The 69,939-nt window shown below is 38.6% G+C and overlaps 1 protein-coding gene across 6 annotated transcripts; it reads left to right on the top strand.

The window, feature by feature from the left end:
* The first annotated feature begins 35,699 nt into the window (after positions 1-35,699).
* Positions 35,700-69,425, top strand: CPSF6 (cleavage and polyadenylation specific factor 6). Of its 6 annotated transcripts, XM_039391311.1 has the most exons (12): positions 35,700-35,820; positions 47,648-47,857; positions 49,791-49,894; positions 50,364-50,509; positions 51,155-51,328; positions 52,406-52,910; positions 54,118-54,210; positions 55,193-55,308; positions 55,636-55,789; positions 56,371-56,562; positions 56,698-56,715; positions 64,063-69,425. In XM_039391311.1, the coding sequence occupies exons 1-10, from the start codon at positions 35,761-35,763 to the stop codon at positions 56,558-56,560; spliced, it is 1,752 nt and encodes a 583-aa protein (XP_039247245.1). In that variant the 5' UTR covers positions 35,700-35,760; the 3' UTR covers positions 56,561-56,562; positions 56,698-56,715; positions 64,063-69,425. The 6 variants fall into 6 exon arrangements, with proteins under 6 accessions (XP_039247245.1, XP_039247246.1, XP_027577725.1 ...); XM_039391312.1 differs by having other exon boundaries at positions 56,374-56,562; positions 56,698-69,425; XM_027721924.2 differs by lacking the exon at positions 56,698-56,715.
* Positions 69,426-69,939: the final 514 nt, after the last annotated feature.

Here is a 69,939-nt window from a genome sequence, read left to right as displayed (position 1 = left end):
TTTAAAAAAGTTGACTTCTCCATGACAGTCTAGGTCCCTAAAAAGAAACACAGCACCCCTGGTAAGTAGTTCAACAATGTGGCATCACGCAGTAGAGGCAGAGACATAACCTGCAACATTAAACCCAGAACTATGTTTTCTTCTTGCACCCTGTAACCTCAGACAATCCTTTCTAGCTTCAATAGCAAATGATACTAGACTCAGCTACGATGCTTATTTACAGCCAAATTCAAGAGGCCTTTAGTAAGTCTGTTGCAGGGCCTATATATGAAGGAGCCAGGAAAAGGCTGCATGGACCCTCTAGTTTGCAATGATACTGTTTTAGTGAAGGTACTTTTATCTAATGCTCCATGTGAAAAATCCAAAACAAGTAGAAGGAACAAGTGTTCCTGTGAAATGTGACCCTCCAAATTGTTCATGAACAAGGTTATTTTAACTTTCTGCCAGTTGAGTTAGTAAGATCAGCAACGGTGAATTATCTTTTGTGTCAACAGCTACATCTGGGACTGCATCAGTATCTTTTAAAGCTACTTGGTGCCAGATCAGGGATATGTTCTTGGCACCAGGGAGGGCACAGAAGCTTCTCTTACCCAGTTTGACTTCTCATATCCTTGGCACACCAACTTCCTTCTTTTTTTTCCAGTCTGATTCATCCTGGTTCTTGGGTTCCTTTTCCAGTTCCATTTTCTTAACTTAACAAACCTCATGAGATGTACCAAAGACATTCCTAGGCTCAGTTTGTCTCCGTTTACCTGAAATAGGCTAGTATACTACTTCTGTGGTGCTTCACCACTGTATTTACTGACTGACTTTTAGCACTTTTCTGGATATGGAGAAGAAGCCCCATACCTCCAACTGAAGCTGACATTGAGAAACTTGAACACCAGAAGTGCTCATTTGTGTCAAAGTTATCCCTGTGACTTCTTTTTTGTACTGACAACAGCATCAAAAAACATCCTCTGACTTCAAGTTCATTAGGCCTAACAAAGTTATGTGCTTACATTCCTATTCACGGCATTGTATTCAATTGAATATTTGAGGAATAAAAATAATATATTCATAGCATGAATGTAACTCTTGTCTGTCATATTTAGGTAAGTCTGGAGAACACTTAAATATTTACATACATCTTTTACCAAAGTCAGGGTCCATAACATTAGTTAGTATTCTTGTTTCGTACCACTTCTCTCTACCTTATTTATCAAGTGAATTATTGTACAAGTATTTGGTAACTGCTGTTCTCTTTGTAACATGGACTATTATCATATTTGCTAAAAGCCTAATAATACGCAAAGACAGCACCATGAAAACTAAGAATTGAAGTGAACTGTTTGCTGTAGAACCCTCAAAAGGCTTTTTTTCCACTTCAGTCTGATGAGCAAGCATCCCAAGGTACCCAGCAGGTGATAAGAACACTCTTCAGATTGTTCTTTGAGGCCACAGACATTTTTTCCTTTCTTTTTATTAACACTGGGGAAAAAATTATAGTTTTTCTCAGAACTATTTAGGAAACAGTCTAGGTCATAGCAAGCCAAGCCATTTTAACCATTCATCAATCAGCTGCCTCTCTTCTCTTGGATATCAGTGTGCTTTCATGTCATCGGTGGCTAAAATCTCTCAAGCCTTTGGTGACTTTCAGTTCTGTCATTTCTATTTTACCTGCTATTGTCCCACTAATGGGACTCTGACAGTGCAATATGGCATAATAAATGCTTTGTTGTTTTTATTACTTGAGCAAATACTTAGTAAATTAGGAAAGCATAAGAACTAAATTTCTACTCTATGTCAGGTTTTCAGAATAAAAAAAAAAAGTAGTGGGACGTTTCAGAACACTGGCTTGATGTCCTAGTAGACAACACTATTTTCCGTATCATCCCACAGATTATGTTTTGAAAAGCGTTGCATATTTTTATATACTGCGATGTATGATTTCTCATAAATCTGATGTCTTCTTCTCTTTGCTCACACAATTCTCTTTTTGTTAAACCTTTTTATTTCTAACATACATAAAATATTTGTTCATAAAATATAAAACAATTACAAAACTATACAGATAATTAAATAAGTGTATAAGTGAGCATTACATATAGGAATACTCTTAAGAGTTACAAAAACACTTATAAAACCTGTTTAAACTGTTTATTCAATAATAATCTCAGCATCATATCTTAATATCCACTCATAGACTCAAGTAGGGTGTATAAACAGAAAAATGTCCTTCATTATATGAGACTGAACGTTACACAGAATACACACTTTTCCAAAGTTTGTTAGCTGTGGAGTTTTCAGGATTTAAAATTAGTGAGCTTTTTTTCTAGTAAAAAAATACTCAAGGATCTTTTTTTTTCAGTGTTTACTAAGTAACCTGCTCCCCACATCTTAAAAATTGGGTAGAAATCTTTCTTTCAGTAATTTTTATAAGTTCTTTTGTGTTACTTTGACTAATATAAGAAGTATCAGTCAAATGTTTAAGTTAGATAGTTTGGGTATTAAAGAAGGGTAACATTAAAAGACATTGATATTTTAATTAATCAGTTTCCTTGAGTTAGTGGGAACGGCCACTGTGTGGCTGGGAGCTTCAGCCAACTGTGATTACTCCTGAGAAAGAGATAAAAGTGCAGGGAAACAGTCAGGGGATGATATTTAAAAGGAGTGTGCTAAGAAGCTTTGAAAGTACCAAAATTATCTAAATGAACTGGGGAGAGCAGATACATTCATTTAAAAGCATAAATTAATAACAAAAATGAAGGAATCAAAAAATTTGACTTGGAAGGGCCCACTGAGAATACACAGAGCATTTTTTGAGCATACTGTGAACATATCTCTCCTACCCTTCAAAGTTCAACTATTTTCACCTTTTTTATGCTCTCATCCATACCTGGAGTTTGAATACACAGTTCTGATTAATGGGAGACCCATAAAACTGGAGACAACAATCAGACTGGCAATCTATGGATCTGAGGTTCAATACCATCCATCCAGTAAAAACTCTAAGCACTTGAGAGTCTTCTTAAAAAAAAAAAAACAAAACAACAAAAAACACAACACAAAAAGGATGCATTGCTAAGCAATTAATGGGTGTTGTGAAGGCTTTGATGTATTTATGTAATGTCAGCAAAGAAATGGGTCCAATGAATTTTGTATAACTAATGACATGGTTCATTACTAATAACCTAAGCTCCTTGTTATTATTTATTCCTTATTCACAAAGCAAGCAGTGGGTCAAATTCAGGTTTCCATAAACAGAAATAAGAGCTTTCAAGTTTCTGAGAGAGACATTCACTTATGTAAGGCCTGAAGTAAGTCTAAATATATTAAGCTTAAGTTTCATAAAGTAGAAGATATTGGAAGTAGAAAGTCTTCATATTAAATATTAGAATATAAAGAATGACAGAATGTACACAGAGAAATTACATTATCAGGGCACTAAAAAAAAATACTCAGATATTAATGAAGTAAAAACATTAGACTATTAAAACCCAGGGCAAAAACACTAAGTTTTTTGATAAGTCATAGAATTTAGACCTTAAGACTAAATCCACTTTTGGAACTGGCTATCTTGACTCATCATTTTCTCTGTAAAAAGGACAAACCCAACATATCATACTTCAAAAAGACTCAAAAACCAGAACCTTAGATTCATCTCTAGTAAAAAAATTCAGGCTGTGCATGAAGTAAATTGACAGATTTTAAAAATAGTAAAGGCAGAACAAAAGAGCCTTTCACTAGAATTTCCTACAACAAACTCTCCTACCACAGAAGGATACTGTCACTTCATTACGCTCAGAAAAGGCTTTAAATTGAATCATCAAATAAACTGCTTATCCTTCTAGTGTAAGATTACTCCAGGCACAGAAGGAAGTCAGAAGCAGCCCTGTTTCACCATTGGCTCTTTTGACTTGTACATTTAAGCAAAAATTGAAATCCAACTTGGTGTTCTGTTTGCTTAAAATGCACGTTTGATGAATATTTCAAAATTATCTGCTCAATGCTTTGGGAAAACTAGACATCCAATTATAAAGCACAAGAAGTATATTGTGACTCTATGGTTACGTCCTGCAAACAAACACAGAAAAAGAGAGTAAGTTTACTATAGCCTTGTATGGAGTGTTGAAAATGGTGCTGTTTCGCCTGAACTGCCATATATTCAATTTGGTCTTTTCTTATGAACACTCTGCACTTCATCCTATAATAAATGCTGTAGCTCTGCTGACATTACTGTAGCTCCACAAATGGAAAGTTAAGGCAAGGAAAGAAAAATGCATACAGGAGATTTAAAATGTATGAACATATTATTCAGAAGGATTTATTAATTTAAAAATGTTGTTACAATTCCCAAAAAATGTTGTTACAATTGAGAAGACTATTTGCCCTGTAGTACAGGTCAGGCCCTGACACAGAAATGTGATTGCTGAAGGTAATTTGGGAATACTGGGCTCTTGGAAACTATAGTGTGAATAATTCTGGGTAATAGATGCACTGAGTGAAGAGTCATACAACAGTTGACCTGCATCAAAAAATGAACATTTCTGTCTGTGGTGGCTTGTGTGGCTGCCACAAACTGGCCTTAGGTATTGCATACCTTTAGAACGATGAGTACTGTCTAGATAGTTTTTGAACAAGCTTCCTGAGAAGACTGTCATGTCAGGCTCCCTTATGCTTCACTAGCAGACTTTTCAAAATCACCCTGCTTTTCAGGGGTATTTATTTATGTTCTGAAAGATTTAATACTGTCTGTAAGCCACTAACACATGACTATTGCCTTCTGGTACGGGCTGTTACTGTGTTAGTCCTCTGTATTCACAGAAATAAGCTACAGTAGGGGTTTTGTCCTATCTTTCTGGGATGCACATCACTCTGAGCCAATCTTGTCCTTTCACTGGTGATATCTGGACTGTTCTGAGGTCTGGGACACTGGAGTTTTGTTTCCATTTCTCTGACTATATGCCTTGTAGTGTTGTTTCCATTTCTCTGACTATATGCCTTGTAGTGTTGTTTCCTACCGGCACTGCCTTTCCATATTGGTACACAGGAATTTGGCCCCATAATCTTTCTTCATTTGAAGGCAAATTTTTACAAAATCTGTCCTGTTGCATCACAAACTTACTGCTCTGAAAAGCAAGGCAGATCAGATTAGTACTCTGTGACTCCAGGAGAAACCACCGCAGGGAGAGCCCATGAAACCTGGTTCACTGTCCCCATCCTATAGCAGGTGTTATTTCTAACATTACATACACGGTGTTTTTAAGGACAACCAAAACTTCTCCTTCTGGTAGTCTACAAACTGTAAGACATGTCACTCCCAAGAATAGAAAGTATATTGCAAACATCCTTCTAGCTAAAACTCCTGAACAGGACGGAGCAAAGGAACTCCTAGGAGTCATCTGCTATTTCCTATCTGGTCCTGACTGATAATGATGGTTACAGACCTGTGAATGGCCTGTAATTCGGAGCTTGTGACATGAAAAGAGGGGTGATTCACCCAATCCTTAGAGAGGGGAGATTTTCTTGACCTACAGAGATGTATTTTTCTGTTAGTGCTCCAGGGAAAATGAAACCATGTAAGTCTGATATAGTCTGTCAAGTATCCCATAGGGAACTCTTCACCAGACAGATTCACAAGATCGGGGTAATTCAGTTGCCCTTTATGGGGACTGCCATGTAAGAGTTTAAGGGAGATCCCTCAGCAGGTCTTCCCATGTGTTATCCCACTGCCAGCAAACTGTCAGCATGGAATAACCTTTTTATCAATACAAATTGTAACACGTTAATAAGGTTTGTGGTCGTCAGTGAGAGGGTCTGTCTGCAAAAACACACTTAAAGCAATCTAATAATACTATAAAGCAAACACAAGCATAAACTCTAATACAAAACAATCTACTAAATATATTGTGGAGAAAACACAAGCTCTAGTCCTTAAAGCAGTAATCAGCATGCATAGCATAAGTTTCTCACCCAATAGGTATCCCTAAAGGGAGGGAAAACAGGTTCAGCCCATTGGCTGATCCAGCAGTTTCAGTGGAAATCTTGAGGCTGAGGGAGCTGGGTTTGTTTAGCCTGGAGAAGAGGAGGCTCAGGGGAGACCTCATCACTCTCTACAACTACCTGAAAAGAGGTTGTATCCAGGTGGGGGTTGGTCTCTTCTCCCAGGCAACCAGCAGTAGGACAAGAGGGCATGGTCTTAAGCTGTGCCAGGGGAGGTTTAGGTTGGATATTAGGAAGAAATTTTTTACAGAGAGAGTAATCAGACATTGGAATGGGCTGCCCAGGGAGGTGATGGATTCACCATCCCTGGAGGCTTTTAAGATGAGACTGGATGTGGCACTTAGTGCCATGGTCTAGTAACCACAGTGGTGTGGGATCAAGGGTTGGACTTGATGATCTCAGAGATCATTTCCAACCCGGTTGATTTTATGATTCCTCTGATTTTTTCTCCATTTCCAACTTCCTTTTATGCTATTTCTTTAGATTTCTTTAGGTGGAGTTTGTCTGACTCTAGTCATGAGTGTGTAACTGGGTAGTTGTCCTTGGCATCTAACTTTCTATGTGGACAGGTATGGTCAAAGCGTCACCATGTTCCCCTTCCTGCAGGATGTTTGCAGAGGGAGGACACATTGCTTTCACATAATTCCTCTTTCCAGTGCATCCTCCAATAACAGGTGTAATCAGTGTTTAGGGAACCTTTATGAGGCATCGTGACCATGTTTCATCCACGAAGCAGCAGCTGCGTCTCCTTCTTATTTTCTTTTAACTTTTAACCCTATCCATTACTCCACAATCACCGTTACTCATTTTGGTGAGCATTTCATTTTTATCAACAAAACAATCTGTGCAGTTAACAAAGTCATTATAACAATTAAAATTAAAATGATTAGGAGCCATTCCAGGGATTCCAACATGGCCACAATTTGACTAATCTGTAATTTCTGGAAATCTACCTAGCTAATGAATCCAGTAAAGGTAGGATGTTTTAGCATGTAGCTCAGTAGTTTAGCAGACACCTAAAAGCATTAGTTTAAAGTTAACAAACAACTGCCTTTATGTGATGAAGTTTGATGCTGATTTCTTGTATATCATGTAATTCTAATCATGACTCTTCATGAAGATTACAGAACAAATACACATATTTTTGTCACTTCCTGCACTGCAAAGATTTACATACTCTACTCATCCATTTCTAAACAATCTGTAAGGCCACATATTAAGTTAAAATACAGGCAATCATCTGACAGCTGTAGGTACAGGACTTGACATATGTTCTGCATATCTGATTTGCAATATAAGATAGCAATGTCTGGACAGCAAAACCATCCAGAAAGTTTTCTCTTGCTCTAATTTATCTTGTCAGATAAACAATAAGATTAAGACATTACATATAATAATTACCACACCCTAGGTGAGGAAGTGGATTTGCAGTTGTTTGACCCCAGTGGCAACATGTTTTTCTTTTAACATTATTGTACATTTCTAACACCTGTTAAGCTCTTTTAGAGAAAAACAAACAAACAAAACACTAAAACCAAACCAAACCAAAAAAACCCAAACCACCCCTTTTCATTAAATTGGAAAGTTTTGATTATCAGTCTCCACAAGTGACAAGCATTTGGTTTTGATGATATATTTCCATTCCATCAGTTTCCTCCTATAAGCATTTAAAAATATTCCCAGTATAGCCCTGCACAAAGTGACTTTCTTTTCTAATCTCAATGCTGCAAAACTACACATGATGCTACACCAAGTATTTTTTACTATAATAAGCATTTCTATAATTAACTGGTTCACCTTTTCTTTCTTATAGTGCTAACCCCACAGTTCTCTCAGCTCTTAACCATTACAGTATCAACAGCACTTATTCAGGTTCTCACTTAAAACGTCTCTTTTTCTTTTCTTTCTACTATTTCCTGTGCAGTCAATGTACACACTCCTCTCTGATCTCATTCAGGCATGTGCTCGCATATTTAATTGAAAACACATTCCTGATTTTCATAATGCCACTGTCATTAAGACTGAACTACTTTTTTATTGTGATACCTCTTAGATTTTCTTAGTTTGAATCCCTCATTTTAATTGTCTTAAATTTGCTAACAACTGGGAATATTTTTGCTCTTTCTTTCTTCCAAAACTTTTTGGAAGCCTTGTTAGAGATCCCGTGAGTGTAAAAATAAATAGGCAAATTAAAAGATAAAAAAAGAAGACCCCAATAAGAGTCAATGGTTCTTTTTTATACATCTTTCTTTTTTTTTTTTTTAATTTGGGATAGGTATCTTGTATCTAGACTTCTTCATCACGCTGCTGGATAAGCTAATATCTGGCAGCTAATATCAAGCAATATCCTAACATCCAGCAGCTACTAGGGACTTGCTTCACTTTTCACCTGGTAATTCCACTAGAATGGTGAGACTTTCACCATGGTCAAATTGTAATTTTACTGTGAAACCCCCAGGACGACTCTCTGTACAAATTCTAAATAATTCATTTCTCTGGAGGTTTTCTTTTACTTGGTCATCTTTCTCAAGGCTGGTATACCTTTTTGTATTCCTGTTGATAGTTTCTCCCATGGTTTCTCTCTTGTGCCTTTTACTCTAAGAATAGGGAGTAGAAAATTTAGTTTCTTCTCTTGAGAGGTCTCTGTTTAGTGGAAGACAGCAGCCTGGGCAGCACAGGAACAAGCCTCATCTTTCATCTGAACTTCTTGTAGCTGATTGCTACTTAGTTGTTATCTGCAAAGTCAGAGTTTCTAGTTTATTGCAGCAGCAGCAGCATGGAGGACAAATGGGAAATAGCTTTCCAAAGCTCAGTTTCCATAAATTATAAAAGACACCTTTTTAATACATAATTGGAATGGTCAAGATTATTTTTATATATATATATAAAAAGAGATGTGCTTTAATTTGCAAAAAAACCCCCCAAGTATTGGGTTTCAAAGCTAATTCTATCCCCATTCAACTAGAATACTTTGTTATTCATTGTCTCCCTCTCAAACCTTCAAATACACATGCGGCATTTGTTAGAGTGCCAGAACTTTATTGGTTTGGCAAGGAACAGGGACTCACCCTGCTCAGAGCTAAAGGCCTCCTCTACTCTCTGGACAGCATCTGGCAATCTTCTTCCAATAAGTCTTTCTCTTCTATCTTGTCATAAAGCAAACTCTTTATAACAAATGAGGAACATATGATATCATTTTTGTTGATACATGTCCAGTTTCAAAAGTTCTGACAGGAGGTATAGCTGTGAAACTGCTCCCTGAAAATAAATTTACAGCATGAAACTGTTCCCTGGAAATAATTTATGATTGATAAATTAAGTAAGATTTCCAGTCTTACCGGAATCCTGAGCAGCACTTTAGGAAAAACAAAAAAAAGAGATTTACCGTAAGGTTTAAAAACAAACAAACAAAAAAAGTCAGGGCCTGTTTTTGTTTAGTGAACAGTTCTAGGTCTGGATTATAGCAGTTCTACATGTTGATGTTGAAGTTACAAGAAGACTCACCCATGCAATGTTATCCAGTCATGACCGTAGTTTCTTTATCCTTTTAATGAGATTCAGATAAAATGCATCTCAGGCAAACCAACTTGAAGAAGAAGACATAAATAATTTAAATGCTTTAATGTGATGATTATTCTGGTTTTATTTGGAAATATGCCATGAACTGTGCTGCTACGGTCACATATCCCTTTGGTTTCCAGAAGGCTTCATTCCAAAGTCATGGAGGCAAATCTGGCACACAGTGACTGTGAGGGCTGTTTCTGCCATGTGATAGCAGCAGTACATGAGTGGGCTTGACTTGTTGTCCACCCTGAGGAGCACAGCTGGAGGGACTCCAGGTGGGCTATGTGGCCTGGAGAGACAGTCCGCCAGGATTAGATGTCTCTGGATACCCATTTACCTCCAGAGCTTCCATCTAAACCATAGAACAGCTGGTGCTTCAAGACTTAAAAATACCATCAAGGAAGTATCTGGTAACAGAAGACTCTGCTGAAAGATGAGAAGAATGGAGAGTCATCATCTCAAGCAAGATGGCTGCCAACAAGAGCACCAAGGCCCAGCTGAAAAAAATTACTGTAGTCACTTTGGAAATTAAAATCACAGTGTCCAACAATGCTGTTCGATGCTATTTCAATTAGTTCTTATTGGCAACACTGCTGGGACAGATGAATGAACCTCAAGAGGGACATTTGTGGTGGAAGAAGAAGTACAAGAGAGCCCTGCCCAGATCCAGAGAAGTCTTCAGACGGATATATCCTCTATACAACTGGACTAGCCAAATCCTGCAGCCCGCAGGGAAAGACAAACCCTAAAAATTCATCTTCCTGTTCCTTACAGAAGTGCTCAGATGTCTGGTAGATGGTGAATCTACATTAGGAAAAGCTCTGCAACTGACTGCAGTTGAAAATATTGTGTACTGATATCTACACATCTCAAATCAACTATGAGAGGGGGAAAATACAACTCAGTGAAAATAATTCTTTTGGGGATGCCACATTAAAAATTAATCGTTTCCCACAATTTAGCAAAATGTATTTTTGGACTGTAATCATCCCTTTAAAAAGTAGGAAATCTGGCAAGTGGCAAGGACTCAAACTTCTTAATGAAGTTTCCAGTTCAGATCTATTTTCAGATCAGTGAGGAGCTGCATGTCTACCAAAAGCTACTGGTTTCTAGTCTTTAACTTTCAACAGCTCACCTTCTAGAAAAATAAGAGTTATTTCTATTTTCAGTAAGACATCATAAAAAATAGTTAAATGATAGTTCCAACAGTCAACAGAGTGGAAGAAGAGATCAGCACACAATGATTCACACCGTATGTACGATCACCCACTAACTCGTTTCCATTCTTCAACTGCCTGTACCCTTCCTATCTCCCTTTCCTTCCCCCCTTCTTTCTTCTCTCTTCCCTCCCATGGTTTCCATCACCCCACCCTCTCTTTGATTTAATCCCTTATTCTCTATGCCTCTTTGCTCAGTTTCATGCACCACTTGAATCCAGACCTCCCATGCATGAACCTGGAGTGAAAAGCCTGTAATAAAAAAACAATCACTGGTCTTAATTCTCTGTGCTTTTTGCTGCAGACGTTTACAGTTTGTCCCAGCAGTTAGGTTTTTCCCCTGATAGTTGAACCTTTGCTTTGCATGGGGGAAGGAAAGAGGCTGCTTGCTTATGACAAATGGGGAAGGAGCACTCCGCTGAACTCTCCCAATCCCCCAGCACATAACATCTCACTGAGAACACAAGGATGTTGACGAGGGTATTCAGTGTGGCAAAAGATAAATCACAGAGATGGCATAATAGGCGGACACATCCTCAGTTAAGGAGCACACTTGGCCAGTGTGAATCTGCTTGCACAGCATGCTCATCACTTGAGTGCTCAGCACCCAGCAGTGCAGGAAACGTTTGAGGGCAGCAAAAATGACAGTGAAAGATGGAGTGCTGCCCAGGTGGACACTCACCTCAGCTCCAGTAACTGCTCCCAGAAATATGTTTCTGGTTTAATCAGTGCCATACTAAGTGGCTTTCACTCATGCTGCCTTCTTTGACATGCAAGTCTCTGATGTCCTTCCTCCCCAGCCAACATCTCCAGCCACATTTTGTGTGTCACAGAGATTGCAAGGAGCAGAGGATGGGGAGGAAGGCAGGCACACTCATACCTCAGATACGCCTTCTGTCTCCTTATAGCCCCTTTCAGTTACTTCCAGTTGCTGCTGGTGCCTGCCTCCCCCCACCCCACTCAGTGTCCTTCTTCCCAGCTTCCTCTAGCTGTCCTGCTGCTGCCAGTGGTGAGTCTCAGTCACAATCTGGAGAAACAGCAGTAAGAGAATGCTTGTCTCTCCAGTATCATAGGAGTCACCCCTAGGGCAGGTTCCTATCCCATACTGGCCATATTACGGCTCCTGTATTTGCTCTTGTACAGCCAACAGACCAGTTGCATACTGTCCACAAAGCAAGGCTCCGTCTGGGTATTCTCTCAGGTATCAGAAATTGTTAATTCTTTTATTCACAGGGGCACAGACTCAACTGGAAAGTGGAGTAAGTCACAGATTAGTGGTTAGTCTAGTCTCTGAAAGAGGCAGGAGATGTGAAATAGGAGTTTGTTAATGGTCCCAGGCAAAGGAGAGAACTGCAACTCTGAGGCAGTTCTGTGAAAAAGTAGTGACGGTGTCATGCCATCCTTAGCATGCTTTAAGTGGAATCAGTAGCCAAGACCATGCCTACTGGAGCATAAGAGAGGAGGATTTGAGACCTCCTGGAGAAGACCACCAAAGACCCCTCAGCAGAGAAACACTTTTTTCTGAATTCTGATGAGGTACAAGCAGTTCATGCATGGAACAGAAAACAATTTGCTGAGCCCTGTCAAAACTGGAGTACTTCTGCAAATGGCCAGAGGCTGAGCCTTCAGAACTTTTGAAAAACCAAGGATTTTAGATGCCTCCTAGCTGAGGTCATATGGGAACCCTGGTCTGAAAGGTAACAATTTTGGGTGCAGATGTTCATGGTCCACTAAGAATATCAAAGTCCTTCACATGATCTGGTCTTCCAGCCTTAGGAACAGATATGATCATCAATATATGATGTTTCAGATTTGAAAAATCCAGGCCAAAGTACAACAGCACATTTGAACCTATCTCAATAACCATTGAAAGAATATGTTCCTGCCACAGAAAATAGGTGCAATTTTGGACATATTTTGGCTTATTTCCTGGGTTCTATTTTGCAACTTTGCTTCAGTGAATAATAGTGGAATTGCTTAAAGCTTTTGGACATTCTTTGGACTGTATGGCATTTAGCAACATACATCAGCTGCAAACTTTGGGTTTGCTTTTTAAAGTGTTATTCAGAAATAGGCAATACTAATAGTAGCAATTACATGGCTAGAGCATATGCTTATTGGCCTGTGGGACTGGACATGCCAGTAAGAAATTTGGCACAATGATTTAAATACCTACTTACACAATACATTAAAATGGGTATAGGCTTGACCTCACACATGGTCAAGCCTATACCCAGCTACATTTGTATCTCACCTGAACAAAAATGAGGTTAATTTGACAAAAAGTACATGTACTCTGTGCTGTCATGACAGTTTCTGGCTTCACCTAATTGCAAAGTCATAGCTGTGCTGCCACTATGTGATCCCCATCAAAGTCCTGAAATTCATTATAGGTTCTGCCTTTTTTAAAATCAACTTTTGTAGGGGAAAAATTACTAATACATTATTTCAATGACTTCATACCCACATTGTCTATAGAGTGTTCAAGAAATTTGTTTAAACACACATTCAGTGTTCCCAGAATTTACTTCCTTTTTTAAGGACTGCCAGTAGCAAATACCTGATGTGCACATTAGCTGTAATTCCTTTTTCTTCTTTGTCTGTTTTAAACACTAATCCACAAGACTGAATTTATGGTTTTGTGGATTGGGGAATCCAATGAAGTATGCAAAGACTTGTGTTTTATCCCATCATCCATACACATTGGCATTGCAATTCCACCTTTCTCTCACAAAACACGGGCTTTGGAGGGAATGCAGGAAGAAAACAAGGACTGACGGAAATAATTTCATGAAACTAACAAACCATTTGATTACTAGTTTAGCATTGGCCATTTAATTGCCTGACAAAGTCTTAATTTCACAGAAGATTTTTTATTATTTAATCCCTGAAAATTGCAACGTCCAAAGATTACTGGATCAGATAACAGATACAGAGACCACTATCAGCAACAAAAGCTATCTGAGCAAGCTCAGTACAGGACAAGGTATGCACTTCGATAAACGCAGCACATAGATATAATTACTTTTCTTTAAAAATTGTTGTTTCTTTAGAATTTGTGTTTGAGTGTGTTTGAGTCATACCAAAGTTAGCCTAAATACATCTGCTTGTCTATTCAGGTGCTCTTATAATGGCATGATCAGTAACATTTTTATACTTTAACAAGGTTTAGTATTTTTCAAAAGTCGAGCAAATTAGGAGGAAAACGAACTAGAGTTGCCTAGGTCTATATATAGGATTAATATATTTACAAGTAAATGGGACTTTCTGATTCCTCATATATAGTCATTACAAGCACAGTGAATACAGATGTGTGAAATACCCCCAACATATTTCTAGTAAAATTAATGGTTAAAGATTTGAGTGTTTGTGTGTATTGAGACTTAGTGATGAGCATGTCCCACATCTATACAATTTTGAAGTTTATGCAATGTTAAATTTTTGAAGTTGCATTTTCAGCACAGGCTGCTAAGTTTCCACAGTTTCCGAGGTTTAAATGTGGTATACATACCCTTAAAATCTCCCTAAGAGTCTATCAAAATTCATCAGTCGCCAAATCAGTTCATTCAGTTCTGAAATCACAGTCAGCAGATAAATAGATACAGAAGTTTGATACTGCATGGACATTTGGTGAGGGAATGTAAGTTAAGGGGTGTGGAAATGTTGAACGTTGGTTTTTTAGGGAGCAATGCAGTGCACTTGGGAATTGATGGGATTTTTCCACTGACTTTCCTTTGCTCTCAGCTGCCCTTCAGGAGGCATTTAGGAAGGATTGTGCCTCTCATTGAACCACTGAGACTGGCACCAGTAGACCTGCACTTTTAGGCATGAGGTTCTTGACTCTGTTTTACTCCCCATTCACAAGGACAATCTTATCAGTAAGAGGAAAACACAATCAAAATTTTAGTGTCAGTTGCTTTCTCTAAACAAAAGACTCTAAGAAATATCTGAAAACTGTGCTGAACTTTTGTTCCACTGAAAAAAAATAAGATGCATGGATGGGTGCATGGATGAATGGATGAGTGGGTAGACAGATGAACTAACCATTTCATGTCCTACTTGAAAGCTAATGAAAAACACATTTTGTGGCTTTGACAAATTAACAGAGCAGAGCAATCTAGTTTTATGTTTTCTTATTTCCTGTTTTTCTAGTGAATTTGGCTTAAAAAAAAACCAGACTGCTTGTGCACAGATGAGTAATGTGTTTAGCTTTAGATTTGGCCAGAAAAGGATATCACAGAAGATCTTTTTACTTGGATGGAAATAATGTATGTTACTCTGATGTTACTCTATGGGATTCATTTCTGTTGCTGCTTTCACAGCTGATTGCAATGTGCTAATGTGCTAGGCCAAATCTCAAATGACTTAGTGAAGTCAATGGGAGTTTTGACTCAGTCAAATTTACATGCTATCTGAAGGAGGATGTTAGGACTTGCTTTGTCACAGATTTTCTCTGGCACCCTAAAACCTTCACACCCTGAAAAAAAAAAGTATTTTGGAAGAGTTCTAAACACTCTGTAACTGAGATGGTTTCTGGAACGCAGAGAGGCACTCAGGAAAACAGCTGTAGGACTGTTTTCCAGTAATTCCACCAAGGCACAGTGCAAAGGGCATTTCAGGGACAGAGTAGAGATGTAGTACATAGCACTGATGTCAGGCAAGCTCTCAGAGTGAGCAGGGTAACATGCAGAAAACAGTCAATGTCAGATCCATCTCTCTTCTTACGCTTGCACCCTTACATGACTTAGAAAAGAGGGATGATTCATAGAGCAGGATCAGGAATTCAGTGTTTCAGAAGAAAGCATCAGCTTTATTCTCTCAAATTGAGATCTCTGTTAGTAAAAAGCAGAAACTTATGCCTTAGGTTTCATGGGTTTAATTATCATCCTTCTGTGGCACAGGTGGACTAAAACTCCTGAGCCTGACTCTTACCTGGCCCTTTTGCAGTGTCAAAGCCCTGTTCATCATTGTAAAGCCAAGTTCATAGTTTCATTGGATTATACAATGGCCTCAGTTGCTATTTAAATACTTTTAAAGTAGTTGCATTTTTCAATAGATTTCAGGTCTGTGTAGTCAGAAAATGTTAGCTATATGGATTTAAACTAGCATACCAACAAAAGGAACTTTCACTATTTTTAACCCTCCTATTTTTAAACTAATCTCATGAATCATTACGTTCTGTCTCTGGGGTTTTGAAGGGTTGCGATTCACATTGCTTCCCAGCTCCAGAGAGTGAGAACTGTTCAGTGTTCTCCTCTCCTTGAAATTTCCATTAAGTATAAAGATTAGCATTAGACTGCTGTGACAGCTTTGTAATCAGAACTTCCTTTCATGAGAAGCTGGCTGAAGCCACAGATGTTTCTTGTATTACATATCATAAAATCCATATCATACATACATATCATAAAATACCTCAATACAAACTATAGCCTTTTTTAGACATTAATCTGGTTTGGATGTTAGCCAGCTGGGCATTTTTGAGGCACTCTGTTTAATCAGCAGTCCTCTGCCTTCTCTTCATCCTTCCATAAGTATACATACTTACACACACACAGCACAGTTTAAAAACATAATTCAGGAATTCTGGTATGAACATTTTGAAATATTGACATGAAGCCTTGTACGTTTCAGACCTGTACATTTTCCTGAAGAAAAATATCGGCACACTGGCATACACCATGTGGTGTGTTTCTGTTACTGTGTAATCCTGTGTTTCTAGGACCACGTAGTGGACAGATACAGAGATATAAAATATTGGTTTTTCAGTGGCTTTGGAGAAAAATATTAGATAATCTATACACTGCTACCTTGTAAGTCCTGGTTGTGTAAACCAATGAAATCAATACACTATCCTTGTTTTCCTTGAAGTTACAATGTTTGTGATAATTTTAACTATTTCAACTAACAGTGCAGATAGTGTAAATATTTTTACAAGATATATTTAAAAATACACATGAAATTTATCTTCCCCCGCCCCAGCCTGAAATGTGTAGGGAAAACATTTCAGTCTTCTCAGCATAATTACAAGCTCCCGCTATATAAGACTAAGGGTGCTTTTAGAGTAGAGATGTACCTGTTCACACACAGAAGGGTAAAAGTAGAGGGTGTAGGCCAGAGGTAAATAAGAATAGACAAAAGAATTATGAATGCAAGAGAGACAAAACAGCATCTGGTGGTATCTTTCCTCAAAAGTGTCTGTTTCTGTCCTGAGAGTCTCTGTTGCCAGCTATAGAGGCAGATAGCATACAAGTCCCACTGATTCCCTTACAAAATCATTCCATGCCTATTGTAAAGTTTGCTGTATTCCCCACTGTTCTCAGGTTAATATTTCTTCTTTTGTTCCTTCCCACCACCCTACAAGGACAGGATTTTTCTACTCCTTCGGTTTACAGCTACTCGGAGTTCACACCCTTTTCATCCTCTCTCAAGAGCTTTTGCAGTGACCTTCCCAGAAAAAATAAACTTTCAGATTGCACACTGATTAGAGAGATTATCCACATTAAGCATTCCCCTTGTGAGCACGAATACAACAAAAGCTCATTTAAGAAACTCAAAGACTCTGCTGTAACTGTAAGAGCAACCACTTACCTTCTGCAAAAGTTGCCCTTCTATTCATCTGTGAGATTTAATCAACCATTTGTCTGTCATCTCACCAAGAAGCTCTTTAGCTTCCTGAGGTTTGCACGAGTTTCAAAAGCTTCTGCTAAATCATCAGAACAATTATAATAGTTTCTAGGGATTTTTTAAGATTCCCCATCTGTTTACCTGATACTTAGCCTATTCTGAGATCCAACTAATAATTAAAAACTCACACCTATTCTTTTAAGTCAGAAAAGCATTACCTAAAATATCTGAAAGTAAACAGAAAGGTTCACTATTTCTTCAGAATATTTCTCCCTAATGTTCTTCCCATATTCATCACCATAAGCACTAAAATGACATGGTGTAAGGCAGAACCAGAAGAATTGTTAATTTACTTGGGTATTTGACTCCAGTGCAGAGAACTGTGTAAGTCATATGTCTTTTTTACATAATTGCCACCCTTTTCCAGCCAAGTTTCCTGTTGTCCCAACAACTTGTGTACAGGGCACGGTTGGTCCAATATTTTGTTTCTAAGATAAATATTTTGACATTTTTCCTCCTCTCAGAAAATACAAGCAGTGTGTTAGTTTCACTTAATGCTAAAGAGTTTGCTGAGGAATTGGGAGATGCTTTTGAAGTTGGGAAAGAAAAAAACAGTTGACAACTCTGATAACTTTGGCACACCACCAAGAATCACAAATGCAAGAAACCACGATTGCCCATTACTGCTGTCTTCAAATGAAAGTGTCACACTGAAGTCTTCCTTCGGTTCCTTTTCGTTTCTGAAGCTTTTCTCTTAAGTGAATGTGCTTCATTTGGCTTATGGCTGTTAAATTCATCATAACAAGTGCAATATCAACATGCCTACAAGAAACCAGTCAGCTACTCCACACTTAAATATTGAATTTCCCTCAAAAATTTAAGAAAAATTAACAAAAAATACCAGTAACTCCCAAGTCAGTCATGGTCAATATGGTCACAGGTCAGGTAATACGTGAAATGAAAGAATTATTATAAACTCACTGTTTATGATAAGTGCACTAAGTGCAATATAAAACACCTAGAATTTCTTTTACTTTACAAAAAAATTAAATCCAGATTAAGACACATCTTTGACTGTATGCAAAAATGTGTTTGCTCTCCCTAATAGGAAGTATAACAATTTTCATTGTGATCTATGGGACACATTTTCCTGATCATATAGGTACAAAGTTTCACCTATTATCAGGATAAAACTGAGTCTGAGTGTGTAGCAGCTTAGTACACAAATTCAGCTTTTGGACAACATTTTAAGTCATAAGGCTTCAATTTAATACCAGCTGTGCATAAGTGTTACATTCCTGAAAAGAGGCATATAGGACAAATTTTTTCCAGCCCTAGATGATGAGAAAGCTGAAGAAGCAAGTAAAGATCAGGGATTGGCAGTGTCTTTGTGAGTTTCTTTTTTAGGAAATACAGAGCAATGCAAGTTTTGAGGCGTTAGAAAGGATACGTGCAAACAATATGTTTTAAAAAATGACATAAGCATTTTAAAATGAATATTCCCATAAGTAAAGTTATTCATCTGAGTCATCACAGAATCTTCAAGGGGTCAAAAGCAGAGAGTAGCACTGCCTACTGATATGGAGTTGGTAGTGAATGATTTTTTTCAAGTTTTTTCATAGCCTCACAGTATGTGTGCAAGAAATAAAGGAAAATAAAGAAATAAAGTTCTGGCAAAGTAGAATCTAACAGTAGATTGAGTACATACATGGCAAGCTTATTTTAATTTGCAAATCTGTTATGGGCAGATGAAAAGAATAATTATACTTATAAAATTAATATAACCACTATTATAAGAACATATTTGTATTGTAATTTTTTATTTTAAAATAGAAAAAACCCCTATGCCTACAATTTGCACTTACTTATTTAGGTTCACTCTTTTACTGTTTCAAATGTTTGTCTTACCCAGGCTGAGTCATTTATTGTGTCAAATTATATCTTGACTAGTTGCTCACTTGAGGTTTCCTGCATGATTGTTTACGTGTCAAGGTAAGAAAAGAAAATTGGTCTTATGAAAAAAATACCTTATGAGTAACAGTTCTGAGGATTTCCTTATTTGCATCTGCTTTTATTCTGGCAATCTAGTGTACCCTAGTGCAAACTTGAATCACAGAAGATTTAGTGTTTGGAAAGGCTTTGTGAGCCCTTTACCAAGTGAATAGTACTCCTAAGGCAGCAATATCTTATTCTCCCTGACTTTCAGATTCAGCTGCTGTTGTCTTGAAATTCTTTTTTTTATACTAGAAAAATATGTCCTTGCATTAGAGGAAGTACTATCAGCAGCATAATTGAACTGATGCATAAAGACATAGAGATGCCAATGAAATATAATGAAAAATACCAGAGTCCTTTCTGCGCTTCTTTTGGAATAATAAAAAACCCCCAAACCTTACACGTCAAGATCTGGTCTTATCTTATCTGTGTATTACTGAAGAAACAGTAGTCCATACATATCCAAAATTATCTTGAAGAAAGTGATGACCCTGATGGAATGCAGTAGCTGCCACAGCTGCATTTCAGTATAACTGGACAATAAAATGATATATCATAGGAGAGTTTACATCTCTCATGCTGTCTTGTGGAATTACTTCTTTCTCTGCTTCTTGGAGAGATTCAACTTGTCTTTTAAATGCATTATCAGGCCAGAAAATTGATTTATTTACAGCTCTGTGATTTTTCTCAATACACCATAAAGAAGTTTAGTAACAGGAAAGAGGCTTAGTAACAGCTACAAATGCCTTAGGTTTGTCTAAAGTAACCATCTTTATTTCAGATATCCAGTATTTAAGGCCTTTTCCAAAGTATACATGGCTTCACAGCAAGACTCACTTCAGACCAAGCCTTCATTCTGCAAAACACCAGAATAACCTAAATACCAGTGTAGAGGAATGTGAACTATTTACTTCAAATGGGATACAGAGAACAAAAATGTGCTCTTTGTATACCTGAGATATAAATTTATTCCAGAGATAATGCAAGCCTCCATTCTAGCATAGTCCCTGTGTGACTGAGGTGAAGTTACTTGATCTCTCTGTTCTTTGATTTTCTATTTGGAAATATGAATAACATTGCTATCCTGCCTCGTGGGATATTATGAGAACACAATTAGTAAATCATTTTGGGGTGCTCTAATATTAGGGATACTGAGTCAGATATACAATTTTAGCTCAGATATTAATGTGCAAATACCAAGTACAGGCAGTATCATTCCAGGATGGGATCCTCCTAGTTTATAGCAAGACAGGATTGTTTCAGTTAATGGTAACAAGATAGCAAGTTTAGATTATTATGTTGTATGTTGCTGATAGTAATCCAAAGATTGTAACAGAAATTAATCAAGAAGACAAGATGCATGTGTTTTCAGGTGAAATATTAAAAGTTACAAAAAACCCTCTCTGAGTGGAGAAATGCAAGCAGATGAAAAAACTGTTATGTAAATACATGATTCAGAGTTTTCCTAAGGAAACAATTTGACCTGAAAAATCTAAAACTGGAATTTGGCAACAACACAAATGCATGCCGAAGGCCTGATCCTTACTTACTTTGTTGGAATGTTCTTTAAAAATGCACAAAGGATCTTATTTAGAGGTTTGTTAGATCCCCAGTTCAGCTGTCTTGCTCATTTGACTTAAGTTACAGTGCCATCTACTGTACTAACAGCCATAGAGAGTCCAGATCTTTTATAAAATTTCCCTCTTCTGAGATGTACAATTATATTCCACCATAACTGTAATAAAATCAAGCTATGAGTTTAAAAGCACGCTAAATTGTGTCAGATATTAACATAAATGAAGGGACATTCAGAGTTAAAACAGCAAAGTTAGAATATACTTTTAAGAAACCAGACAGACCTACAAACTACAACGAAGACTTTTGAGGGTGTATAACTCTTGCTTCAGAGCTCAGGGTAGCTAAGAAAGCCAGGCTTTAGATACTGAAAATGGAAGAAAATTTTCCTGCTGTTGGGTTTTCTGGTACATGCCAGGTTTGCAGTGTTCACAACCTCCTTTAGAACTTTTAAGAGTGTAGATGCTGAAGTGGATACCCTAAGAGATGAACCATTCTGGTGCAGGAAGGATTTTTTCTGTACTCGGCTTTATTAAATGTACTTTCTGCTGATCTTAACTATCTCCCTCTCCAAAAAGATGCCACAGAGTTGAATTTTGTGCCCATCTGCTAGAGCAGGGATGTAAAGCTGTAGGTTTCCAAACATGGAGATCCCAATGCCCCAGTACAATGAACATATGTAAAATATCACAGGACATTAACATTGCAATCTCAAAGATAGAACTGGGCATGAAAACCTTGTCTTTTTGTAGATAACTGAAACATGCTGAAGGGACAGATGATAGTAAGAGGTAGTTCCCCCAATTCAAGCAAGGTACAGATAGATATAGAGCAGCCTTCGAAGATCTTTCTGGAATGTTGATATCACAACTGGGGCATAACCAGCTCTTAGGACAGTGACAATCGACACACAGCTCACAATTTTGCAGCCCATATGTTCATTGTGCTGCCGCAGTCTGGACAGTCCTGCAGAGTAGTTAATGATATGCAATCATCTCATTTTTCTACATGTTTATTAAACCAGAAGTAATTCTGCTCCAGAGACTCTCTGATGCAAATGCCTAAATACATCACATACCACTATGAAGTAAAAACTATTTCTGTATTAGGCTTTCATTGTCTAGGTGCAAAGAAAGAAACTATCACCCTGAAAAGTGAGTGAGCTTTTGTAGTCTATAATTTCTGTTCATGCTCCAGACTACATCCACTAATTTATTGACCTGCAGATTTTCGTCAAAACCTTTGCTTCCAAAGTCAGGGAAATTCACATCTAAAATGTACCCGGTTGTGTCTTTGAACATCTAATTAAATGCAGTACTATACTGCTTTATTTCTTAGACTGACAGGGCTCTCTTCTTTTTGCTACCTACTTTTCAAACTAGCCTATCCTTTCTGCTGATTCCTCAGACCTTTTTGCAGCTGACAGTTGCACTGCAAAGGCAGCAGAGATTTACAGCTGGTTAATTCCCTCTTTCCGGTGAACTGTATTGTATGCCCTGCTCCTTTTTTTTTGTACTGTAAATAATTCCCCCGTTGGAAGTTTTATTGAGGAATGGAAAACAAACCTTAACAAAACACATGACACTGTAGTTCACTGAGAGGTCATCTCATATAAATACTGGTGCAAGTCAGCTGTGTCCCAGATGGGGCTTCCTAAGGATTTAATTCCCTATCAGCCAGTTGAGTTTGACACTGGGCATTTTAGTAAGCTGGTGTGAAAATATGTTACTTCTTGAAAGCCCTCCTCTTTGAAAGTCCTTTTTCCAACACATTTACAGTACATATAGCTGGAAAAAAAAAAAAGAAAGCTATTTTTCACTAGATATAGCACCAGAACTTCTGGGGGGAAAGGAAAACCAACAAAACTTTAATATAATAAAAGACAAGCTAAGGTACTAACCAAAGCCTTATTTTCACAGTTGTTTGGAACTGGCATAAACCAGAATTACCACTGAAAGAGGTCACCCTGCCCTTCCCCAACCCTTGTACATGCAGTCCCAGCACTCCCATCTGCTCCCACAAAGGCTCCTACAGCCTCATGTCAGCTTTATTCTTTTTACCATGGTCATTTTGAGCCAGATTACTGCTCTGACCCAGTTCATCACAGTTTACACAAGTTAGGACCTTATTGCTAATTAAGAGAGTGCCAAGCAGTGCAGAGGGACTTGTAGCTACTTTCTTTACGGCCAGTCACCTCTGGAGAATGGCTTCTTCCTCTCCACAAAACAGCCAGCCCTTGGTGTTATACAGTTCACATATAGTACCATTGTGGCCCAAGTAATAATTACTCTTTTGTCTGCTTTTTCTCAGTTCAAAGAGTCTGAGAGAATGGCGTGGCCACGTTACATCTTACCAGGAGAGGATTTTTATTGCATGAAGCAGAGAACATGTGTTGCATGCACTGTGATTACATGGGCAGGAAGGGCATTGATGAGTGGAGATTGTGTAGGACAGAGGGACCCAGAATTAAAAAAGTCTTCTCCATCCTGTCCAGCCAGGGACATTTTGGATTGAACAGTATCATGAACCTGCCAATGCACAGAAGGGAGGTTCAGGCAGGAGAAGGAGGGGTTTCAGAAGCAAAGCTCCCCTTCCTCCCGCGGCAGTCTCCACTTGAAGTGCTTGGAGGACTTCAACTAGTCTTGGAAGGACATTGCAAATCTCAGAGCAGTGATGTGTAATAAACTTCTCTTAATGAAAGGTTATGTAATTCCAAGGATTTAAAAACTGCTGAGTTGGTTTTGGCATATGTAAAAGATGGGTGAGCAGTGGTGGGCCTTAGTTCGGAAAACACATGGATCAGGGCTCTAGTTTACCGCTCAGGGCAGAGCAGCTGAGACTCTATTAGGGATGCAGTCTCTGTAATTAAAAGTTGTTGCAGTTAATCTGTGTGAAATTATGTGATGGTGATACTGAATCTTTACATGTTCAAGTTTGGGACAGAGAATATTATTTGTAGTCTGTGCCAGTAGACAGCAACATTACTGTCCCTGCTAAAAAAAAAAAGGAACCAAGTTTGGTTTCAAAGCCATTCATTTTTAGTTGCCATAGAAACAGCCATTAGAGTAATTTTATATCTGGCTGACAAACCCCACATTTTCTGATCTCTCTTGCTTTTCTTCCTCTTTTTTTTTTATTCTTTCATGTATTTTTAATGATTTTAATGATTTTTAATTCAATGCAAAATGTCTGACAGGGACATAACTTCTACCTGAAACATAGATACATTTTTTAAAATTTTTGTTTGGGAAATTCTCCATTGTTCCTCATATGTATGTGCTCAGTTCATAATAAAAATATATATTTCTATTTGAAAACAAGCAAAAGGAATAAAGACACACATAAAAACCAAAGTTCCAGTTATAGACACTGTTTCTTTTCTCTTGTAATAAAGTATCAGATTAATATTAAGATATTTCTTGTAATGATTCTAATAGATTCCCATCTGTTTTCCTAGTTTGCTCATCTTCAGTTATTCCAAATGAATTCCAAACACAAACCAGGAGTTTATTCCTGTTTAGAGTTTATTTAGAGTTACTTCCACTCTAAATTAGTTAAATTACATGGGGGTTTTTGTGATTGTTTTCATTGACCGAGGTGTTCTTCCAATATTTCTAAAATTTTCTAGGTCTTTTTTTTTTTTTGCTTTAGTGATGATATCTTATGACCTCACACCTGCAGGAATAGAAAATCAATGGTTTTTCTTTGAAATGTCCATTCATTCTGAGCAACTCAAATACATAAAGATGCTAAATTTCACCGGTGTTCACTGACTACTGCTAATACTGCACTGACGGGCACTCTAGATGTCAGATTATCACAAATTCAGTAGGTGTTTTGCAAATTTGAGTTCAAATGTCTCCTTTTGATTAAAATAAATACCATGGTATTCTTACCTAACTTACAGAGGGAGAGTTAAGGAATACATTATAACATTTGTAAGTTATATAATAAACTCAGATTTAAAGTGTTGGAAAAATGCAAATATTTAGAATCATAGAATCATAGAATCATAGAATCGATTGGGTTGGAAAAGACCTCCGAGATCATCGAGTCCAACCCTTGGTCCAAATCCAGTCCATTTACTAGATCATGGCACTCAGTGCCACGTCCAATCTGCATTTAAAAATCTCCAGGGATGGTGAATCCACCACCTCTCTGGGCAGCCCATTCCAATGCCTGATTACTCTCTCTGTAAAGAATTTTCTCCTGATATCCAACTTAAATTTCCCCTGGCGGAGCTTAAGCCCGTGCACCCTTGTCCTATTGCTGAGTGCCCGAGAGAAGAGACCAACCCCCACCTGGCTAGAACTTCCCTTCAGGTAGTTATAGACGGTGATGAGGTCACCTCTGAGCCTCCTCTTCTCCAGGCTAAACAACCCCCGCTCCCTCAGCCTCTCCCCATAGGACTTATGCTCCAGTCCCTTCACCAGCCTCGTTGCTCTTCTCTGGACCCGCTCCAGCACCTCAATATCCTTTCTGAACTGAGGGGCCCAGAACTGAACACAATACTCAAGGTGTGGCCTCACCAACGCAGAGTACATGGGAAGGATCACTTCCCTGCTCCTGCTGGCCACGCTATTTTTGATACAGGACAAGATCCCATTGGCCTTCTTGGCCACCTGGGCACACTGCTGGCTCATGTTGAGCTTCCTGTCAATTAGTACCCCCAGGTCCCTTTCTGCCTGGCTGCTTTCCAGCCACTCTGTGCCCAGCCTGTAGCGCTGCAGGGGGTTGTTGTGGCCAAAGTGCAGGACCCGGCACTTGGCTTTATTGAACTTCATCCCATTGGAATCAGCCCATCTCTCAAGTCTATCCAGATCCCTCTGCAGAGCCCTCCTGCCTTCCAGCAGGTCGACACTCCCTCCCAGTTTGGTGTCATCAGCAAATTTGCTGATGATGGACTCAATCCCCTCATCTAAATCATCAATAAAGATATTAAACAGGACTGGACCCAACACAGACCCCTGGGGAACACCACTGGTGACCGGCTGCCAGCTGGATGCAGCTCCATTCACCAGCACTCTCTGGGCCCGACCCTCCAGCCAGCTCCTAATCCAGGAGAGGGTACACTTGTCCAAGCCATGGGCTACCAGCTTTTCCAGGAGTATATTATGGGAGACGGTGTCAAAGGCCTTGCTGAAGTCTAGATAGACCACATCCACAGCCTTCCCCTCATCCACCAGGTGGGTCACCTGATCGTAAAAAGAGATCAGGTTGGTCAGACAGGACCTGCCCCTCCGTGCTGGCTGGGTCTAATCCCTTGTCCATCCTGAAGGTGCTGTGTGATTGCACTCAGGATGATCTGCTCCATAACCCTGCCAGGCACCGAGGTCAGGCTGACAGGCCTGTAGTTGCCAGGGTCCTGCTTGCAGCCTTTTTTGTGGATTGGGGTGACATTCGCCAACCTCCAATCATCTGGGACCTGCCCAGAGAGCCAGGACTGTTGGAAGATGATGGAGAGCGGTTTGGCAAGCTCTTCTGCCAGCTCCCTCATCACCCTGGGATGGATCCCGTCTGGTCCCATAGACTTGTTAGGATCCAGCTGGCTCAGTAAGTTGCTAACTACATCCTCCTGGAATACAGGAGGGCTATTCAGCACTCTGTCTCTGTCTATCTGCTCTAGAGGCCAGTTGTTCTGAGGGCCACCTGTCTTACTGCTAAAAACTGAGGCAAAGTAGGTGTTAAGTACCTCAGCCTTCTCCTTATCTTTGTTAACTATATTTCCCTCCAAGTCCATCAGAGAATTGAGGTTTTCCTTGCCCCTTCTTTTGCTATTAATGTATTTATAAAAGGACTTTTTGTTATCCCTAACTGAATTAGCCAAATTAACTTCAAATTCCACTTTTCTTTCCCTAATTTTTTTTCTGCATGACCTAGCTCTCTTCGTAAATTCTTCATAAGTAGCCAGCCCTTTTTTCCACAGTCTGTAAACTTTCTTTTTATCCCTGATTTCTTTCAGAACCTCCCTATTTAACCAAGCCGGCCGTCTTCCCCTCCGGCTGGCCTTTCGGCACACTGGAATAGCCTGTTCCTGTGCGCTCAGAACTGCCTGTTTGAAGCATGTCCATCCCTCCTGGACCCCCTTGCCTTTAAGGGTTGTTTCCCAGGGTATGCCCTGAATTAGTTTTTTGAATAGGCCAAAATCTGCCCTCCGGAAGTCCAGAGTAGAAGTTTTAATGACGGCTCTCCTTACATCCCTGAGGATTGAAAATTCTATTATTTCGTGGTCACTATGCCCCAGGCGGCCTCCAACCACTACATCATCCACCAGCCCCTCTCTGTTTGTAAACAGTAGGTCTAGTGGGGCCTTACCCCTGGTAGGCTCATTTACCAGTTGATGAAGGAAATTATCCTCTATACACTCCAGGAACCTCCTTGACTGCCTCTTCTCTGCAGTATGAAGCTCCCAGCAGATATCCGGCAGGTTAAAGTCACCCATGAGCACAAGGGCTGGAGATTTTGAGACATCTGCCAGCTGCTTGTAGAATAATTCATCTCCTTCATCATCCTGGTTGGGCGGTCTGTAACAGACACCCACAAGGATATCAGCCTTGTTGGCCTTCCCCCTGATTCTGGTCCACAGGCACTCAACCTTGTCACTGCTGACCTCAACTTCAACAGAGTCAAGGGACTCTCTAACATATAAAGCCACCCCTCCACCTCTCCTACCCTGCCTGTCCTTTCTGAAGAGCTTGTAGCCCCCCATAGCAGCACTCCAGTCGTGTGAGTCATCCCACCACGTTTCTGTGACAGCAACTATGTCATAGTTTTCCTGCTGCACTATGGCTTCCAGCTCCTCTTGTTTGTTTCCCATACTGCGTGCATTGGTGTACATGCACTTCAGCTGGGCCATTGATTTTATTCTCAACTCAGGCACTACACCCTTAGGCTTATTTCTGGAGAGCCCAGTTGCCGCCCCTTCCCCCTTCAAACCTAGTTTAAAGCCCTCCTAACTAACCCTGCCAACTTACGGGCTACAGTTCTTTTGCCCTTCCCAGATAGATGAAGCCCATCTGGTTTAACAAGACTAGGCAACATGGAGTTTGCCTCATGATCAAAAAACCCAAAATTTTGACGATAGCACCATCCTCTAAGCCACCTATTGGTAAGCTGTGCTTTCCTAAACCTCTCCTCATTTATCTCCTCATTCATCCCAGCTAGCACAGGAACTGAGCCAATTACTACCTGTGCTCCTGTCCCATGAAGTGATCGGGTCAGAGCCTTAAAATCTTTTTTAATTACCCTGGTACTCCTATTATTGATGTCATCACTTCCAACCTGGATAACCAACAGCGGGTAATAGTCCGAGGGTTGAATAAGCTTAGGAAGTGTTTTCGTAATATCCCTCACCCTGGCCCCAGGAAGGCAGCAAACTTCCCTGTGGGATGGGTCTGGCCGACATATAGGGCCCTCAGTTCCCCTCAAAATGGAGTCACCAATTACAATAACCCTTCTCTTTTTCCTCTTACCTGTAGTTGTAACAGAGCCAGTAGACCAGGGGTAACCAGAAGACCTTGTAGACAGATCTTCCTCCTGACTGTCCTCCATCAGATTTTCTGAAACCAGGGCCATATACCTGTTTTTTAAGGGCACCCTGGCAGGTGAAAGGGGTCGAGAGGGGGTGTTTTTGCCTCTACGACCAGGCACCTGTTTCCATTCCTCCCCATCCATATTGTCCGTTGTGTCTGCCTGATGGCAGGGGGGGCTGGGCTTCACCGCCTCCTGCGGGGCTTCCTTAGGAATCGAAAGGGTGTGACTCCACCAGTCAATTTCCCTTTTAGGAGTGTTTTGTGTATTTTCTGTAACACATAATGAAGTTGGGCTAAAATTAATTCAGACTGAGACTCTACAAATCAGAATTCAATTATTACATATAAAAATCATTTATTCCTAAAACACTGTTAAAATTCCTAGAGAAATAACGTCGTTGAGAATAAGGAATACTTTTCTGCCAGTAAGCTGTTAACAGCAAAAGCATGTTCTATTTAGACCCATGAAAACAATGCTGAAGGTCTCCTTGCGAATGGCCTTGAAAACCACAGCTTTGCACTATGACAGACAAGTATTCTGACAGTAAGCCTGGTGGTGTCAGCTCACCAGTGCACATGGTTTTCATCAATTCACATCCTGCTTCTTTGCTTCCCCTTGCGGTGTTGAAATCTAAACCTCTGTTCTGTAACAGCTGTAATCAGTGCACACATAACTGTGATTTATGATGTGGACAGCAGTTAATGGCTCCTCCTCTGGGGTGAGCCCCTGAATTGTAGGGCAGCAAGAAGCTGCCATTGGACTTACAGCAGTTATTTATTCTGCAGTATCCTCAAGATGAAACCTCCCGGTTATCGATGCAGCCTCATGACCCGGGCACTCTTTGGGATTGTTGGAAGGAAACCCTGAAACGCCATTCCTCTCCACTGTTTCTGCAGGTAGGGTGGTCCCTAGGAGAGCTGCAGATGAGAGTGATCCAATTTGCAATTCTGCAAAGGTGCCTGGTGCAGCCTGTCCCACTGCACCTGCCTGCTATACCTCAGCACAGCCACCGCTGAAAATCTCAGAGGTACAAATGGGACACCCCCTCCTCAAAATCTCAGTGATACAAGTGAGAAACCCAGCCCTTCTGGGGCTCGCAGCAGGATAGGGGTTGGTGCTACACCATCCCTATAGCAGAAGTGATGAGCTCCCAGAGGGCACAGACATGGGCATGTCCCTTCTGACCATTGTTAAGTGCTCACACGGACATCCCTCAGCAGAGCTGCAGAAACATGGATGAGGGCCAGAGTGAGATGGTTGGAATACTATTTGAATAAGGTACATTGCTTTCCAGTTCCAGACTAATTCTGCTTTTTTAAGTAACGATAGATATTGCCCCTCCTGAAATCTGGAAGTTTAAAATGTACAAGTTCAAAAAAATCAAAACTGAATATCATGGAGGAGTATTATCTTGTCTTAAACTGAATCTCAAAATAGCTAAGCTTGAAAGAGAGGAAGCCTGGAGAAATGTGTTGTATCAGCCTGTGCTCAAAGTGCTAAGGCAGGTGCAATACATGAGTGAGCATTGAAGATTTTTTTCAAATTCAGAGTGACTCCTGATAACACAGTTAAACAGAAACTATGTAATGAAGCTATTCCAAAGCTTAAATTCTTCAAAAAATCAAAAAACATCTGAAAGTGATTTTGATAGTGCTGTTCTTTTGTTTATAGTCCCTTCCCTTGCATGTAGCCCATTCAGAAAAAGAAAGATCTGTTTAATGCACTTAACATGTTTAGGAGGTTTCAGTCAATTTAGAAGAGGAGATTAACTGCAGAAAAGTATTGCAAAAAAAAAATAGATTAGTGATGATCATAAGGGTAAAAATGAAATTTTGGAGAAAGGTTTTTAAACAAGGGAAAGAGAAGCTATTAAAAATAGGGTGCGATATAAGGCTGAAAATTCAGTTTCATACTTTTTCTGAAGTTAACTGAGCCTTCTGATTAGCAGCTCGTGTGAAAGTGGATTCAAATGGGGCAATTGAATTTATTATCATCTCTTGCCCTATACTTTCCTTCTCCAATACACCTTCCTGCTTGAGGGTAAGAATATCCATGCCATTTGCAAATCATATCCTGATTAACCATAATTTTCAACCTGGCTCTGAACCAGACTGTGAACAGCTGAACCAAGAGAATGAGCAGAATGACAGGCAGATATGGGTGGGAGGTGGAGAGGGGAGAAAGATGGAACACAATGCTCACACGTATGAGCCCTGAATAATTGAATACCTATAAAAAGACAACTCTGGGCAAGTGATGAATAATGCCAGCTATTTTCCTACAATTGCTGTGTCAGTAGGAGTTCTTGTAGATGCCCTCTGGATGCAGCTTCATGTTACACTTAATCCAATCTAACTGTGAGCCACAACCAAAAGATGAGGTAATATTCCCTTTTTCCCAGCACACGCTGGGAATGGGAACATGATTGCCTCTTTTCTTGTCAGCCTTCAGTTACATTAAAGTTAATAAAACTTGCCATTTTGGCCTCTGAAAGCAATTATGCAGATTTGTGCCTATTTGCCACCTCATTTGGCATACAATATTTCTTCTCCCTTGTTGTCTCTGCAATTTTATAAACCGAGGGATTTCAGTGGAAAAGATCATTTCTTACAGTGTAGAGTGTTAAGACTTTTATCATTTGGATTATTTTACTGGGAGATAAACAATAAAAGAGCATGCAGAATGGCTCCAGGCAGCTTTGAAAAGACCAAAACCTTCAAGACTACAACTAAACAAATAAAACATGTTCAATGCATTTGGAGTAACATAGCTAGGACATAAGTTTATATAACAAAACATACACTGCAGTTCTCAACTAAGCTGAGGCCTCTTCTGATTTTGAGTACTATCCTGATTAACACAGCTTTTTTTTATATCTTATCTTTTCACTTTGTTGTCTATAACATTACTACATGAACAGTTTATTCTGATAATGAAATAAAAAGTTCATATGAAAATTCCTTTACCATTCTCAGTCTTGATTCTTTAGGGAAATTCTGGATAATTTAAAAAAAAAAATATATATTTTTGCTGTGTTGATATCAGCAAAAATAGATTGATGTTTAAGACGCCTGCTATGTTGAAAGTGGCTCTGCCACTCTAAATAAATATATTTAAATGTATTTTGAGGTAATTATGTACAATACAAAGGGGTTGGAAAAGCATTCTCCTCCCCTTTGTCTTGCAGCAGGAACATCCTAGCAGAAAAGGCTCTGAAAGGCTTTGGAGTGGAAGGTATGAAGAAGTCTATAGGCTAACAAGACATGCATCACAAGGTCCTCAGAGCACCAGCTGCTGCTTTTATGTTCAAAATGAGGATTATATTTGAATTTGCGTCATTAACAGCACAAGAGACCAAAGGAATAATATACAAATAAATAGGCTCTTGTGGATCCATGAGAAACAGGGACCTAACTTACAGGCTATTTTCTTATGTAGAGCTTCTACTGTCCCTTTTCCCCTTGTTTTTGGTATCAAGGGAGCTCCAGCTATTGTCAAATGAAAGAATATCCCAGAGTGTGAAGGAAAAACAGATGGCACCAGTTCATCTGCTGCCATTTGTTCCCATGATGGGCTATGGGTTTGGAAGGTGTGTAATTACTTCAGGACCAGTGACTTTTGCCCAACAAAACTCATGAGGACTCTTCTCCCAGACCAAGTTGTACTGCTGACAACTTTTTATCTCATGATCACATTTCTATTTCAGTCTCTGCTTCACCTCAGCCTTCTGAATTTTACTGGGTGAAGGTAGGCAGCATATGGTCTAAATAATTTTGATGTGTACAAAACATAAAGCATTAACATTTCCACTGCAGTAGATAATTCTGAAGTTGCTCCATGGAGGCACAATAGTTCGCAAAGAAGCTATTGATGATCACAAGAAAGACAAAGACATATTTAGTAAGCCTACTCATGAAAAGAATGAAAACACAACAGAAAAGAAATAGAACAGCTTGCATAATATTGTCTCCTCCACTGTTTACATAATTTGCTTAATAACATGAATACAAGACTAAAAATGATCATAGCTGTCATAGTTTGAAATTGGCCCCCCTTGAGAGTTCGAGGGGCTCAGAGGGGATTGGGTGCCAGGGCAGTGTTCCCTGGAGAGCCAATCGCCACTCATGTTGTTCGTTTCTGCTCAAAAATCATATATCACAGCACCATAAGCTGCTGGCAGTGCAGTCTTGGTTGTTTTGCTGTTGGTGTCTGCTGTGTGTAGGTGGACAAGGCCAGGGGGTGGCTGGGCTCCCTCTCTTGCCCTCCGGGGGGGAGAGGGGAGCCCTGTGACCCCCCAGCTCAGCCTTTGGCTAGAATTAGAGTCAGCATTTGGAGTGTGTGCTGTGAAGGAAGGGATTCACACCTGAGGTAAGAGAAGAGAGGCAGGCTTTGCAGCCAAGCCTTCTTCCCCCTCCTTTTCTGCAGTGAAGCTGTAGAGGGGGGCTTTTCTTTCCCTCCACTGTGAGTGGAGGAAGGGCTCAGAGTTGGAGCTGAGCCAGGAGACTGGGCCGTGGAGGTAGGCCCGGCGCTCGGGAGAGGAGTCCCAGGCGAAATTGGAGACGAGCCAAGAGCTCGAGAGTTGCCTGCTGAAGCTGACCGGAGGCAGCTGAGAACTGATGTGGAGGAATGAAGATTCCAGGACGCGTACGCTTGATAAGCTACACTGCAGCAGCCTACGAACCGAGGTGAGACACCGAGAGGGAGAAACCACACAGCAGCAGAGGAGCAAGGACTCAAAGCTATCTTCTCGGACTTCATGAGGAGGAGAGACCACAACAAAGAACTGCTGGAACTTGGTGAGGAGGGAGTGTTCAGGAGCAAAAGACTGTGTTACATATCAGCCTTAAAGGCTCCTCCTGGACTAAAGTTAAAGGAGGGGCTTGAAAGGACTGAGTGATAGTAATGTAATATATATATATATATATATATACATATATATATATATATATATATGTATATATATATATATATATAGTTGCCTTTAGTTTGTATAGTATTTATTTGTGTAAATAAATGTATATACTTACCCCTTCCCCTACAGAAGCCTCTGGCCTTAAAGTTTCTCTCCAGTGTTAGGATAAATTGTTGAGAAGGGGTGGGGGAAGCTTGGAAGTTGGATTTTAGATTTCTAATGTGGCTCAAACTGCTACAATAGCCTATTCTGTAAATGACTGTGGACAATAAATCTAGCAAGTCAAAGTATTTAGAAAGGCTCCAAAGTGGAAAAGCCCCCTGAACATAAAACATAGCATGAGGGGGTCCAAGGCTTCATTGATCACCCTTCATTATCCTGAAGAGCAAAGCAGAGGCTGATGCCTTTTCCTGCCTCTTCAAAGGCCACGGGTGGGATCCTTCAGATGCTAGTGGTGATCCCTGAAGTGGTTTCTGAGGTGATGATACTGACTTTTTCATTCATATTTAATTTCCTTGCCCTTTTAAACATCATAACTATCTCTGCATAATATTCAGACACATATAAAACATTCAACTGCACACAACTTATTATCTCCTGTGAATGTTTATCTGATCGTTAGGATAGCAAGGGTTAAGTTGTCTTGATTTCAGTAACTTTATTTAGCATGGCCAGAAGTGTTAACTTCACAATGCTTCATTTTGTTCTGTAGAAGACTAGTCACTAAATCAGTTTGTCATTAAGCAAATATGCGAACCCAATTAGATCTCAATAGTTGACCAGTACCTCTATGGACTGGGAAATCCAGAGGAAAAGTGAATCTTCCTTGCAAAACCAATCAATCATTTCATTCACCAATGACTTGCACATCATAGATTTCAACATGTACTTTTAACCTGTGATCAAATATAGTACTGTAAATCACAATTGCAGTCAACACTAAAAGTTAAATTAAGACTTTTTATTTGTTCCTAACTATCATCTCTAAAATGTTTTGTGTTTTTTTTTTTTTTAGATGATACTCTGAACTTTTCCAAAGGGTTCACGATGTGCTGAGATATAGGAGACTCCAACAGAGTTGAAAAAGACCCTCAATTACAGTGTTTCTGTTTTCCGGAATTAACAGCAGGAATGATACAAGAGATCTGCAGCTAGTAAATTTAATGTGTCATAAGTTGGGTAAGAACCCCAGGAATAACCCAAGTGTCTCCACACCTGAAATATGTCTAGATCGTCAGCAGGTATACTCCACAACACAACCCTTGTTTTGGGATCTCTGATTTTTTAGCTATTTTCTGGTATGGTCGTATTTCTTTTTAATGGAGACTTCAATGTAGGGATAGCGAGATAGACAGGAATGGTCTGCACACGAGTCCGGGACCCAACATGAAGTCAGGACAGTTTGGATGCTGACCCAGGAACTGTGAAGTACTCCCAGTCATGAAAAAAATTTTAGTCAAGCTAAAAATAACAGTTAGCATTTTTATTCATTGCAGTGATTTTTTACATTATTTTTATTCAGTTTGAGAAACGCAATCTTCTTATTGTCAATTTGTGATAAAATAAAAAAAAACAGCTTTAGTTTTGGATGTGCAACACCATGTACAAAGCGGAACATAATCCATTATGTAGAGCATTATGTGCACTGAGCTTCATGTACCATGAGATGCTGCTTTCAAAATCGCCTGAAGCTTAAACATGGGTCTAGGTAATAGGCACATTCATCAAAATTAATTTGAAGCTCTCTTTGCAACGTTAGCTGTTCCAAATGCATAACCAAAAAACCCCAAACAAACAAAAAACCTAACACAGAAAGAAAAGAACAACTCTAGATTTTACACTAATTATCTTCACTTTGTGATGTAAAAAAGTGAGCTCTGCAGTAGCACAGTATTAGTCTGGCTAAACCCAGCACCATGTGCTTGTGTCCTCTCCGCACGTTTTACTGCACTCCGGAGCCAAGCCTGCGCGCCCGGAGTGAAGGCGCTTCATTTTCCAGACGTTCATCACAGCCCTCGGCTGTGGAGCAGCAAACGCGCCTTCCCTCTGCTGGAGCAGCGTTCCTGGGAGCCCAGGCACTGTGCAACATGGCCCGGCGCCCACTAGCGCTGCCATCGGCCGGGTCTCCCGGGGCAGCTGAGCCCCCCAGGACACAGCAGGCCCAGCCCAGCGGGCAGGGAGCCGCTGGCAGCCCGGGGCGGGGCGGGAGGGGCGGCCCGGCCCCCGCAGCCCCGGCGCCGGCGGAAGCCCGGCCGCGCCGCCGCGGAAGTGACGCCCCGCTCTGCCTCCCGCTCCCTCCCCTCCCGGCGGCGGCTCGGGAGCCGGGCGCGGCAGGCGGCGGCCCCGGGCGGGACCATGGCGGACGGCGTGGACCACATCGACATCTACGCCGATGTGGGCGAGGAGTTCAACCAGGTACGCGCGGCCGGCGGGCGCGGCCCCTCCTCTCCGCCCGCTGCCCTCGCCCGCCTTCGCTGCCGCGCCGCCTGCAGGGCCCTCAGCGCGGCGGCCGCGCCGCCGCCATTGTTCGGGCGCTCCCGCCGAGCGCGGGGCCGGGGCGGGCGCGGCCTCACGGCCAGGCCGCGGGGCCGGGGTCGGGCCCGCGGGGCGGGGAGCGCGCCCGGCCGCGCTCAGGGCCGGCTTTGGCGGGCTGGGCGCGCCGGGGCTGAGCGCCTTCCCTCCCTCCCCGCCTTTCTCTCTTCCTGCCTCCCGCCCTCCCTTCCTTCTCAGGGGCCGCTCCAGAGGGCTCTCCCGCGCCGGCTCGGCGACAGGACCCTCCCGGATGCGGTGGGAGAGCGGCCCCTTCCCGGCCGTGGCGGAGGGGAAGCGCTGCCATTGTTCGCACATGAATCAAAAGGCCGCCGAGCGGTGGCTGTTTCTCGGCCGCGCTTTGCGGGGGAGGCGGAACTAGAGCGGCTTTATTTTGCAGCCCCGGAGAAACTATCCTGCTTTTTATATTTTGTTTGGGTTTTTTTCCTAATTCGTTATTATCTTCCAGTTTAAAAAGTTGCGGAAGCTTTTTTAGAGAACGAGCTCGTACTTTGTTCAGGAAGCGTAGATGAAATAAACAAAACTTCCCTAGATTATAAGTAGTCCACTTTTATGGTGCTTTTTTTTTTAACCCCTCATCTTTCCCAAAAAGCCATGTGCCAACTTTCCTACCGAAAGTCGATGTTTATATCAGTTTCGCATGCCATCTGTCCTGTTAGCGAGTCCTGCACTTCTCCAGATTGTGTTGCCCTAGATTGCTTTGTTCCTGCCCTAGAGCATAAATAACCGGGAACAACTGCACTTTCATGCACTTACAGGGCATAGCTATATGCATGCCTGCCTGCCCTACAGAGAACTGGTTGTGGAATTCACAGGTAATTTGGATAGCAACTTGAAACTCTCTCAGAAGACTTTAATTCTTTAGATATTTACTGATACAGTATTTCGAAGTACTAGTAATCTCATAAAGGTATATTATAAAAGAATGCCATACTAAGAGGAGACGATGAAGAGGACTGATTTGCTTTTAGTTTGTCTGCATGGGAAGGTTTCTTCCTTACAGTTGAAGACCCATTATATGAATTTAAATGGGAATGAACCCATAATAACTTTGGTTTGTTTTAATCAATTGTAGGTAAAACTAATAATAAATCAAGTTTTTCAGGGGGAAAACCCCTCATTTGAATCCAGTGGTGTTTGTGAAAACTCCTGTGTGCAGAAGCCCTCAGAGTAGAGTAGTTGTGTGCTGTAAGTATAGTGCAGACAGACCCTGCCAGAACAAAACTGTTGGGGATGGTTAGTTGCGCTCACGTGCTCTTGGTCTACTCAGGTTGTTGTTACTATCGATGTTCTATAGCCATGGTGGCACAGATGAAGAGAGCCTTGCGATAATTTAGTTTACCTTATTCTAGCAGGCAGGAAACCCTTTTGCTTTTTTCACTGTATTTGCCCCAGTTGCTCTCCTGCTGCGTTTGCATTTCTGCAATCTGTTGCTTCAGTTTGTGAACCTTGCAAAATACAGGTCAGAAAGGTGAGGAGAGACTAGTACCCCTTTTCCATCAATTTGACTTTGAGGGTTTTGTTTGTTTGCTTTGGGGGGGTTGATTTTGGTTTTTTGTTTATTTCACACCTCTGCAAAAAACTGCTGTTTGTTCTTTTCCAAATTTCATTTTTGTGACTTTCTATTTAAAGTAGTATTGTTGAACTGAGTGTGTTCTGAGACAAAAGTTTTGCTCTGAGAGATCGACACCTCTGCACTTTCCCTTTTCTTTCTGTCAAATATGAAAGAAGGTGAGTTGTTGCTGCCTTACCTACTACCACTTAATTCTTCATGACATCGTTGCAATAGGTCCTCTAGAAACTTCATGAATTACTGTTTGTAATTTGGAGCCGACAGCTTAAATTGATAAGGTGGAACATAGTTCTGTATACCTGTGGATGGGTGAAGATGATGATTAAGAAATAGGGAGAAAGTGATTTGCATTATTGTTTATGTAGAGAACATTTTACACAACACCATATTTGTAAAGAAAAATTAGCTTTATTTGTAAAGCAATGAACTATTGTTTTTTGATCGTCTTGCACTGCATTAATGTGACTTACTAGTGTTTGTTTGAGTTAGACTATAGGAACTCTTTCCACTGGTTTTTACGGTAGCAGGGACTGAAAAATATGCTGGGTAGCTTTGCTGTTTTTCTATACGCAGTGTATAATTACTTATACACAAGCTGGGACAAAACTTTTTTTTGCATCTATGATAAATGCTTCATTTAGGATTTGTGACTGGATAAACTTCCCTTGGTTGTTTTATCTTGTTCTGGGCCTCAAGATACTCATCCTTAAGGCTATTCTGGGATTTTTTTAATGCCTTTTTTCCAGCAGAGGGAGAGGAGGGATGTTCTGCTTGATTAGTGCTAAATGAACCACAGGTTACAAGTTGAAATAAAGACCCCAGAGCCATGGGTTTACAAGCTGGTTAAGATGGATGACAACAGTGAACTGCTTTGGGTTTCATTTAGTGTTAGTTGCAATGAGCTGACTGACTTGAAGTCAGATCTTTTTAGTGAAAATGCATCATTCCTATTCCATCTGGAGCTCATCAAAGCTGTGTCTGTCAGTGTTGCCTCTTACTCTTTTATTGAGTTATTGTTCATCATAATCGTATTCTTTGTCCTTGGGCTTACAGCTTTAGTCAATTTGGCTCTGACCAGTTGTATTTATCTTTTTTTAATTGTGCTTTCTTTTTTTTCTCTTTTTCTTTGAGAACTTGGTTGAGTCATTTTTCACTTTGTTCTTTTAAGCTGGCTTCCCTGTCCAGCAGTCTTTTCTATTAAAGTCTCATTTTGAGATGATAGTCTCATAAATGTAATACTTCCTGCACACATTGCTTGTGATCTGTAAAAAATAAGTATTTTATGGCATACTTTACTTTGAGCATCTCCCTAGACTTAACGCATCTTGTTCTTCAAGAAAAAGAGATCTGTGCTGCCTGTGGCAACTGTTATCTGCATACAAACGGCTGAGGCTGGCATTCTCTCCATGGCAGAAGACCCACTGTAAGATTAGGGGTGCTTTAGCAAATATTAGGGTGTGGTTTTGTACACAAAAACCTAGAGTATTAGTGCATGATACTGAGATAATAAGGAGCCAGTTTGGGTCTGACTTGAGGCTGCCTGCAACTCTGGCCAGCAAACAGGGTGGCTTTCTTATGGTCCTGAAGATTTGGCCACACGTTGTCGAGTTCTCCAATGCTCTGAATCAGCTTTGCATTTCCTAAGCTTGGGTGTTGTTTTTCTACATGTGCTCATGCATGTCATTAAACAGTAAAAAACTTTTTATCATACACATATAAAAGTCTTTCTGACCAAGAAGAGGATGCAAAAGAATTTAAGGATATCTTATTTTAATGGTGTGGAAAAAGTGCTTGCTTTGTTTATACTCTTAAAGAGTAAACTTGAATAGTTGCATTGTGGATATGTCTAAACATGCCTGTAGTGTTCTAGTTTGATATTTAAATGCTAACAAATTAGCAATGAAAGAGTTTTGACTTTGTATTTTGTAACTGGATAATAAGTGAATTAGATGGAATAAGCAACTAAGAGTCTAATTATCTGAAAACTCTGTGGCTACAGTATCTTAGGAGTGTGTTAGTTGCTCTGTTGACTTCTGGTCTGTAACACAGGAAATTTTTTTTGTGTAATAAATAATAAAAGCTAGCATTTAATGGCCAATTAAAGCTGGTTATTAAAAACAGCCTTTATATTGGGAAGACAACTGTCTTATCATGGGAGGGGATGGACACATTGTGGTATAATAAATTTCTGGTCAGGACGGCTGTCCAGATCATGAAAAACATAAGGTGGTAGACCTACCTGCATTAAAAAATGTATGCACAGTACATTACAGCATCTGTAGTTTGTCAGGGCTGAAAGGGACCCAGGAAAGAGATAACATCTGTATATTTGTAAATATCAAACTACAAAGAAAACTTGAGACCTTCTTATCTGGCACCTCTTCACTTTGTTCTAACTTGAACAGTGATACTACCTATATTTAATTTATACTTTTGACTACTTGTGAATTTTTAGTTATTCTTTGTAACTCTGTAATTACTCTGCAACTTTTAGTTAGAAGACATCAAGTTGCTTAAATTTTAGTGCTGTGCTAGTTGTAGAACCAAGAGCATTTGGGCCTGTAGAGTTAATGTGAATCTCATGGTCAAACAAACTTGTGTACTGTGGTGGATGTTTCTGCCATAGCCAGCGTGCTATTTTAGAAATATAAAAGGCCTTCTTTTTTTGTTAGAGTTTCAGTTTGTGTGTTCAGACAGCTAATCAAGACCAGAAAGATTTTTATCTCTTTAACATGTTATTCTTCAGGACCTACAAACTTTTTTTTTTTAATTTAAAAGTGAGGATACTAACATGTTTAGAGTTTTTGACCACAAATATTGTAACTTGAGTGAGAAAAGTGGTAAGGGAGAACATGGATCGTTTAGTTTTTCTTTATTTTTTTTCCAGAAACAAAAGTAAGTTTCATGAAATTTTAATTACTTCATTTGATTTTTTTAAATGTCTTTTTGGAGGTGTGAGTGTTTGACTCTTAAGTTGAGCAGAGTTGTGTAGAGAAAGCAAGTCTGAGAGATATAGGTACAGCTTAAAGAAATTTTGCTGACAACAACACAAGTCACTTCCAAAACAGCATTTGTAAAGGAAGTGAGCAGTTCTCTGCAACTCAGAGGAGTATGGCTGCTAAGTTCCAAAAAGAAATTACATGTTCAGCTTGTCCCTTCCGAACATGATGTGAAGTTCCATGTGTTCATGGCTTTCATATTGGAATGTTGCAAAACACTGCAAATGGCAATTAAAACACAAAATTTTGAGGAAGGGCTGAGTAACTGGAAGTGTAACAGCTAGTCTGGCTTGTGTGTTTGAGAACATATCTTTTCATTCACCCAGTCCCACTGATTAGCACAGAATGTGACATTTCAGTCCTGATTTTCAAGAAAAAATGATGAAGTATTTCAGACTGTGGTCTAGTTAAAACATGGGCTTTGGAAATGCATTACTAATTTGATTTGGTTGCAAAGGGGGCCAGAACAGCGGTGCTCACTTTGTTTCTTAGCATGTCTATCTGCAAGATTGTGAATTACTATAATTGAGCAGAAATAATTCCTCTTCATGCTTGATATCCTTCTTGTAACTAAGGAAGATGGAAGAGGTCAAAACTGGTTCCTGGTGCCAGCAGAGCATTTGTTTAAATAGCTGAGACTAGAGAAGTAATACTTCCTGTATTTTTTCCTTACTTTTCTGCATCTAGGAAGGAAGGATGTATTTAGGTAAATTTCTGTGGAACATGTATGAAGGAGAAAGGGTTGTTGGGTCTTGTGCAACATCCATCAAGACAACTCTCTTTTATCTATGCTTGCAGTTGCTGGTTCAGATCATTCTTAATCATCTAAGCACACACCTTGCTGACAGACTGGTAACTGAATGAATTCCATGCTGGCTGCAAAACCAGCGTGATGCAAGAAGAGATTTATAGGGAACATCAGGTTTTCTGTTGTGTATTGATTTAAATTAAGACAATGATGCTATTGGGCACTTTGCTTGCCCCGCCTGCCCTTCTCCCCACACCCTCCCCTAGTTATATGCAGACTCTGCTGCCCTAATAATTCTCTCCTTGTTTTGTTGGTGACTTGAAAGCCTATGTGATACAGACTTGACCTGTTTCAGAGGAGTTTCTTGCTGCTAGGGAAGTGTAGCAGAGCTGTGGACTGCTGCCTGCTTTGGTATTTTGGCAATGCTGACCTCAGAAAAATAGGTTAGTGTACATATATCTGTTGTAAGACTGGTGGTTGCCTGTTTGGATCTGTCTACCAAGACTAAATTCTACTTCTCTGAAGTCATCATTCATATACACAGATGACTAGAATTACATTTCTTCGTGACATCAGCCTTAATCTTGCTGTAAGATGTCATGTTTAGGCCTGTCCCAGGCAGTTCTATGAACCTGCTTTCATTAGCTACAGCGATAGGACGAATCAAACTGAGAACTGGACGGACTAGGTGAAATATGAAACCCTTACTTAAATTACCTTAAGAATGAGGGATTTTTTGATTGAAGTGTTGGGACAGTGCAATTTACTGAGGATTAAATCTACTTGATTGACAATGCTGAAACTTAGATTACCTGTTTGTTGGGGTTTTTTATTTATTAATATTATTTATTTTATTTACACTGTCTTTATAAGCAGCAGTTGATATTTTCATATGTTCAAGGCAGTGGATCATCTGATGATGGTTGTGGATATATTTGGCTTACAACAAAGATTCCTAGCTTTGCAGCCTGTTTTTTGTGGAATCCAGCTTGTTTTTCTCTATCTGTCATATCTGGTAACTTGAACTGTTCTATCTAGGGGGTGTGTGTGCGTTTCTACACACATACAAAAATTAATAGTGGATGCTGAAATACCTCTCCAAAACCGGGTAAGGCAGTTTCTGTTCTGGAGAAGTGTGTAAGAGTCCAGGAACCCTCTGCAGGCTTTTGAAGTTCAGCTTTTGCCTGTTGGCAAAGCAAACTGTGAAAGTAAATATAAAAGCTGAAGGTTAACATTAAACACTGCTAGGCTTTCTTAAGCCTTCTCAGACCACTGTTTTTCACTGAGAAGTTATTGCCTTCTTTTCAGTAGACATTTAGGTGGGACCTCTGTCTCAGAGATTGCATTGCTCTATCACGAGTGACTGCTAGGATAGTGAAAAAGGGTAGCAGTGTTCCATTGTGGGATTGATCACCACTGAATGTGATCAGTGACTGTAAGATGAAAAATGACAAGTATCACAAGAAGTCTTTGTTTTTAAAATAGCTCCTTAATTTAAATGTACAATACCCAACTTCATTCACATTTCAAATTAAATGATTCCACTGATTAAGGTTATGTTATGTTTTAAAACAAATTTTTGCATGTTTTTGTAAGGAATTTATTATCATTTAGAGTCAGTGTTTAATTTTTCTCTTAATTGTCTGTCTTTGGTGATGATAGAACATATCTCTATAATAAAAAAGCGGTATAGCTTGTTAGTAGCCCATCAGCAGGTTGAGGCAGTTGAAGCTCAGGCCCCTCCAACTACCTAACACACTGTTTGCGTGGTCTACTTCAGACTTAATTGCTCTGGCCTTTTTGACCAAATATTCCTACCACACTTAAAATTGAAAGCTGTCTGGAGGACCACAGATTAATCTTGACATGTCTGTTCCCATTTAGCAGGTAGGATGCAGTTGTTGAACACATGAAGCAGAGCTTCTGGAAAGAAACTCTCATTTCCATTGCCTCTGAAAGGAATTTATTTCACTTGGCCAGAACTGTGCTGAAATATGAACCAATCCCAGGGAGAAGGGGGTGATTCACTCCAAAACCCCAGGATGCTTTTCTGAACCAAAATTTTCCAGGGGCAGCAGTGATGCTATAGAATAGTCCCTCTGTAGCCCATGATAAGTAAACGTTTAATAAACACAAACCCGTGGATTTATTAAATTTAGTGAAACAAAACAGAATTCTGTCCCTGTCTGCCCCTCTTTGAATAAGGAGATAAAAATGAAGTTAGGAATCCAGTAAAAGTCTGAAAGTTAGAATGTTTTGTTTTTCAGTAGAAGCTCAGTCTGTTCACTCTACCAAATGTTTCAGTGGAAAAAAATTTTTTCATTTGAGAGTGGATTTTGACAGCCTTGCTTTGCACATTGCTTGTTGTCTTGGGATAGAGTTAATTTTCTTCCTAGGAGCTGGTGCAGTGCTGCATTTTGGATTTAGTATGAGAATATCATTAACACACTGTTGTTGTGAAGTAGTGTTCACTGTAAATCAGAGAGTCTTCAGTGTCCCATGCTTTGTCAGTGTGGATGTGCACAAGAAGCTGTGAGGGAGCATGGCCAGGAGAGCTGGCCCAAACTGGCCACAGGGATATTCCATACTGCAGAATGTCATGCACAGTGTATGAACTGGGGGGAGTTGGCCAGAAGGGGCCAAGTGGTGCTTGGGGACTGGCTGGGCATTGGTCAGTGGGTGGTGAGCAATTATATTGTGCATCACTTGTCTCTCTTGTGCTTTATTCCTCTCCTTTTTTGTCTCTCTTTTCATTATCACCATTACTATTTTTACATTTTACTTTATTTCAGTTATTAAACTGTTGTTGTCTCAATCCACAGGGTTTACCTTTTTGCTTATGCTCCTCCCTTGTTCCATTGGGGCTGGGGGGAGGAGTGAGTGAGTGAATGTCTGTGTGGGACTTAGTTGCCAGCTGAGCTTAAACTGTAACAGTCCTTTTTTGTCACCTATCCTGGGGCGTAATGGGTTGAGATAATAAAACAGACTAGATTTGCTAGAACAAAATTATTGTAAGCATTCATTATATTAGTTTAATAGTCACTGGTCACAATGTTCATTTTGTGCTCTCATAGCTGTTCTGCTTGTTCTCAGAGTTACTTGCAGTGTGTGCTCTCTGTTATGCTGTTCACCTGTGGAATTTGGTCTAAGGTTATCATGCTGTACTTTTAACATGAGCAACCTGATCTAGTGGAAGCTGTCCTGCCCATGGTAGGGGGGTTGGAACTAGATGATCTTTAAGGTCCTTTCCAACCCAAACCTTTCGATGAATCTGTGAACACTGGCTTATGATATGACAGAATTGCTGGTCACAAAACTAATCTGGTATTTGTACTCAGTGTTTCTGTCATCTCTGTACTTTGTGAGCCATCTATTAGAAACTATTAATAATTAGACCTTTTCCATTTCATCCTCTAAGAGTTAACTCGTCCTATGGAGGAGACATGATTCCACATCTTCCCCTTCTCTGCCAGGCTAATAAAAATAGCTCTTGAAAATTTTGAATATCCTTAGGATGTGGAAACTAGCATGGCCCTATTGCCAGGAACCGTGAATGTGTGCCAGGTCTTGTTTAGGGTTAAGCAACTATTTGCAGCTACTCAAATCTAGTGACAGGCACTGTGGCTGCTCAGACCCTGGCGAAGGGTGTTGCAACTGAACCAGAGGACCAGCCGGTGCCAGCGTCAGTCACTCCTTTTCACCAGAAGAAGTGGACACAAAAGAGCTCATTTAGAAAAGGAGAGCAAAGCAGGGCCATCATAAGAACAGGAGGAAGAGGCAGAACAAGAGGGAACCACTTAATCCCTGTCCTGGAGTGAGCTGTGGGATATGCAAAAATGTTTCAGCTGTTGACCAGGTGAGCACATTACCACCTGGCTGCTCTGACTCTGGGGTAAGAGGCTAGTAGCCTGGAATTAAAGGGTATGGAGACCAAGCAGCTGGGATCAACCTCTAGAGAAAGGGGCGTTGACAAGGTGAGTGGAAAAGAGCTACAAGCCCTCAGCCTCTGGAGGCAACTACTGTGGAGTGTGAAGGAAAGGCATCCATTCAAGGAAGATGTTACTTGTCACCCAGGCAAGTAGGCCACCACAGAGAGAGTTGTCCAGCACCTGAGGGGAATTAGCTTGTTAGAGATGATTTATTGTGACCCAGGCAATGCACAGTCACCCACAGATCCAGAAGAATTCCAATGCACGTGACCCACAAAGCAGAAATTTGTACAGAGTGTGTTATTGTATGCCAGTTTACTGGACTATATGCATCCTGTGGCCGAGCATGTCAGGCTCACAGGAGTATAATGCTCTAGTAGCCACCAGTGCACAGGGTACCCTAATGCCATTCAGCTATGCAGGGGCATTACTATTTTTGGAGTGAGAGGGGGATCCCAAGAGCTATCTGTATTGGAAGCTGAAGTGAGCCTGACTAGGAGTGTGTGGCAAAAGCACCCCACTGTGACTGACCTGGAGGCTCTGTTTATGCTTGGCAAAGACTATCTCAGGAGAGGGTATTTCAAGGACCCAAATGGTACCAGTGGGTGCTCAGTACAACCTTGGAGGCAAAGGAAGTTAAGCAGCTGCCTGCCTTGCCTGGTCTCTTGGAGGACCCTTTTGTTGTAGGTTGCTGAAGGTCAAAGAACAGATGCTAGTTGCTACCCCAACATTGCACTGGCGGCAGCATCGCACCAACCGAGACTCCTGTGATTCAACTGAAGAGTCAAGGAGCAATCAGCAGGACCCACTCACACTTCAGTAACCCCATATGGCCAGTGTGAAAGTATAATGGAGAGGGGAGACTAACAGTGGACTATTGTGGCCTGAGTGAAGTCACACCTTGGCTGAGTGCTGCCTTACTGGACATACTGGAACTCCAATACGAACTGAAGTCAAAGGCTCCAAGTGGTTTACCACAAGAGATATTGCCAATGCATTTCTCTCAATCCCTTGGGCAGGCCACAATTTACTTGGACTTAAAAGGTGTCCAGTATGCCTGGAATCGACTGCCCCAGGGGTGGAAACACAGCCCTCTCATCTGCCATGGACTGATCCAGACTGCACTGGAACAGGGTGAAGCTCTAGAACACCTGCAGTACATGGATATTATTGTATGGGGCAATACAGCAGCAGAAGTTTTTGAGAAAGGGAAGAAAATAGTCCAAATCCTTCTGAAAGCTGATTTTGTCATAAAATAAAGGTCAAGGGACCTGCATGGGAGATTCAGTTTTTGGCAATAAAATGGCAAGATGGATGTTGGCAGATCTCAGTGGATGCGATCAACAAAATAGCAGCAATGTGCTCTATACTGTCAACCCCTACGCTTTTGGAATTGGGGATATAGAGGATCTGAGACCTGCTATACTTCAGCTGAAAAAGAGATACTGGCAGCTAATCACGGGGCTCAAGCCACTTTGGAGGCGATTGGTGCTGAAGCAACAGCTCCTCCTGGCACCCCGACCAGGCTGGATGTTCAAAGGCAGGGTCTTCTCTACACATCGTGCAGCTGATGCTACATGGAGTAAGTGGATTGCAGCCATCACACAATGAGTTCAAACAGGAAATCCCAGTTGTCCAGGAATCTTGAAAGTGATCATGGACTGGCCAGAAGACAAAGGTTCCAGAATGTCAACAGAGGTGGAGGTAACATGTGCTCAAGAGGCCCCACTGTATAATAAACTACCAGAAAAAATGAGATGCAATGTACCTACTGTATTATAGAAAAGCATCAGAGATGGCAGAACATTATGCCCAGTATATAAACTGGTGGGACTGGAAGGGGGCTGATCACTGCTTGGAGACCGGCTAGGCATCAATCAGTGGGTGGTAAAGCAGTTGTATTGTCTTTCTTGGACTTCATTCCTGTCTCTTTTTCTCTCCTCATTACAACAATAAGAATTATAATTTGTTTCAGTTATTAAACTGTTCTTATCCCACAGGTTTTACCTTTCTCTGATTCTCTTCCCCGTTCCACAGGGGGGATGGGGAGGGACGAGTGAATGAGCAGTTGTGTGGTATTTAGTTGCCAGCTGGGGTAAAACCATGACACTTGTGCTTTCTAATGTATATCATCCTGGGAGTAGGGCTTGTGAATTTTTGGATTTCTGCTTGTATTACAAGGGCACAAGTATTGCAATGGAAAACAGTGGTCAGAAGTATTTTCTTTCCCCTGGCAGTTTAGAACATAATAGTAGTCATAAGTATTTTATATGTTTTATTGTGGGTGAAGCTGGGGCTTAACTTTTCAGCAGGGATGTTTTGTAGGTGTTGGATCAGACTTAAAATGTCTGTGGAGCGTGACAGTTATCACAGCTTTTTGTTTCAAGTTTTAAGAGTGCATGCAATATTAAATATAATCAGGGTGTCTTTTTTTTTATTTTAGGAGGCTGAATATGGTGGACATGATCAGATTGATTTATATGATGATGTAATTTCTCCATCTGCAAATAATGGAGATGCCCCAGAGGATCGTGATTACATGGATTCTCTCCCACCATCGGTTGGGGATGATGTAGGTAAAGGAGCTGCACCAAATGTTGTCTATACATATACTGGAAAGAGAATTGCCTTGTACATTGGAAATCTTACTTGGGTAAGTATCTTACTGCTATTAAGTTGTAGACAGGAATTTTAATTATGGACAATAACTATTTGTAAAATTTTTTTGCTTTACAGTGTTTTATATGAAATATTACGAGTACAAAAAAAGCAGGTGATTTTGGTTTTGTTGGTGGTGTGAGGTTATTTTTATTTGTGGTTGTGGTTTTTTCCCTTTTACCTGAAATTTAGTGAACCTGTCTAGAGCTGTTCTGATGTCTTAAAAATTGAGAAAGTCTTCAGTAAATACAAACTTTCAAGTTTCTGTCACGTTTTAAGTGTTACGAAGCGATATTTGTGCTACTATCTTAAGTTTTCCAGAGAACTGAATGAAAGAGGAGAACAAGTTTAAACTATGAAATACTTTATACCTGTAGATACTTTAACGTTACTGAACAAACACAATTTTTAGTAAACTTTTGCGGAAGGTTTTAGTTTAAAAGGAGGTGGAAAGCTCTCTAGGATTTTCTTGAAATCACTTTTCACATTTTTCCAGGGGCTTTTTCTGCTGGCGGTGACTCTTATAACACAGCTGTTTTCAGGTATTTGTCTTGAGGCTTATTTCTTCTACCAAGAAGTACAGGTTTACAATAACTCGCTGGACTACAGTCGTCCTAAAGACAATTACCTTTGTTGCATTAAAGCATTTTAAAATCAATTGCAGTTAAGCAAACAAAGTGCAAGAGCTGGTCAGTAGCTGAATTAAGTGAAACTTTTACCTGTTTGTGGGAAATCAAATTCTTCCAGGCCCACACATGCAAAATTCTTATTTGTTTTCTTTTCCATTTTCTGATTAATTTCTTACTAGTGCTAAACTTGAAAAAAAAATGCTTTTATGGGTGTTTTTTTCATTAGTTATTACAGTATTTCAGGAGCTAATAGGTAAGTAAAGGAGCTGTTGACTTAACAGTTGTCCTGTTTTGAAATACCTGAATGGAATCAGCAAAATTTGCATGAATTAGCTGAACTTATCCAAGTCAAGTGTCTGAATTTCTAAAGCAAGTAGGGCAGTGTTCAGCAATTTGTACCTGTTACTCTTTGGCTTCACAAATTAAGTTATTTGCAAAAGTGCATTTATTTACTGTAGTGTTGGTATTGTGTTTTCTTTGCATTTAGCTTTCAGCAAAATAATTTGTTGAATTTTTAAAAGAAGCTTTTGTTTGAGGGAGATGGGATAAGTAGTTCAGAATCTTGAAAGCCTGCCTTGTACTCCTCATATGAAATATAAAGGAGTGATGGAATTATAGAAGTAGGAAAAAAACCCCATAAATATTAGTGTATTTATGTGTCTTTGGATATGAGTAAAATTGTTAAACATTACATAGTAATTAATAGGAAGTTACAGCAAGTAGATTTGGTTAAGTGGAAGCAGATGTTTCTAACCATAGTTTTATGTACAAGTTTCCCTACTTTTGTCTATAGATCCTGCTTTTTTTCTGCAAATAGTATGTAGTTCACTAAAGTCTCACTAGTCAAAGCTCTCATAAAAAGCACCTGGTTAATAAGGTATTTAAAATTGATGTTTGTATGCAAATAATAGTATTAGAGGGAGAAAATGTGGACTGGGTGTGGAAAAAGTAGCAGTATTTCAATACTATTTCATTAGCCCAGTTTAAGCTTTGCACTTTCAGAAGACAAAAGTGGCGCAATTACAAATTTTTTTTTGTATACTGTAACTGGTATACTGTGTGAATGGGGTTGATGCAATGTAGCATATGGGGAAGCATGTATATTAAAAAATCAGGTTTTTGAGAATTGTAAAATAAAAATGAGTACTTTTCAAAAGTTAGAATATATTGACAGCTGAATAAAGCATTCCTCTGGATCAATTTCACAGACACACACACAAAATGCATGGAAAACTTAGTTGCCCTTTGCCTGATGTTTTAGATAAACTTTCATAGTTGAATATTAAAAATATTTTTCAGTGGACAACAGATGAAGACTTAACTGAAGCAGTTCATTCACTGGGGGTAAATGATATTTTGGAGATAAAATTTTTTGAAAATCGTGCTAATGGCCAGTCTAAAGGGTAAGGACTTGTTATTTGTTTTTTCTGTATGTGTATGTGGACTGAAGTTTAGGAGCAAGAAAATGGGGAAGGAGTTCTCAGTTTTTATAACTATCAGTCTGTGAACTGATAATCTTTGCTTATTGATCAAACAATGGTTGGACATGTAATTTCATACTAGTGACTTAAATTTCAGGCATACATTTTTATGATGGTATTGTGTGTCTCACTGCTTTGTAAGTTAAAACTTGTTGGCCGTCTTCATTAAGACTATTGCTAGATTCGTTAGTGTGGTGGTTTTGTTTTTTTTCTTTTATGTCCTAGAATAAATTATCTTCTCTGTTCTGAAAACTAGACTAAGGCCTGTGAGATAGTTTCTGTATATGGTTTTCAAGTATACTTTTGTTTACTGTGTGTTATCTTTTCCATGAAGCATCAGGATATCCAGAAAATGGAAAAACTGTGGTGTAACTCTTTTGTTTCCTTTCAGGTTTGCCCTTGTGGGTGTGGGATCAGAAGCATCCTCCAAAAAGTTGATGGATTTGTTGCCTAAAAGAGAATTGCATGGGCAGAATCCTGTTGTAACTCCGTGTAATAAACAGTTTCTGAGTCAATTTGAAATGCAGTCAAGGAAAAGTAAGCTTTTCTTATGTGCTCTCTTGGAAAAACAGAAAAAGTAGTATGGCAGGATTTTTTCTCAGCATATGATATCTTCTACACAGTTTAAAATAGCTATAAAATACTTAGAGTCTAGCTGCATATTTGTTTAAAGAAATCACTTAATACACCAAAGAGCTGCTGCACTCTCTGAAAGAAGGTTGCAGATTTGTGCAACTCTTAACAGCTGGAGATGCTTTTTCAATTTCTTGGGGATGTAATTTTTAAAAAAGCACAAGAAACTTAACATTTGTAGACAAACTGGACTAAATTCCAATATCTGGATCATCTGTGTTTATGACAGAACAGGGAAGAAAGGTTCTGTGTTGTACTTCAGCACCATGTCTTGTGGTTCCCAGTCCTAATCATTTGTGGCCTTGGGCTGCATTGGAGGAAGGACTAGCAGTCTCTCCTGGTGCTCTTCTGTCAGTACAGAGCATAGTGTAACACTGCCATACTTCAGCAAAGCACACTTTCCTCCCCAGATGCTTTGGGTTTGGGTACAAGGAACAAGCTAGTGCTCATAGGGTCATGCTTTAGCGCTGCATAAAGCTTCAGACCGAGTGTTAAAATTCTTTAACTTATTTTGATGTATGTAATGTCACTTCTGCTTTTCCATTGCAGCCACACAGTCTGGCCAGATGTCAGGGGAAGGTAAAGCTGGTCCCCCAGGAGGAAGCTCACGAGCAGCATTTCCACCTAGTAATAGAGGTCGAGGCCGTTTTCCAGGTGCCATTCCAGGTGGAGACAGATTCCCTGGACCAGCAGGGCCAGGAGGTCCACCACCACCTTTCCCAGGTAAAATTATTCATCTATGGAGTTTCAGTTTTATTTGTGTTTTCTTGTTTTAATATGGCATACTTACTTGGGAAATGATAAAAATTAAGACAGTTCAGTAATGAGCCATTATCAGTGTTCACAGCTAAATTGTAGGATTTGACTGTTTCTTTGTTGATATTCAACAGGGAGTTGTACTTACTAAATTTAATAGCAAGCTAACATTTTTAGATACATATTTTTAATTATTAAAAAAATAAAATAGATCATGATAGCAAGTAGATTTGGCTTTAATGCAGTTCTGATTCGCTGTATGGGGTGAAAATGCCTGTGTTGCAGAAGGTAAAGTAACTGATTTCCTTATTATATTGCAAGCTTGCACATGATCAGAAATTCAACTTTGATTCCTGTCCATTGGCAGGTCAGTTAGTTGGCACTTTAAATACCAGAAATTTGAAGAAGAGGTGTTCATGTTTAGTCAGATATCTGATATGGATGAAATCTGTTAAACAACTAGGTTTGCACTGCAGTGAAGTTCTTTTTTCAGCTGAAGTATTTTTTAGTAAATGTCATTCAGTAGTAGACTGTCTACCAGCAGTCAAAGGGACGTAGTCAAACTGAAAGTAGGTTTGGATACTGCGTTTATGATACCTTCTCTAATATAGCTTTTCCCATATTTTTAATATATATTTGTGTCTTAAGCCCTGTATGAAAGACTAGCATCAGGTGTGAGTAGGATGCAATGTTTTCTAGCTTTTGTAAGCTTTGAGGGGTTTTGGTAACAACAGCAAGTTGTGTTTTGGGGAGGGTGGGAAGTTGTCAGTTTTCAAGATAATGTTATTCTCTTTAGATATTTGTAGATATCTAGTATTAATAGATACAGATAAGTTAAAAATTTTCTAAGCTACTGGACCCAAAGTGGGACCGTGCATGTCTTGTATATGTTGCACAATGTTCAGTGAGGGTTACTTTTGGTTTTTTGTTGTTGTTTTTAAGAATAGAAAAAGGCAAGAGTGTTAAAGTATTTTATTTCTTTGTACTTATTCACTCAATTTTGTTTGTTTGTTTTTATTTTTATTTTTTATTTCTTTATTTTAGCTGGACAAACTCCCCCACGTCCACCTTTAGGTCCTCCTGGCCCACCAGGCCCACCAGGCCCTCCGCCTCCTGGTCAGGTCCTCCCACCTCCGTTAGCTGGACCTCCTAATCGTGGTGACCGTCCACCACCACCAGTTCTGTTTCCAGGACAGCCTTTTGGTCAGCCTCCACTTGGGCCACTTCCTCCAGGCCCTCCACCACCAGTTCCAGGCTATGGGCCACCACCAGGTCCACCACCACCTCAGCAGGGTCCACCTCCACCTCCGGGTCCATTTCCCCCTCGTCCACCTGGCCCTCTTGGGCCACCCCTGACTCTTGCTCCTCCTCCACATCTCCCTGGGCCACCTCCAGGTGCTCCACCACCGGCACCACATGTGAATCCAGCTTTCTTCCCCCCACCTGCCAATAGTGGCATACCTACTTCAGACAGTCGTGGCCCACCTCCGACAGATCCATATGGCCGACCTCCACCATATGACAGAGGTGACTATGGGCCACCTGGAAGGTGAGTTCTTTTGGTCTAATGTGCTTGGGTGGCAGATTTTACTCCTCTTGTAGGAAGCATTTGGTTTTTCCCTTTTAATGCAAATGTTAGAAGCAATTAGAAGTAGGGCCAGAAGGGATCCCAACAGCCTTGTAGTTTGCCCCTTTTTACTTCTTCAGGGGAATATATCTGAGAAAGATATTTGCAGCAGTAAGAAAATCCTGAAATGCAATACCAGTAATCTCACTTTCCCTTTTCAGCTCTGAACTGTTTGTCTTCACTGTATTTGGCAGTGTCATCATTTCATGTGTTCTACATGTAAACTTATATACCACTTCTTATGCAGCAGCTTCTAGTTGTGCTTCTGTCTTAACTTGAAATTCTGACTTTTACGTGTGTCATCATGCTTTGCAGGCTGCCTTTTGAGAATGCTCTGGAGTTTTCCTTTCAAATATGTGCATATGTTGAGATCATACCAAGCTCGTACCATTTTCATCTTCCAGCAGCATTGCTTGTCTGTTTTCTCTTCAGGATTCAATTAAAAGTTAGTGTTTGTCTCAAAAACCAGGTGTGCATTTACTGCAAGAGTTTTATCTTCCTCTCCTGTCAAGATGTTTCTGCTCATTTGGTGCAATCTTGCTGTGTTTGTAGCGGTGGCTTTTCCTATGGTTAATCCTATCTGGGACAGAGTTCTTAAGTCTCTGACTCGATTTGTCAAGTGCTTCACATCTTGTTTGAAACATCTTTTTCATCTGTGACTTCAAGTATCTCTGTCTTGCTGCTGTTTCTTAATTTTTGTATTTGTCGCAGAAAATTTTGATATAAACTGTAGGAGACACTTTTTGCAGTTAGATTTGAATTTTTAGTAGTAATTTTACTGCTAGCATGAGACACACTTCTCTGGCTTAAAATGTTTTCTGCAAAGATGCTTTGCTTTGATTCATTTATCACAAAGTTTAAAAAACCCCAAGTATTTGTACATACTATGTTCATATTAAAAAAAACTCTTGAAATTCAAGCTTTTGGCTTAATTGCCTGAAATATAAGAAGACTATAAGGTGTTGGGTGTTTTTGGATGGACAAAATCAAGGTTGTCTGCAGTTTATAGAATGTTTGGGGAGGGAAGGAGTGGGAATAGGACAGTATAACTTACTGTCCAGTATTTTCATTAATAATGTTGAAGCTATCATCCATAACTATTTAAATTGTCATTAATTATATATCATAGGCGTTTCACTGGAAATAACATGTCCATAAGAGAAAAATTACATATTCCATTCTATGGGAGGCACACGAAAAATAATACTCAAAACTCAGGGAGGTATGAATTTTTAGACATTTCCTCTTATGCTAAACTGGCTATAGGATCTTGTTCCACTTCTTGCAATTAAGAGGATAGCATTGCTTATTATTCTGCATTTTCTTTCTACCAGAAGAACTAACACTGTTCTAGAAATAACAAGCAGTGGGCCAGTTTGACAGTCTCAGCATTTGTCTCTAACACATTTCTCCAAATTTTCTATGACACAGAGACTGGCTAATAGGACACTGCAAAACTTTTGGGAAAATTTAGGTTTACTTCTGTGACTTTGTAAACCCTGTATAGGCAGCTGATAATTAAAGTACAGTGTAACGAGTATGAGGATTCTGCTTTAATGCTTCCTCCTTACTGTGACTAGTTTGGAGATTAAATTGGAGCACCTTGAACTTGACCAGAAATTAAAAAAAAAAAAAAATTGCTGTAAAATGTTGACATAGCATTCAGAAAACTGAGTGTTTTAAAGATGATAACTATATTTGTTTTTCAAAAGTTACAGCGTTCTGGTCTTAGTTAAGATCTGGGAAACAGGATCATATAGTTCTGATTCCAGTATTGTTATAAAAATTATCTCTAATTTTGCTCAAAGTTGCATTGCCTATGTACATGTATTTCCACATCCATTCAGTTGGGAATATCTATTTACATACCTTCAAGAATTTTATGCAAATTGTAAATATTTGTAAAGCACAATATTAAGTGCTGATGAATGTTTGAAATAGGTGGGATGAACAAAAAATAAGTTTATTTATACAGCAATGTATTAATTGTTTTTTGGGGTTTTTGTTTGGTGGTTTGTTTTTTTTTTAGCTTTCAGGATTTTATACTGTAACAGTGGTCCTTAACAAAAACCAAAACCAAATCCAGATCCTGCTTTCTTTTCTGTTTGTCACTGCTTAAAGTTGCAAACTTGGATTGTTGAAATTGCAATGATAACTTCCGAAGTTCTGCTTAACCTTTTAAATACTAGTTTTATTGCTTGCAGAGAAATGGATGCTGCAAGGACACCTCTAAGTGAAGCAGAATTTGAAGAAATCATGAATAGAAATAGGGCGATCTCAAGCAGTGCCATTTCGAGAGCTGTATCAGATGCCAGTGCTGGTTAGTAAAACTCAATATGTTTACTATTCTTCCCAGCTGAAAAGAATTTATAGGATTCTTTTATTAGGAATCTGGAAGGCCTGAAGCCACATTTTCCAAAAAGGATACTGAATTTAGGTACAACTTACGACTGATTTTGTACTGTACTTCAGTTTTTGAGAATGCCTTCTGAGTACTGATCTGGACAGTATTTTAATATTTGGTTCTACAGTAAATGATCTAGATGGCCGTTGAAGAGAAGATACTCAAAATGATAATAGTGTTACAGATAGAAATCTATGTTTTAATTTGCATAATTTTCTGATCCTGAGTTTACATCATTTTCAGGAGACTATGGAAGTGCTATAGAGACCTTGGTAACTGCAATTTCCTTAATCAAACAGTCCAAAGTATCTGCAGATGATCGCTGTAAAGTACTTATTAGCTCTCTTCAGGACTGCCTTCATGGAATTGAGTCCAAGTCTTATGGTTCTGGATCCAGGTAAAACTTTCCTCTTCCATCTGCTCTTACTTATAAAAGAGAAGGTGTAGGGCAGGACTAGTTCACAGAGAAGTCTGTAAGAAGCTTAGTGATGGCTGAGTTGCACAAGAAATGTGTGAAAGAACCAAATAAGCATTTTCTGAACTTAGAAAAAGTGCCTTTTAACTAGCCTTCCTTTCAAAATTGATCTGACTAGCTTAAATTTAACTCTGCTTTATTTCATGGTTTTGGCACACACTTTCTGTACACAGATTAGCAGCCATGTTGCAGTGATCATTTGAGTTATAGTGGATTTCCCCCAGCTGATTTCAGTCATCCTCCATTCTGAGCATGTACTTTCTGGCTTTTCTTTGCTAGATCAAAAAGTGGATGCCCGTTACTGCCTGTAACTGAGTTCTTAACCACCACTGTTTATATCAGCTGTCTTTAATGTTATATACAAAAACATACCTGCCTCATGGTAAACAGATATTTCTCTTATGTCTGTTTTTGGTCAAATTCGTGCTCATAAGCGGAGTGCAAGAGTGGTATGTGGATGACTAATATTTTGAAGAAAAATTTAATGAAGTAATTTCTTTTAGAAGACGTGAACGATCCAGAGAGAGGGACCACAGTAGGTCACGAGAAAAAAGTAGGCGCCACAAATCACGTAGTAGAGATCGTCATGATGACTATTACCGGGAAAGAAGCCGTGAAAGAGAGAGGCATCGTGATCGTGACAGAGATCGTGACAGAGAACGAGACAGAGAGAGAGAATATCGTCACCGTTAAAGGTGAGCATTTGTTTCATGGTTTTTAACTTTACTGACTTACTAGAAGTAACCACTCTAGGTTTGAGATTATTTACACCATTCATGTCTGCATTTAAATGATCCTGCAGTATGTACTGAATCACTTTCTTCTTGCAGCACCTGACATGAACATAGGTAAGTAACAACAGGTAACTGGTCTTGGGAGGGAGGAAGTCTGTGCAATTATCTTCTGCATTCTGCATGCCACTTCTTTTATTTTAGCTGGTAATAATGTTCCCAGTTTTTATGAAAAGCAGTTGAACCAGTTCTTAAAAAAGCAGTAAGCCAGACCATTCTCTTTATAATCTTAGAAGATTATATGAAATTTACTGTTTTATTTCTTAGTTGTACTTAAAAATACTAATTTTGTATTTTAAAATCTACTTGTGTAAGGACCGCAGCATTTTAGCCCTTCGTAAGGTCATGTGTGGATTATTTCAGTGTACATACACTTGTCCTTGCACAAGTATGGTGGTGATTTTTTGGGTTTCAGTATTTGTGGGGTTTGTTGTTTTGTTTTGTGTTGTTTTTGTTTTGTTTTTCCTGGTGAGTTTTAGTCAAATTCAGGAAATATTGCCAGATTTTTATCTTTATTTTATGAAATGTGACCTGTCAGTATCTTCTGCCTTCTAGCTAAATTCGTGTTTTAACCTTCAGTAAAATTTATTAGTTGTTCCCCTTCACCTTGACTTTTTCAGTCCCTCCTCCATATGATAGTCATTTTCTGAAGACTAGTAAAAATGTATGACACCAAGATTGATTCTTTTCTGGTTGTTCACAAACTAATGTGTTCTTTTATTTCATATATCTGAAGTTTGCATGCATCAGATGTCTAGACAGCTGGAGTAGCATGCTAAACAATGCTTTTTTTCAATGTACTGCTTTAAAAGACATACAAATATTTATATTTTATATAATATACCATTTTGAGGATTGGGAATTGAAGCTACTGTGATTCCTTATATTTGACAATTGGGAAAAAACCCTACCTAATAGTTACTCTGTAGCGGTCTTTTCCCTTTTTAGAAGAACTTGCCACTACCTCTACAATGAAACTGAAGCTTGCAGACTTGTCTGTCAGCCCAGCTTCCATTTCTTACATTTAACCTCAGATTTAGTTTCTGGATTTGCATGTGTTATTGATTCGTAGAGATTCATTTACAGAAGTTGTAGAGCAAAACTTTTTAGAAATCATATAAAATGTAGTATACTCCTAAGTAAAAATACAATTTCATATGAGTTAAATGTCAGCTTTTCAGTCAGACTTCTGTGTCACTGTCTGACTCCTTTGGGAGAGAATGAATTTGGATGCTAAATGCTCTAGTGTGTTGAGAATTAAGTGGGGTGTTGTACTGGGTTCGTATACTAGCAGGGGACAACACAAAGAAGTAACCAACCTAGAAAAGGGGAGTCAAAGGCTTAAATAGGAAGGTGAAACATGGCAAACAAAATAAGATGGTGGTATGTTTCTGCTAATGCCACTTTTTGCCATTAAAAAAGATTGGTAGAAATATTTTTGTAATTTAATAAAAATAGTAACAGTAGCTCTTAATTGTAAAATAACAACATAAAAATACAGATATAACAAAAGTAAATGTAGTTTCTTTTATTGAACTGGATATTTACCTTGTATAATAACTGCATATTTTTGATATTTGCAAATAGTTCTTACTGATAGTGGTAACCATTGAGCTGAGTAATGGATGTATTTCTAGAGTGTTTTCCTTCTGGTGGAGATGAGCAAGCCATACTAAAAATTGTTAACAGCCTGGAATTGAAGATAATTTTTTTAACCCTTGGCATACTTTATTAATCTAACTTTAATTTTTGTGTATTTAGTGTTGTGCATATAGATATGGACTTACTGTGCCAAGTATAGATTCCCTACGCTGTTACCCCAAGAAAACATACCAAACAGCATTAGGTTGCATTTTATAATTTCCAAAGAACAATTTTAAAATGAGGCTGTGGTTTCAGTCTCAGTTCAGGTGGGATTTATATTTGCAACATCCTTCAGCTTTATTGTGTGCTGGGACTTCTCTTTTCTTTCAAAGGGATTGTTGGTAAGATTCCCTTGTGTGAAGAAAATAGGTCCTAAGAACTTGATTTAAAGGGCCAGTTTAGTCTACTACATGTAAATGAAAGCATTTGGTATTTTTTTCTTTTAAGTTAAGTTGTAAACATTTTGTCTTGTTGCTGTCTTAATGAAGAAGAGCTTTATTGTAGTTTTGTTTTTATATATTTATACACACACGTATAAAAGAAATAGTTATCTCCTGGTTTGTATGTTTCATTTTCACTAAGATGTATGTTGCCATACATTTTTTGTTTCATTTTTTACATTGAATAATATTCATAAATGGATTTAACACTCAGTTATTTAATAAATATCAAAAGTGCTGAAAGGAGTTATTTCCCATAATACTGTGTTTTGCCAGACAACATGAAGTTACCTCTGTGCCTGCACCCTATGAATGGCACCTATACCTCTCCTAATTGTGTACCTATAGTCATAACTGTGATACTGTACTGGCATTTTTTTCCAAAGCGTTACACGTCTAGTTTAGAAGGATTTTAAAGGTCCAATGTGAACGTTTTTGTAAACAGTGAAATTCGGTTTGTACTGTATTACATTTATAAAGATGGGTAAAATTGGAATAACTTACAAAATGTGTTTATAACAATAAAATTCTATAAAAAGTTTAGTTGTACCATAGCAAGTGTTTACACTTCTGTTTGTACACTTCATGATTTAAAGTTAAATTCTTGCAAGATTTTTGTGCCTTCACTTGAGTAAGGCTTCGTGTACATCGATAATCCATTCTCCTGAATTAGTATAAGCTGAATGTTTCCTTGAAACATCTTGCCTTTGCTTATAGAAAGCCTATAGATGTAAAAGAGAACAATGGATTTAAGACAAATGTCTAACCTGTATTAGTCAAAAAAACTAAGAACCCAATAGAATGACATTTAGAAGGATTAACAATATTAATGTGTACAAACAGAATAGTAATGTAATTTCATCATCATGAGTCCTGACTTTTTTTTAGGCAGAATTTTTTTTAATTTAACTGATACTCAATGATGTATTTCCAGCTGATACATTGTCCCAATCTTAATCTGTCTGAATTTCTATATCTGCTGACTGTTAAATTTTTCATTTTATGTTTTTGTTATTGGGTTGATTGATTATTTCCTATTTAAACTGGATTTGGATTGAATTGCAAAGACAAAACCTCAATATTGTAACAGTTGATATGTATGTAGACTTTGTACTCCATATTTCGTGTTTATTCTCTGATTTTTCTGCTCTCAAACCACTGTAAGCAAAATAATTTGATGTCTGAGGCTCATATGCTCCTTCAAAAACTGCTCACAGTTCTCTCTGAAGTGGTTTCAGCTTTGGAGTGATCCAAGAAGTAACATGGTTGGAATTTTTTTGGTGTCAGGAGGAGGGGAAATGGTACTCATAGTTTATGTAGTATTCATTATATTTTTGCTTCTATAAGTAGGAACAGGCCTGTAACAGTGTTAACAACCACTTAAACATCAAGTGACATATGAAATTAGCCTTTTAAGAAACCTTGTAAATGAAGAGAAAAATGCCTATTTTTTATAAGCTATTTTAATAATAAGCTTCTAGTTAATATTAACTGAATTGTGTGGTAGCATTGTTCGAGACTTGAGTATAAGTACCTGTCTAGAATTATTATCAGATCTTAATATTAAGGTATTGCAAACGTTACTTACCTTATCTCTTTTTCTAAAATGTGTGTTTTTGAGGAAGCACATATGTGGAGCTGGCACTATTCTGCATTTAGCATTCATCAGAGAAATAATACTTTGTGTATCTGATTCAGTATTTGAAATCCAGCACAGCGTCACAGAGGCAAGGAGTGCCACTGCTTTATGTGCTTTTTACAGTCTATTATATCACTGCTCTGGTGCTTTACAGAAACTTAGTTTGTTCCCTAATGTTCAGTGATTTATCTCATTTTCTTGAGGGTGAAATGTTGATTTAAAAAATGAAATGAGTATCTCATGCTACTTATTTTCAAAAGCATAACTTTTATTACTTTTTTTCCCATGAATATATTGCTGTAATTTTATTGACTTCTGAGGTGTCTTTAGACACACTTATATTTTTGTGCTCCCCGTATCCTGTGCTTTTTTCTTTTATTTGTGAAATCATTAGTTTTGACAAATTTGATCTGTATGAAAGTTCCCCAAGAAACTTTTAAGCTTCATAACATAAGAAACAAAGAAATGAAAATGTTGATTTGATGCAGTGTTCTCCAGAGAACGAACGAATTCAGTTTTTTCCTTTTGCTCATTGTGGTTTGAGAACTATGATTTCTTTTTAAAAAAAAAAAAAAAAAAAAGGACACATGAGAGAGATATCTTCATTTTTATGTTTTTCTGTGGCAGCCTGAACTACCTTTTTGTCTCTTCCTCATATATTAATGTGAAAAATAATTGACAGTGAGTCATATCTTTTTAATTTGTAAACTAAAGATTGAATTTTCTGAACACACCTCACTGTTCATCGGTTATTTTTAGTGAATAGACAGGCTGGGATAGTAGGAGAAAGATATATGATGAATGAGACTAGTTTGGAAGTTTTTCTTCCCATGTAAAGTTATTTATAAAATCACGAAATTGTTGTGTTGATCTTTACTTATATGCTAAGATTGAACAAAGGTAGCAGGTAAGTACATGAATAATGGAGCGGGGGGAGTAGGCAAATATGAGAAGGTGCTAGTGCTGGTAAAATTGTATGTGTATGATGAACAGAATCACATGTATCTTGGCTTACATGCAGAAAGACAAATAGAAAGTCCTTGAGACAAGACAAGCTTGAAATTCCTTCTTTCTTACTATGTTATAGCTAAAGCATCAGAGTATTTGGAGGTTTGTGATGTTCTGGAATGTAGGTTAAATTAAAACAAATTTTGGCTTTCAAGCTGATACTTTCTGTGGGAGCTTTGATTTGTGTATTTCTTTTTCTTTATGTATAGAATAAAATAAAGGAGAATTACATGAAGGAATTCGTAGGAGCTTTTAGGATATACTAACAAAATGTATGTCATGCATTTTACTGAAATGTGAACATGTGAGATTGAAATTCAATCTCTGAAAATATCAGAAATTAAACTACCATAACAAAAACTTTATGGGTGTATGCACATACAGCTTTAAAACTACTGTAGAATTTTCACAATTTTAAAAGATATTTAAAGCTTTTATGTACTTATTTAAATAATTGGAATTAAAGAGAAAAAAAATCAGAGTTGCTACTGCAAGATGCTTTTGATATATACAGGCAATCTATTGGGTTTTGTCGTGTGTGTTTGTGGGTAAAAAAATGCTCAAGTTGCATCTTGCATAAATACCAAGATGTTTGATCACTGAAGTCCTGGGATTTCATTTGTGGAATATTCTGGCATAAACCTCTAACTTTTAAACTCACAAAACCTATTTAACAGCTAAGTCTGAAATTTGGGTTTTATTAGTAGAAATGCTGAGAAACTGATTGCTGTGTGGTGTTAAATTGTACAAACCTAACACATGCTTGGGACGGATAGCTTATATATGAGCTTGAGGCAGATGGAAAACAGTATTGCTAAGAAATACTGACTAGAGATTTATTATTTTTTTAAAATTGTTTGTTGCTTCAATATTCTACTTGCTTGTAGAATACTGAAAAGGGCTGAGCATGAACGTATAATCCATACAGATTTATTTCTTTTTGGAACCACAAGGGTTTCCAGTTGTGCCGAGATATAGTGGCAGAATGCTTGAAAGCAAAATGTACACCACTTTGGATTTTAGTTGGTCATGTTTCTAAAAATGAAGGTTCAGTGTGGTGCTGACCATCTTAAATAAGCCCTATAATGAAAAGCATTAATCCTAAATTCACTTCATTGTGCGTTCTTTAGAGTCCCTGTAGTTCCATAAGTACCCTTACAAATCTAGCAAATTATTCCCAGGAACTGAAGCTTTCTTATGCTAGTATTATAAATCATATATATGGTGCTTTGGATCTGTTAACTGTCGCCACAGAAGTGATAAAGATCCATTATTTTGGCTGCAGCAATTGTATTATGAGAGCAGCAAATTCTGACGTGCAGTCTCACAGCTGTCAGTACTTAATTTCTCCACTAGAAAACTGAGATTCTCTCCTGCCTATTGCTAACTTAGCTTGCAACCCTGAACGCATTTTTCTTGTGGAGGCAGCACTTTGTCACGTTGCTACTAATTAATTTCAAAAGCACATAACACCTATGGAAATATTGGCCTCTGGGGAAGGAACTTCCCCAAAAGTTGATACGTTGATGACTTGGGAACGAAGTCTGTGAATAAGAAATTTCAGTCGCTGCTTTGGATTTGGACTAGTATATGTGCATACTGTAGTGTATAGAGCCTACCTGGTTATACTTTGGGATTTTTTTTAAGTTGTTATTAACAGTCACTTTTAGGAAAGGAAGAAGAAAAAATGAGTACTTAGTTTTGAAATTATTGTACTAGTAGAACAATATTTGACAGCTGTGTACTGTTGCATGTTCATGAAATTGCTTCTCTAAATGTCTTGTTTTTCAAATAAACAATTTAATGTGTTGGGTGTTTTAACAATTTAAGTATTTTGAAATTATTGAATGTTGAAATTGTGAATTATTAATGAAATTAAGATAGCTGATTGTTTTGTAATGGAATTCAACTGAAATCCAGTGTATGGAATTATACCATCCCAAGTATTTTGTGAACTTTTACGGTAATTAACTCTGAATTGTGTGGTTCCTTAATTTACCAAAATAGATGAGAGTAGGAAGTAGGGCTTGGGATTTTTCATAGGATGAGTAGGTGACAAAATCTGCAAATCTACAGTGTATTACATGAAAAGTGGGTTCTTGTGCTTAATCTGCTAGCCTGTATTTTTAGATGTGAACCCCATACAGCTTGCCACTAGTCTGAAAATTTTGATTATAATGGGGTCAGATTCTGTGCACTTTTAAATGTTACTGAGCTGTGAGCCATCCATTTCATTATACAATCAGCACATTCCTTAAATGTCAAACCAGCTTAAAAATTCTGTAAGTGGGCAGGTAAAAATGTAAAAATCTAATTGTGGCAAAATTACCTTAAATTCTTGTTCAGTTACTCTTGCAGAATGCATACTTTAGGAAATGTTCTATATCAATGTTGCCGTCAGTCACAGGAGCAGTAGCTATTTCTTTTTCATCAATACTTTAACTGTGAAATTTATATTCTTTCAACTTTTTTGTACAACAGCGTTAATCTTATTTTTAACTATTGTGTTAGAAAACAACACACAAACAAGTAGCTACTGCTTCTGGATATTTTGTGTTAGTTTACATCACAGTGAAGTAGATGCACGACTTGTGTATGTATAGATAAGCCAGCAATTTTCTGTGTATTATGGGGACTAGCAAAATCTACATCACAAATTTTGACACATTACAGCTGAAGGAAGAGGAACAGCGTGCAAGACAAGATACATTCTTCAAGGAAAGATGCTTGTCCAGCAGTTTGCTTCATGTGATTGAACTGAGCCTGTAAGGATTCATGGATAAAATGAACAGGAATAGATCTGAATAAAGCAAATCTGCATACATGGTAACCAGTAGCTCTTTTACTTTTTTATGTTGCTTAACTGTTTTATTTGAGGGAAACCTGTGTGATTTAAACCTTTAGCTTTTGCAACTTTATTACTGGTTATATACATTTGGCAATTATAATGTGCAAACAATTGAAAAAAGTCAAGTAAATGCTTGTTTTTATAGTAGTTTGTTCATGTTAAACTGTTCATATGATAATGTCTGTACACAGCACCACTGATTACCGTAGATGTAGTGTTGTAATAAACTGTTTAATGGGGCTGATGTGTAAAGCTGTTCAAGTTATTTGATGTTTACACCTCAGGGAAAGTCTTGTGTTCAGCAATATTTAAAGATAATGTTACAATGAAAACATTGATGCTGTCTTCAAAAACATTGCAATAGTTCTTGCATATGCCTCAACCTAATCTTGCATTCAGCAAGTTAAACGTACTAATGTTGCGCTCTCACACTCAATTTTGATATGAAAATAAGTGGTTACATAAAACCTTTAATACTATTTTGCTTTCTAGCAGTGTTTACCTAGGTGGCTTGTGAATTTGCTAATTGACACATAAAACTGTAAAAACTGCAGCACTCTGTGGTTGATTGTTTTGAGGAGAGATGGTCCCAAGTCTGTGATTTTTAGCACACTGAAAATTTTATCTTTCATACAGCCTTGATCCTGATTGACACTAAAGTTGATATAAACTTAAACTGTTCATGTGAACTTAAACTGCCCATAATAAGGGGTAGAAAGGTTAGGTTTAAAAAAAAACAAAACAAAACCCTGCAGTTGTTTACAGTTTTATAGTAATAGTGCTTGTGTGTGTTCCCTCTCTACCCCCAAGGCCGTAGCAGTCTGTACATAGTTGTATATTAGAAATGTGCCAGAAGAAACAAGATGTTACCATTTTTATGACTTTATGGGTTTGGTATTTTCTTAATACTTTGGGGTTTATTCACACATGCATATAAAAGAGAAGGTACACTTGTATGTCCTTGTTCACTGATGGGCAATATTTAAATGTCTTAGCAAAAAATGACGCAGATTAAATTTGTCAGATGAGGTTTTGTAAATTTACTTAAAAACAAATTAATGGAGCACTCAGTGAAAGCTGGCTTCAAATTCAAGAATTTGTTTTAAATTTCATCAAGCGTGAAATGCAAGTGAATAGGAAGTTCATATAAGCTGCAAAAGCTTAGTTTCTGGCAGCCTTGTGCAAAGGCTCACTTTTAGTCTATTGTAAATTGTTATGTAATGGACATACTCTGGAGTTTTCAAGTATTCAAATAGCCACACTTAATGTTTTAAGTTAAGTTTCAAGACCTCAGATGGCTTTAAGAGGCAACCCTTAGAAAACTCTTGATTTCTTTTTTTACCAATTTTGAAGATTTTACAGCCATCCTAAAACGTTACCCTGTTCAGGAAAGCACTTAAATCCATTTGATTTTCCAGAGCATATCAAGCACGTGCTTACATTCCATATATTTCAAGGAATGTAAATATATGCTTTAAGTTATCTTATTTGCGTACATGAGTGATTTTTATGCTTCGAGTTGGGACCAGTAGCTTGTGCAACTGCCCAAGTTTTGCAGAAGTTTGAAATGCTCTGATATTTTTGGCACCTGCTACTCAACCAGGTTTCCTGCAGCCAGGTTGATGCTTGGACTTGGCTACAGCTTCAGACTCTCCATTTTTTTTTTCCTACTTAAATTGTGTACCTCAGTTCCTCATGCATGGGATCACTGGTGTTTATTGAACTATTTGCTACTGAGAAGATATTTGACATGTTTGTTTAATCCTGTTTGAAAATGAAAACTGCCTTTAAAAATTTTGTAAAACTGAAAGCTGTGTCAAACAAGTCATGAATCACTTCCTGCTTTTTTTGTTAGTAGGTGTTGGTTACAAACAGTACTGTTGTAACTTTTTTTTTCTTTACTTAAAAACATTGTTTACTACTGTGTGTAATAAGTTTAAGGAAGAAATAACCTGCCTGTAGCTGTTACAAGGGGAATAGCTAATACTGGAAAGGCAGCAGGTAAGTAATGTTCCATTGAGTAGATATATTAAATTTTAAAATAAAAAGGTAACTTTACAAGCATTTTATGCAGGAATTGATATTTTACTCCACATTGAAATAGTTTTAAGGAGACTGTTGCTCTTTTTACATAGAGTGTAATTTCTCACTCACATACGGATTTCCATTGCTGGCAATGGAAATAGCAGGGAGGGAATAGCAGGGGGTAAATAACATAAGTTAAACTGAATAATCATTGTGACTTGAGAGATGAGATCCCTGTATGAAGCCCATTATTTCTGCCTGTTCTCCAAATACTTAATTTTAACTGATAAATGTACTGTGTTGCAATTTAGATAATATTCTCTTGAGTGAGTGTCCTTTGTTAGATTTTTTTTTTTATAAAACAAAAAAGAAATGTACAGAAAAAAATCCAAAGACCCTGATAGACACCAAAAAGAAATATGCGTGATGTACATCATGTATAACTGGATCTGTAGTAGAATTTTTACCAAGTTTTGGTTTATTAAATGTTCCTGGCAATTTCCTGTACCTGCTCAGGAAATGGCAGTTTAGAAAATAATTGACTGGTGATGATGCCGTGATGGCTACTGCTCTTGATATTCGTTCAGTTCTAATCCATCTCCTTTTGCTGATGAAAAGATGAAATAGTCTGTGAGGAAATACTTTATTTCTTTCAAACGTTGATTTTATAAGTAACATTGAAAATATTATGTTAAGGCTGTGTCCTTTATCTTGAAAGACAAAACCAACAAGTAGTGACTTAGGAGTGGTGGTGCTTTAGCAACAGTTGTTGTTTTATTGGTGATTTGTTTTTTAGACGTAGAGAGTGATTTTTTTTTAAAGTAAAATTTTTATTGGACTATAGGTTTTGACAGGTCAAAAGTACTTCAGAAGAAGAACATAGCATTTTGGAAACTGTACAGTCTTTTTTTCCTCATTCCCTTTTTACTTTCTGTGCCAATAACTTTTGTTCTGATTACATTTTGAAAAATGTTTGTCAGAACTTCAAATTTTTATTTACAGTGTGGCTTATAAGCTTGGATAGCTGTTGTTTTTGTGTTAAACAAAATATTTTTATTAAATTTAGACATTAGCTTTTTTTTTTGTGGACTGAGTACGTTCTGGTTTTGTTCCTCTGAAATTGGTGAGGCTTAGTTTTTCTAACTGTATTTTTTTACCTGATTGTTTAGTTGCATACCCAAACCCTTGTAAATGTTTTCCTAGTTATATGTGGATAATTGGAGATTTAAATGTTGTATATACTTGTCATCTGTGTTTCTAGTAAAATACATGGCATTCTTTATAGAAATACTTAATTCCTGATTTTCATTTCTTATCCACTTGCTCTCTTGTGTACAGGTTAAATAGACTTTGCTCCTATTTTTACTTATAGAATTTTATACATAGCCTGTTAAAGTTGTCTTTGGTTCTTGTATAAACTGAGATACAGCCTTAAATTTCCTGATACAACACTTGTTAAGATACTGTCAGTCATGTAGATTCAAATATAAAACATGCATGTTTAAGACTGGTACTCTTCAAAGATCGAAGACACTAAATTACTTCTGCATTGAAATATAAGCCCTTCAAGATTTTAGGGAAGGAAAGTACGAGTCAGTGTCCATATACTTGAAGAAATTTCAATTCTTTCCAAAATAACAATTTTGACATAGGAAAGAAGCAATGTGGATTCACCTAGTATTTAAATTATTTTGGTAATTGACTGCACAGGTCTCGAACTTAATGGTTGCAGCATGCTATTGAATCATGATGTTTATGCAGAAATACTGTCTCTTGCAATTATGATGCCTTGCAATTAATATTTCAGACTGGCTTGGGGTGGGTGGGGGTGTTGAGGTGGTTTTTTGGTTTTGTAGTTGTTTCCCTCTCCTTCTCTACACCCCCTGACCCCCCATTAAGGTCTGATATCCCATGTATTTTAGATTAATTTTCGTTTTAGAGGATAAATTTACTGAGGACAAGTTTGGAGCATAGTTCATCAGTTTCATGTTCTTGGGGGATTTTCTTCCCCCATGTTGGACGAAGTACAATAAAGCTCCTCATTCTATTTGTATATGATAAGCTTGTTAGTTCCTGAACCCATCCTATAGCCCAGTGATTGCAGTGGGTTCTAGGTTCTGGTATGACCTATGCCTGTGCTTAAATCTTTTAAAACTCCTTTGGAAATACACTAGTTTTACTGAAGTCTATTGAAAATAGTAAACAGTATACCTTTGATCCCAATGGAATGGAGCATTTAAGTTGTAAAAATTCCCATCTATTTATACCGTGTAATGCGATTTTTACATGATTTCAGTATACACTTTTGAGTATATTCAACTAGTAGACTTCAGCCTCACCATCTTGTACACAGTATTTTGTAATAGAAAATATTTTAAACTGTGCATATTATTCTTACATTATGAAACAGACATTTCCTTGATCTTCAAATGTAAGAAAATGAGGAATGTGTGTGCTTTTATAAATACAAGTGATTGCAAATTCAGCTTCCTTACTACTGCAGTTGTCTTTTTTTAAAATAATAAAGAAAGGGGGGAAAAAAGCCAAATGTTTTAAAGGTGAAATACATTCCTATTTGGTAAACCTTAGCAGTTTTATGACTATTATCAGCGCTGCTGACTTTCTAAACAAAAGGCTGTATTGTCTTCCTGTACAATTCCATTTCCTGGTTCCTGCTTTGCTCAAGGATCTATGAGTAAACTATTCAAGAGATGGTTTGAAATACAGGAGTAGGGTTGTCTAAGTTGGAATGCAGAATTGCAATGCAAAGTGTAAGGAAATGGATGCCTGTCAGAATGCCTGACTCCAAAGGATTTTATATATATAATAAACAGTTTCCTGATGCTGGCAGGCCAAAGAGTCTGTTGAACACTGGAGTTTTTGGAGACCTATATTTCTCCACAAGGTAAGATGGTATGCTAGCAAATGTGGATTTTAATACTTTTTCAGCAGAGGTACTTAATCTGTAAGTTTAGGGATCATTTCATCTTTTTTAGATGTTATACTTGAAATATTGCACAACTTTTAGCTTTCATGGGTTTCTTTTTTTTCAGCCTTTAGGAGACTGTTAAGCAATTTGCTGTCCAACTTTTGTGTTGGTCTTAAACTGCAATAGTAGCTTACCTTGTATTGAAGAAATAAAGACCATTTTTATATTAAAAAATGCTGTTGTCTGTCTTCATTTCAGCTTGTCTAAACTTCTCATTATTGTCAGTCTTTTCAGATTTTCAGACATTAAAACTTGGAGCGTGGACATTCTAACGAAGTTACAGCTAGATTCTGTGCTACAATTATTTCTGAATCTAGAAATAGTTTTATTCTTTAATCTTGTCCTTATCTGGTCTTTAAAGACTCTTTGCAGAGTTTACAATCAATAGGAAGTGCAGACTTTTTTTTTTAAGCCAGCCTTTTTTTTCTGTAAAATACGGTGACCCACATGTAATATATTAACTAAAGGGGAAAAAAATAAGCATGATGTGTAAAGCAATTTCAGTCTCTTAAAATTACATTTTCAGAATCAAATATCAGTATAGTAATGTTTGGAGCTGTGGTAAAACTTTTTAAAATAAGAACTTTTTATTTGAACCTGGTTTCTTGAATTGGCAAAATCTGAGAAACGTTAATCATTGCAAAGCATGTGCTTGTTGAACACAGCAGTTGTAAAACAGCTGTATGGC

This window comes from Pipra filicauda, unplaced genomic scaffold (genome assembly GCF_003945595.2).
Source record: "Pipra filicauda isolate LSUMZ 115617 unplaced genomic scaffold, ASM394559v2 scaffold93_size3172892_pilon, whole genome shotgun sequence".
In the NCBI taxonomy this organism is placed as follows: Eukaryota; Metazoa; Chordata; class Aves; order Passeriformes; family Pipridae; genus Pipra; species Pipra filicauda.
This window is presented reverse-complemented; position numbering and strand designations above follow the sequence as displayed.

Excerpts from the sequence above, each read along its gene's own strand:
- CPSF6 (XM_027721924.2), top strand. The coding sequence starts at position 35,761 with ATGGCGGACGGCGTGGACCACATCGACATCTACGCCGATGTGGGCGAG. Across the intron at positions 52,911-54,117 it reads GACTATGGGCCACCTGGAAG|GCGTTTCACTGGAAATAACA; the intron begins GTGAGTTCTTTT and ends TATATATCATAG. Across the intron at positions 54,211-55,192 it reads AATACTCAAAACTCAGGGAG|AGAAATGGATGCTGCAAGGA; the intron begins GTATGAATTTTT and ends TATTGCTTGCAG.